The following is a 72089-nucleotide window of genomic DNA, read 5'->3' as shown; positions in this document are numbered from 1 at the left end:
AAAGTAGAAAATGTTACTTAATGGGTATCTTTGCCTGATCAGCAAGATATCGAGTTTATGCCAATTTTTCTTCTTTCCAAATTCATTGGGTATTATAACTCTGTTTATACTTTTCATAACAGAGGGTTTTAAGAAATGTATGAGAGATATATATATAGGTGTATATATATATCGGGAATTAATGAAGTATCTAGTAACTTCATTTCTTTAAATGATATTTCAAAGATTTAATCTATTCAAGTCTTATATTGTAGTCTCATCTATGTGATGAACTTTTGAAACTGATTATTCCTTGAACGGTCCTAGTTCAAGTAGTATTCGGAAAAAATATAAGTATATTGGAGTATCTTGTAACTTCATCTTTTCAACTTATATGTAGTAAATGATTATCTTATGCATGACAAAGATTTTCAGAAAAACGTTGAGACAAGGTTAGATATATGAGATCACCTTGCAACGATATTTTTATACAGTTATAAACTGGAACTCTGTGTATATTATGCATGGAAGAGGACTTCCAAGATTTTGAAAAGTATATATACATATATACTGAATATTTTGTGACTTAGTCGCGTTAAGATATCAAACTTGGTTCATTTCTGCTTGACCAAGACTTTTATGAGTACTATGAAGATGTTCATATATTGTTAATTATTATACATGTTATTTCGGTGGGCTTGTTGCTCACCCTTGATTTATTCTTTCATAACACAACAACAGCTAGACAAGATGAACCTGACCAAGTTCCCAATTCACGAGTGGATAGGAAATGTTTCGTAGTAACCTGTAGGCGTTGATGCCATTGTAGCTGAGGTAGGAACTACCAATAAGCTAGATTTTCAACTGTTGATGTACCAGACTTATGTATATTTATGAACTGTAATAATGGCAAAGAAAATGTAAATTTATTCAAAAACCCTTTTAAGGTGTAATGGTTTATAGTGTGGAATAAAATGACTTGTGTTATTTTTGGTATTCATCTCTGAGACTATAACTTGTGGTGTGTGTGTATATTGTGGGGTCACAGTACACAGTAGTTGGTTGTTTATTAAGATTAAGTGTTATTAAGGGAAATGGAACTCATGATAACCCGGATCCCCGACCCCGGATTGGGGGTGTTACAGAAATGGTATAAGAGCTAAGTGTTATAAACCTCAGAGATGATGCGTCATTAAAATGATAAGTTCACTAAGATAATAAGAACTCTTGCCAAGTTCATAGTCGGACTACCTAACGTAGTACTGACAATTAAAACCCTTATGGGAACCCTTATAAATATCGTGATAGTAACATAGTTCATTAACGTATAGGGCAGCGGGGCACCGAACCCTGAGTTCAGGAGCATCAGCATGAGGATGTTTTACTACATGTTAAAATATCAGATTATGAATCCGATAGAGTACCCTAACGAGGGACCTGATGAGATTCATATTGAGAATGTTACGGTTGAGGATGTTATCTCAGAAGAGATTATTGTTGAGGAGGATCTCGTGGAGGATCATGATAAGACTGAAGAGATGATCATTGAGGAATTGAGGATCGTAGTCAGGGCAACTACCAGAGCCAGGATGGTCGCAAGGGCGGCACGAGAGGATGGAGAGTTACCAAGGGCACAATGAATAGTGAGGGCAGATGGAGCGGGGCCTTCTATGGCACCAGTTATGCCAGTATACGAACCTCTCCAGGAAGTTCCTGTAGACATCCATGAGGTTCCACCAATTCTTGTTCCCTCCCCTATACAGAGCCCAACACCTACTGAGGAAATTCCACCTTTATCTCCTGCACCATTGTCACCTGATACCGTGCTTGTTTATCCATTTGGATCTCCTGGGTCTGCACCTCCTGTACCCCATGGAATGCTATATGCTACCGTTCAGGCTTCTCTTATCGCTGATTATCATATGACTTTGGGTGGCCCGTCTGAGGCCCGTAATATTAGGAGTGATCTGTTGGATCGACTTACTACACCAAGGATTGAGGGCGGGGTACTTCCGTCAGGATTAGCTTATAGCATGGACAGGATTGAGGCTACCACCCGAATTACAGCTAGAGGCCATCTTGAGGGTCAGATTGATTCAACTCTACTTGCGACTATCTTAGACCTCATCACCTCTTTGATGGAGCAGGTTAGGGATGTCATGCGTGCCCACATTTCTTGATCCATAGTAGTGTGCAGAGCCAGAGCGATCAGACAAGAATTTTCATGCAACACCACTTTTGGAGGATTAGCCTAAGTTATGAATGATTAGTTTTTAATGACTAGATGATTATCTGTGGTACTACTTTTGGGATATAAGCGATCAGATCAAATGATGTAATTCTCTTTCATGTGTTTAGTTGTTGTACCCTCGAACAAATGGTTATGTATATATTTGCTCCTTTCAGTTCAAATCAGTTTGCTTGTGATATGTTCATATTGTTAATTGCACTCATAACACTTAAAGAATGTCATGAAGTTTATAGAACATGAGAATTCATAATTTATGATCATGTAAGAACTATACGAGGGAAAGACTTAAGCAAAGTAAGTAAGACAAATATAAAGAGATTCTCAATTTTTTCCCAAGCATTATGCCCCCACGAGGAATAAGATTTGGGGCAAACCCTGAATGTGATAATAAGGGAGGTCGTAATCAAGATGTAAGGAACCCAGGACATAATGAAGTGGAAAATGAGGATTTTAACATATAAGATAACCTCAATTATGGGAAAAGAATGAAACATTTCTTACTGAGAAAATAAAAATTGAGCAAGTTAGGGAGAACCAGGACGGTACTCCTATGGGGAAATTCATAGACCTGCCTAAACAAAACTTATACTTTTACCCCCAACCACCACCCTAAGGAAACAATGTGGTGGGAAATTCTTTCAGGACCTTTAAGTCGCTATGTTCTCAGAGTTCCAAGGAACAAGTTGACCCAGTCGAGGCAAGAGCCTTGCTAAAAGAAATAGAGAAATCATTTGAGATTCTAAATGATTGACGAAGCACAAAAGACTATTTTGCCACTTACCTTCCTAAGAGAGAGGCCACCCGCTGGTGGAAGGCTAAGGAAGATAGAGAGATAGTGTAGAAGTTTTAAAACCAGGCCATAGGCGGACAAGTATGATGAATCATGAATCTAGGTTGTGAAAGTCGTCGAGGTTCATCTGAAGGACACGAATCCAGAATGATGGGATGTTTGAAATCAATGCTTATGTTGTGTTGGTTCATGAAATGGTTGTAATAGAAACGAAAATAAAAGACTGAAAGGGGGAGGGAGTATAAAGGGATATAAATGAAATAAAGTTGAGAAGTGATAAGGGAGTTAGGTATGGGAAACCCTAAGACACCCTTGCAATAAATATAGAGAAGTGTGTCATCATCAGCGCGATGATGACTGATCATGAGATAAATTCAAGGTTGAAGGCGTAAGCGATACATATAATTAATCCCTTTTAAGTTGGGAGTATTTGATGAAACTCTGAAATAGATCGATGGATTAATAAGGGAACACGGATGGACTGAGGAGACAAGAAATTAAGAAATTGGGTGAAGGAAGTAACTTTTAAAAATGTGAAGTTTATAGAACACCTATGACTTGATTCCCAAAAGGGAGACACCAAGTATTAAAGATATCTCAACATTGAGATGACTGTTGAGATAAACAACAAAAGTAAATGAGGATTTAGTAAAAAGAAGTTCACGTTGAACACGACCAATATCTTCCAGAACATCCATGTTATCATTACCAAATCAGGCAAGAAAAGCGGATAACCGTTGTTATCTTTTGGAGGCCAGATGGATTGACCTCAGTTTGAATAAGGATGCTATTTTGAAATTAGGTATAGACTATCGAGGTGGGAATGATTGAATAAGATACCCTTATCAGGATGTAAGTACCTTTTTTAAAGGTGGAATTAAGGATAGAACCTCGATAACTTGAGATGAACCATGGGGGGAATGCATAAAGGTTGGAATTTCACCCTTAATGGGGACATTATGAGTTTGGGTGGTACGGAATGAAGGACTAAGGCAACAACAACCTTTAAAGATCAGTGGAGAAAGTTTTCAGAACTATATAGACAATGGTTCTAGTATTAGTAAATGGTATCTTGATATGCCCTGTACCTAGGGAGTACAGGAGGAATGATTTAAGGATAACCTTGGAGAAGTTACAAAAAGAGAGGTGATATTTAAGTTTTTCCAAATAGAAATTTGGTAAAGGAAATATGACGTAATAATAATAATGCCAAGTGGGGCACGTGTTAAACCATGAAAAAGTATGGATCGAACCAATAAAGGTAAAAAATGTTCAAGGAAATTAGGACCTAAGATAAAAGACGTCTTGAGTATGATCGAGAGTCAGTCGTGACAATGTTAACCTCTAAAGACCGAGGAAAGAACTTTTGGAAAAATGGTGATATTTTTTTTTCTTACCAAAGCGTAAGGAAGAGCATTTTCGCACAAGCAGTGATTGGAAATGAGATAGAAAATTTAGTTGGAGATCGTTCAAAAGACATTGATTATAATGAACTATAACTATCAGGAAAGGCTAATGAGGTGGCCGACACTCTAAGTGCAAGAGAGCAATTATAGGCGCTCGTGCCAGAGGAATACAATGATGATGGTTAAAGTTGTGAAGGTTGTATTATGGTGTGAAAGATTGGCATTCCTTCTGATGATTGTGCGATACACAATCGTAATAGTAGTTTGGTAAAGATTTAATTCATGTAATCGCCGTGAGCGGGCTATCTATCTTAGAAGGTCCTATCTTGAGAATAAGCCAGGACCATATTTCAAAAAGGACTAAACAAACCTTTGAGTTAAGTCTTCTATTGAAGGCATATGATTAAGAATGGTATTAACCGGCTATCGTTACTTTGATTGAAACTCTTCTGCAATTTTATCTACTTCATGTCATGAATGTACGTCAGGATCTGGAGTGTTCTTCATGAATCGTGATTATGTTACCTCCTTAAAAGATTTTGATACGGCAGGTATGGACTCCGTATGATTAGATATTAAGATTCCGAGGAAAACGAATGACTACAGTAGGTCAGTGATGGACCATAGTAATGCAACAATGATTTTGCGAGTAGTGAGCCGATTACTACCGTAAGAGTTGTATTAGAATGGATGTTGAGATTGAGTACCACTAATCGGGTCGTGGTGATGTATAAGTAATTATTGATAGACCAACTAAGTCGAACATTTACCTATGATATATTTATTCATTCTTATTGATAAAGAGTAGTATTACTATACGAAGAAGGTTACTGTTGGATTTTTAAACGCAGCGGGGCGTGGCAAAACACTTTTACACACACAAAATCCAAATAAAAGCATATAAATCATGAATAAAAATTCGAGGGATCGAATCTAACCTTTTAAATTAATTCGGAGACAACGATCAGAGATCCTTAGCAGTTGCTCCTCAAGTGTGAAGCACTCCACCGGTATCCACCAAGAAAACGACTTTTAGGAGGAGGAGGAGGTGGAGAGAATTTGGTTTTCTAAAACTTTTGGGTTTCTGGGGTTCCAATAAAATAGGGTCTATAATAGTGTATTTATAGGCAAAATTTTCAGCTGAAATTTTCCCATAAATATTATTATTATTATCCCATTTATTATTCTCATTAATAATTAAAACACCTTTTAATTATTAATCCTTTTTCTAAACACTTTAGAAATTAATTCTCTCTCTTGATTTAATTTCCAAAAATTAAATCCTTAATTAATAATATTAAGAACTTTTCTTAATTAATTTATAATCAATTAAATCTTATTTAATCAATTATTAAATTTGCCAATTAATTATTTATTTCACAAATAAATAATTATTAGCCATTATTAATTAATTCCTCCACAAAAAAAAATCATTCTCTTTTTATGGTGTGACCCTATAGGTTCAATATTAAGCCGGTAGTAGAAATAAATAATAATAAAACTATTTTATCATTATTTATATAAATTCTCTAATTTATTAAATATGATTAATTAATTAATCACATTTATTCTACATCGTGAGTGATGCTTTTCAACATATCGCGACTATCCGGATAATATGAATTCACTACTTAGAATACCAAGAACCTGTCAGTGAATAGTTACCGTACAATAAACTCCTTCTACCCTACAATGTCCCGATTAAATACAAGACATGGAACTCGTGTCAAGCCTATCTAATTCAATCACTTGCTTACCATTTACTATGCGTAGTTCTATGCAAATTAGAAACTCCTTTCTAATTTCATTTACTCTGGCCAGAGATTCCTGAACTAGCATCAGTGGATCAGCCTTGAACATTCACTTCCTTCACTGGAAGGGGTAGATCCTTTATTGATCATACACTATCTTCGTGTACAAATTCCTATACCCAGAAGAGCCCTAATAATTGTCCCTGGAGACTAAGAACTAAACCAAAGCATAGTTCATTGTACACAAGATGACTATGATGACCTCAAGTCTAAGGATACTTGTACAACTATCACTAAGCGAACAACTGCTGACACGTGAGTGAACTCCATCAGTTATTCAGCTGGGCGAGTCATGTTCAGTGAACTTATTCTATAATAAGCACCTACATACTAGCTATAGTGTCACCACACAAATATCTATGAGAACAGACATCCTTCATAATGAAGCAAACATAGTATGTACCGATCTTTGCGGATTATTAATTACCAGTTAGTAATCCTATGACCAGGAACTATTTAAGTTTAGAGTTATCATCTTTTTAGGTCTCACTATTATGATCTCATCATAATCCATAAAAAGCTTTACTCTAAACTATGGTATATCTTATTTAAACACTTAAATAGATAAAGCCCGTAATAAAAACAAAACAAGTCTTTATTAATATCAATGAAATCAAAACAGATTACATAAAAGTTATTCCTAAATCCTAATACATGATTGGACTTAGGACATATTCCTTTCAATCTCCCACTTGAACTAAAGCCAATCACTCTGGTATCTAATACCCATCTCATCTTTATGACGATCAAAGTGACTTTCAAAAAGTAGCTTTGTGAGTGGGTCTGCTATGTTGTTATGTGTGTCAACTCTAATTCAATACAATACAAGAAATGTTACCGCGCTCCCACTAACCCTTTTGTAGACACATGGTTCATCCACGTTTTTGATAAAATCAAACTCTTTGATTGTCTCATCAAAACGGATGTTCCATCTACGAGAAGCTTGCTTTAAACCACATTAATCGCAAGCAAAATCCGAACTGATTTTAACAGGGCTACATGTAAAAAGTTTCATCAAAGTCAATCCATTGCCTTTGTTTGAATCCTTTTCCCAAAAGCCTGGCCTTATAGGTCTCCACCTGGCCATCTGCTATAATCTATCTTTTGTATACCGTATACATAGATTCCATTCTGGATTTCATGGCACTATGCCATTTCTCTGAGTCAACACTACTCATAGCCTCATTATAGGTCACAGGGTCGTCATCATCAAATGATTGACAACTCGTTGTCATTCTCAATGACAAGGCCATATTACCTCTCAGGTTGGCGAGACACTCTCCCTGACCTTTGAATGGGCTATTCCACAAAAGGTTGTTTAGTCAGAACAGGTGTTTCCACTCGATCTGTAGTAGTTTGTGCTTCTTGAACTTCATCAAGTTCAATTTTGCTCCCACTGTTTCTTTCAAGGATAAACTCCTTTTCAAAGAAGGTAGCATGTCTGGATACAAACACCCGATGATCGGTGCAAAAGTAATACCCTAAAGTCTCTTTAGGATATCCCACAAAACTACATCTTACGGATCGATATTCCAGCTTATCTGGGTCAACTTTCTTGACATAAGCTGGACATCCCCAAATCTTAACGTGTTTAAGACTCAGTTTCCTTTCTTTCCATATCTCATACGGAGTTTAAGGAACAGATTTGGAAGGCACCTTATTCAGTAAATATGTTGAGGTTTCCAATGCATAACCCCATAGGAATACTGGAAGATTTGCATAGCTCATCATGGATCGAACAATGTCTAACAAAGTTCAATTTTTCCTTTCAGATACCAATCTGGAGGAGTCCACTGGGAGACTATACCATTTATTTTGAGATAATCTAGAAACTCTCCATTCAAGTATTCACCACCTCGATCTAATCGAAGAGTTATAATACTATGTTTGGTTGTTTCTCCACTTCATACTTGTATTCTTTGAAGTTTTCAAAGGCCTCAGACTTGTGTTTCATCAAACACATATCCGAATCCAGATCTATCATCTATAAAAGTAATGAAGTATGAAAATCCACCCATGGCTTGCGTAGACATTGGTCCACATACATCTGTGTGTACCATTCCTAGCAAATTTGCAGCCCTCTCTCCATGTCTACTAAATGGAGACTGCAATGCCACTATAAAGTGAGATTTTCATCATTCCTTTTCTTTTATTAGTTTGTTCAATCTGAAATAAATTATGTCACATACATACATACCATTATTTAAAGCACCACGTCCATAAAGAATATTATCTCCAAGAATAGAACATTCATTATTCTCAATAATAAATGAAAATCCAGCCAAGTCTAACATGGGAATAATATTCCTCACAATCGAGGGAACAAAATAACAATTATTTCAAAAAATAGTCTTGCCCGTAGGCCTATGTAAATGAAATGATTCTACATCTTCAGCAGCAACTCTTGCTCCATTTCCATCAGTAGAATCACCTCCTCTTCCTCAAGAGTCCTACTTCTCCTTGGTCCCTGCAACAAATTGCAGATATGAGAACCACAGGCGGTATCTAATACCCAAGTAGAAATAACATATTCACTTCTATCATGAACATACCTGAATCAGAAGCGGTAGTCTCACTACCCTTCTTCTTCAATTCTGCAAGGTAAACCTTGTAGTTCCTCTTCCAGTGCCCCACCTTGTTACAATGAAAGCAAACAAATTTGCTCTTGGGGTCTTCAGCTTTTGGTGGAACCGGCGTTTTCTCACCTACTTTCTTCTTCTTGGAAGAGTTCCTCTTCCTTTTCTTAGGATTGGAACCTTCACCAATTAGAAGAACAGAACTCTTCTTAGGGGAAAAATTCGATTCCGCAGTCTTCAACATGTTGTGGAGTTCAGGCAGGCTGACATCCAACTTATTCATGTGAAAGTTCACAACAAACTGCGAGAACGAACTCGGAAGCGATTGCAAGACCAAGTCTTGGCTCAGCTCCCCATCCATGGCAAAACCAAGTTGTCCAAGACGTTCAATCAAATCGATCATCTTAAGTACATGGTCATTCACAGATGATCCCTCAGACATCCTATAACCGAACAACTCCTTCGATATCTCATATCGAGTTGTCCTCCCCGCCACATCATACAACTCTTGTAGATGTATGAGGATAGTGTGAGCATCCATATGCTCATGTTGCTTCTGTAGCTCAATGTTCATGGAAGCTAGCATGATGCATTGAGCAACATTTGCATCATCTATCCACCTACGATGCACAACATGTTCATCATTATGTGCATCACTAGCAGGTTCAGTAGGCTTAGGTGAGTCAATCACGTATTCCAGCTTCTCAATCCTGAGAACAATTCTCAAGTTTCGAAGCCAGTCTGCATAATTAGGACCAGTCAATTTGTGAGCATCTAGTATGCTCCTGAGTGATAGTGCAGAAGACATAACGTACAAAGTAAATCTGTAAATGATAAACACATAACAACACTTAGCAAATATTCGATTTCATTTCAAAACACTATATGAATCGGGTCTTTATTCATAAGTGGCTCCCACTAGTTTTCCTAATTTATTCAACCCCCTACGTGAAAAATTAAGCATTCATAATGCTAGTGGGAATAGGGATCCTACATTCCATTACACAACCCCGGCTGTAGCACGAACCGCCATGCAATGTTCAATAGGCAGACAACTCTTGTCAATTACATCTCATGTTATTCCCTAATCAAACTTTAGCCTCTTGAATAATTGAGTCTCGGCTATAGCACGACAAACTCAATATTCTAAGTCAAGTCAAACCCAACATTCCGTACAGTTGAATCAGTCCCCAAAGGCCCACGGCTGTAGCACGTACCGACCTTTAGATTCTTATTCAATGTACACATCTCTATGTAATAGACAAGTATTTCTTATTTCGAAATCAAAGCCCTCGGCTGTAGCACGAACCGACAATGATTCAAAAATAAGAACTACTTTTCTATCATGTTGGAAGGCTATGACCGACACAAGCCCGTTGTATCATTGGCCAATTACTACTTGATATTATTTAATTTTAGAGGGATTATATTATGTTACAATCATAATCATATTATAAAGAAATTCTTCCTTTTAAATTAAATATTTCAAATCAATAATCAATAATCAGATGATTCCCAGATCGGGTGGAGCATTGTCAAGAGGCGTCACTTAATAACCCTTTCTTACAGATAGAAATCTGTTGTTGACAGAATCATCATTTCTCTCATATCGAAAATTCATATTCAATTACATGTTTCATAAACACAAGAATCTCATGATTGTATTCATAATATTATTATTAAGGTTATGAAACAATTTCACTATACTAGGTTGTCTAACAAACGCCTTATGTTCATTCAAGTTCACCTAAATCTATCATCGCATGATAAACTAAGCATATATCACATATATCAACATGAATAAACATCAAGGTAGGCATGTTATATCATCTAGCACATTAGTCTAAGCATTATACATCTCTATGTATCACATGAAGCATTTAAAAGCAACTAAAACAGTTAAAAACAGCTTAAAAACACCTCTGTTAGCTATAAACAGTTCGAAACAATTACCTAAAATATCATATAATATACCATTAGAAGCGTCTCAAAAAGACGAATCCAACGGCACCAAAATCGCCCAATTCTGAGCTGCCACGCGCCCGCACGCGCCAAAACAATTTCCCCCACGCGCGCCCGCACGCGCCAAAACAATTTCCCCCACACGCGCTCCATGCGCCCCATCCCCTATGCTGATGTCAGCACGACGTCACCAGCGCGTGTCTTCCACGCGCCCGCGTGGCACGCCGGCGCGTGAGCCCCACGCGCGCGTGGTCGACGCGCGGTCCTCTATCCTTTTCAGTCAGCCGCTGTTTTTCTCTTCTCGATCCCCGTGCCGCCGTCTGACATTCTCTGCCTTCTTTCTTTCCGTGCACAACAGCACAGACAACAACAAGCATATTTGCAGATGTACAGATAATACAAATATATATATATATATATATACTATATATACATATAATTATACTTATTAAATTACGAATTTAATTTTAACAACTTCAAAAATTCATAATAAAAAATCTATACATCCTAAAATTATGAAAAAATACCCAGACGATCTACAACACTTGTAGAACCCAGATCAACATTCAAAATTATTCTGAGAAACGATTTCTCATCAGACAAAATTAATCCATGATATAACTTGTAAAAATCATAATTAATTCATACAAGCACATAAAATTATGAAATTTTTACCACAGATCTATATGCATACAACCTATGCTCTGATACCATTTTTGGATTTTTAACGCAGCGGGGCATGGCAAAACACTTTTACACACACAAAATCAAAATTAAAGCATATAAATCGTGAATAAAAATTTGAGGGATCGAATCTAACCTTTTAAATTAATTCGGAGACAACGATCAGAGATCCTTAGCAGTTGCTCCTCAAGTGTGAAGCACTCCACCAGTATCCACCAAGAAAACGACTTTTAGGAGGAGGAGGAGGTGGAGAGAATTTGGTTTTCTAAAACTTTTGGGTTTCTGGGGTTCCAATAAAATAGGGTCTATAATAGTGTATTTATAGGCAAAATTTTCAGCTGAAATTTTCCCATAAATATTATTATTATTATCCCATTTATTATTCTCATTAATAATTAAAACACCTTTTAATTATTAATCCTTTTTCTAAACACTTTAGAAATTAATTCTCTCTCTTGATTTAATTTCCAAAAATTAAATCCTTAATTAATAATATTAAGAACTTTTTTTAATTAATTTATAATCAATTACATCTCATTTAATCAATTATTAAATTTGCCAATTAATTATTTATTTCACAAATAAATAATTATTAGCCATTATTAATTAATTCCTCCACAAAAAAAATCATTCTCTTTTTATGGTGTGACCCTGTAGGTTCAATATTAAGCCGGTAGTAGAAATAAATAATAATAAAACTATTTTATCATTATTTATATAAATTCTTTAATTTATTAAATATGATTAATTAATTAATCACATTTATTCTACATCGTGAGTGATGCTTTTCAACATATCGCGACTATCCGGATAATATGAATTCACTGCTTAGAATACCAAGAACCTGTCAGTGAATAGTTACCGTACAATAAACTCCTTCTACCCTACAATGTCCCGATTAAATACAAGGCATGGAACTCGTGTCAAGCCTATCTAATTCAATCACTTTCTTACCATTTACTATGCGTAGTTCTATGCAAATTAGAAACTCCTTTCTAATTTCATTTACTCTGGCCAGAGATTCCTGAACTAGCATAAGTGGATCAGCCTTGAACATTCGCTTCCTTCACTGGAAGGGGTAGATCCTTTATTGATCATACACTATCTTCGTGTACAAATTCCTATACCCAGAAGAGCCCTAATAATTATCCCTGGAGACTAAGAACTAAACCAAAGCATAGTTCATTGTACACAAGATGACTATGATGATCTCAAGTCTAAGGATACTTGTACAACTATCACTAAGCGAACAACTGCTGACACGTGAGTGAACTCCATCAGTTATTCAGCTGGGCGAGTCATGTTCAGTGAACTTATTCTATAATAAGCACCTACATACTAGCTATAGTGTCACCACACAAATGTCTATGAGAACAGACATCCTTCATAATGAAGCAAGCATAGTATGTACCGATCTTTGCGGATTATTAATTACCAGTTAGTAATCCTATGACCAGGAACTATTTAAGTTTAGAGTTATCATCTTTTTAGGTCTCACTATTATGATCTCATCATAATCCATAAAAAGCTTTACTCTAAACTATGGTATATCTTATTTAAACACTTAAATAGATAAAGCCCGTAATAAAAACAAAATAAGTTTTTATTAATATCAATGAAATCAAAACAGATTACATAAAAGTTATTCCTAAATCCTAATACATGATTGGACTTAGGACATATTCCTTTCAGTTACGGTATAACAATGGATTCTAGTAACAATGATGTCTAGAATGATATCCGAGATTCGATTTTCGCTGTCGAGGGATTTTCAACGGTGATTGTTTATAAACTTGAGCAAGAGCATGGGTCCATAGAATGATGGACGGAATAGCAAAAATATTTAGGCATGTGAAATACGATGCGATAATATTTGATGTTCAGATATATACATATATATGTTTTTTTTCTCCTGTGATAAACCTTTATAGTTCAGGGGTAGACTCCAAGCTAGATGTTTTGTGGCAATATTTTTTTATATAATTCTATTAAATTCTTTCTTTTCTCTTCTTTTCATTTTCGTGTAAACTGAGAAGAATAACCCTTCCAGAAGGGGGGGGGTATTGCCGAATGACTATATATCTGTGTGATAGAAGCCTAGTAGGATACCACATGTTGTTTAATTGCTTGTCAAGTACTAAAGGCTGGCCACCTTCTGTACTAACTATGCAATAGAACAAGTGTTCATGATCATAGTGATCTCTCAATTAATTCTTTTACTTCTATATGATTGATCAAACTTTGGAAGATGAAAGCGGCTAGAGATGAAGTGGTATTAGTACGGTGTTATTCCGAATCTAACGCGTTTATGATACTAAGGTTGACGCGGTTATTAAAAGGTTATCGAACGCTAATGAGTAAAAGTGTAACCAGTATAATATTAGGTATGAAAGATAGTAACGATTACGAACTAAAAAAGAGTGTGTATTGAGAAGCAAAAGCTATAATGCTAGAAGCTATGATGAGAGTCTGTGCAATAGACTTGAAAGAATTTGGAAAGATCACTTAACGCGGATTGAGTTTTCTTACGATAATAGATCGTATGTCATTATCGAGATGTCGCCTTATGAGATCCTTGAGGGAAGACAATGTCGATCTCCCTTATGTTAGGATGAAGTTGTAGAGCGTAAGATGCTCGGACCAGCAGTGGTCCAAAGGACCAAGGATATAATAGATCTAATCAGAGGACGGCCGGTAGTAGCCCAAGATAGACATAAGAAGTATGCTGATTTGACAACAAAAGGATAAAGAGTATGAAGTAGGGGACCTAGTGCTGTTAAAGGTATCCCCTTGGAAAGCCTTGGAAAGGATTGATGAGGTTCGGATAGAAAGGAAAGCTAAGTCCACGATTTGTTGGACCCTTGGATATATTAAGATGTATTGGGAAGTTATCAAATGAACTAGCCCTACCCCCGAACCTGCAACAAGTGCGCAATAAGTTCCAAGTATCGATGTTAAGGAAGTATGATCCAGAGGTGAGACACATAGGGGAATATGAACACGTAAACCTGCCACCAGACTTAACCTATGTGGAGCAACCAGTGAGGGTTATGAATCAAAAAGGAACAAGTGCGTAGGAACATGGTTATCAAACTAGTTAGAGTTTGGTGGTAGAACCACCATGTGGGAAAATTGACTTGGGAGTTAGAAAGTGCAATGCTAGAAAAGTATCCCCAACTGTTTTCTATCTGATTCCGGGACGGAATCCTTTTAAGGAGGGGAGACTGTAATAACCCCAATTTTTGGAAATTTTTGAAACCCTGATGAATAGTAACTTTTGCTGACTATGCTGATTAAGGAAAATTATCAGACCACGCTATATAGGAGTACTGTTATGAAAATTCTAAGATCGTATTTGTATTCCATAAAGTAAATGAGTGTATGTAAAGGTCGTTATAATTCGAATCCGGACACTTTGATTTTTCTCGAAAATCCACCAGATACCGAAAGAATTGAGTATAAGGTAACATGATTAAAAGGATTTAAGTTCAAGGATTATAAGAGAGGATCATAGAAGGAATATAAAATATTGAGAAAGGTTTAAGGGAACCCAAGTAATAAGATCCCGGATATGATCCCTCAAACGACGATCGAAAATGAAAGTTAAGCGAACTGTATAACAGATAAGCGGTCATTAGCCAAGTAATTAAGCACTAATCAAGGAATTAGACCAATATCAGATCATCAAGCCTTAGGGAATTGACATGTGGCAAGTTAATGACATAAGGAAGGTGATATAAGCATGGTTAATAGATATTTGTGCAAGTTGACAAGTAACCAAGCTAAACACACCACACAAATCACCAAGACAAATCAAAGAAGCATTCTCCTTCATTCTTCTTCTCTTGATCACGGTTTTTCTTCAAAAAAGCAAGGAGAAATTTCCAAAGTTAATCATCCAAGAAAGCATAAGTTCCTAGGTTGGTTTGGTTGGATTCTATAATTATAAACTTAGTTATACCATGAATCTAAGCTCTTGATTTCAAGGATTTTATGGCTAATCAATTCTCTAAAGTTTTGAGTGAATAGTGATTTCAAAACTTTTACTTTGTGTTCTTGAATTCTTTTACAAGATCAAGCTTGTAGGAGGTTAGATCAAGGCTCCCTAAGGCTTCCTAGCAACTTATCACCCACCAAGGAAGGTATAAACTTCAAACCCTAACCTTTACTTTATTTGATTAGTAAGTTTAATGGTTGGTTTTTTTTGAATGAGAATCATGGATTATGATTATTTGTAGTTTGGTGTGATTTGGAAGTGATTTGGTAATTGAATCTTGGTTTTTGGATAATGAGTCTTGATTAAGTTTATAGGTCTTGTTTGTGGTTGAATGAGTTGGAAAACTTGGGATTAGGGACTGACTTTTCCTTGATCTAAGTTGTGTTTGATTTATTATTTATGGTTGGGTGGTTGTAGTGAATTGGTAAGGAATTGGAGTAGTATAATTATTGGTAATCGCGTAAACATAGCCGTCGCAATGCTCGTTTTCATTCAACTTCTTATAGTTAGTGTTCGGGACAGAAAGCTCACTGACCAATCTGTAACTTTTCCATGTTTATCTAGATCGTGTAATAAGCTTTGTTTCGGTATGTGGTTCGCTTAGATCCGATGTACGGTTTAGGAGAAATGACCGTTTTAAGTAACGGCGTTTCGCGAGCGAACCATTACACCTCTCTTAACTTTGAAACCTTGTTTAAGTCCCTTAAAAGACTAATTGGATTACGAAACAATTATGTAGGATTAATTGGTCAGTTGGTAGAGTATTCGCGAGGGAATCGCCTTAAGATTCGTAACGGTTAATTTATTAAAATTAGTGGAGCCAAGTGTACGCGAGCGAATAACGCAAATCGTCAAGCGTATAAGTGACCGTTAGGGTATGTGTGAGTTTTGACTAGTTTCTTAAGCGACCATGGTCTAATTCTGGCTTATGTTGTTGTTCATAGGTTATCGGACCCACTCTAAGCTTAAGTCTACCCCGAAACGCTCATGCAAGTTTTCTACCCGTTATACTGTTGTTGTGATGTAAATATATTAATGTATTATCTTGAGATAAGTGCATGACTGTTATTAGCATGTTGTGAAATCTTGATATTCTATTATCAATTCAAATACTTATAAACTGCATAATACCTATGCTAGAGATAAGCAGTAGTTGTGTATACCCTTAGTATAGGGGACCCAAAGGTGAACATTTTTCTAAACCGGGAGTCGATGTTCCCGAGTATAATATATATATATATATATATAGTTTTCTATAACTATTAATCGAATAAGGTATATTCGATGGTTTTGAATAATAATTAAACTTATTTTCGATTATTCAAATATGGATCCTACTTTCGTATAAGTATATCTTTTGTTATTTATTATTCGTTTCAAGTATGAATTTTAAAACTTCTACTTCAATTATTTTTATAAATATTATCCTTTATGGGAATATTATTTAAATAATAATATTTAGATATTTTCTAATATATCGGGACTAATTTATTTTATTAAAACATCATTACTCTAAATATTCTTTAAAATGTTTTCGAGCCTTCAAAATGATTTTAAAAGTTAGAGCGGATCCCAAAACTCGTTTTCAAATTTAAGATCTCCCTTTCGAAGGAGACTTGAATACTCGCTCAAAAATCTAAGGGATCTGGCTCTGTGGTGTATTTTATATTCACAACGAGGTTACTGTTTTGAGAAAACAATTTGATTACTTTCCCAATGTTCGAGAAGTAAGTCCATCTAATTGAGTCGGCATAAGCGACAGGCCGGGGTACGGTATATGAAGGTGTAAGAGGCTGGGTGACAGTCCATCCACACATGAGTGGTTGGGTAACGGTCTAGTGCGAGGTCCTAATATGGCCAGGGTGATGACCGGTGAGGATACATCCATCTATAGTAGAAAATGTTAATTAATGGGTATCTTTGCCTGATCAGCAAGATATCGGGTTTATGCCAAAGTTTTCTTCTTTCCAAATTCATTGGGTATTCTAACTCTGTTTATACTTTTCATAACAGAGGGTTTTAAGAAATGTATGAGATATATATATAGGTATATATATATCGGGAATTAATGAAGTATCTAGTAACTTCATTTCTTTAAATGATATTTCAAAGATTGAATCTATTCAAGTCTTATCTTGTAGTTTCATCTATGTGATGAACTTTTGAAACTGATTATACCTTGAACGGTGGTAGTTCAAGTAGTATTCGGAAAAGATATAAGTATATTGGAGTATCTTGTAACTTCATCTTTTCAACTTATATGTAGTAAATGATTATCTTATGCATGACAAAGATTTTCAGAAAAACGTTGAGACAAGGTTAGATATATGAGATCACCTTACAACGATATTTTTATACAGTTATAAACTGGAATTCTGTGTATATTATGCATGGAAGAGGACTTCCAAGATTTTGAAAAGTATATATACATATATACTGAATATTTTGCGACTTAGTCGCGTTAGGATATCAAATTTGGTTCATTTCTGCTTGACCAAGACTTTCATGAGTACTATGAAGATGCTCATATATTGTTAATTATTATACATGTTATTTCGGCGGGCTTGTTGCTCACCCTTACTTTATTCTTTCATCACACAACAATAGCTAGACAAGATGAATAGGACCAAGCTCCCAATTCGCGAGCGGATAGGAAATGTTTCGCAGTTTCCTGTAGGCGTTGATGCCGCTGTAGTTGAGGTAGGAACTACCAATAGGCTAGGTTTTCAACTGTTGATGTACCAGACTTATGTATATTTATGAACTGTAATAATGGTAAAGAAAATGTAAATTTATTCAGAAACCCTTTTAAGGTGTAATGGTTTATAATTGTGTAATAAAATGACTTGTGTTATTTTTGGTATTCATCTCTGAGACTATAACTTGTGGTGTGTGTGTATATTGTGGGGTCACAGTACGCATTAGTTGGTTGTTTATTAAGATTGAGTGTTATAAAGGGAAATGGAACTCGTGACAACCCGGATCCTCGACCCCGGATTTAGGGGTGTTACAAACTTCACGGGTTTATAAACCTTCCACTTAAATGTACTAACACGGTTTTTAAAGCTATCCTGTCTATTTCATTTTCTGGTGTTAGCAAATCTGTTCAGAATCTTGTAGGTCTGTGACCATCCTTTGTCCATTGAATCTTGGCCCTTAATCTTGTATTCTTCAAGCTGCTTTTGTAGTCTTTCCAATTTAGTGAATGAATTGTTTTTTAACCGATAATCTTGAACTTGTATGCATTCTGAATTATGAGATAGGTTGTCGAGTTCTCCTTTTATTCTTTCGATAAGTGACATATCGATAAGTGAAATGGCTTATCGATATCTCCAGTTCTCGACAAATATAAATGACTTGTCGAGGTCTTTAGTTCTTGACATGTAGAATAACTTGTCGACATCTCTAGTTCTCGATATAAGCTTTTGACTTGACGAAATCTTGAGTTCTCTATATGAGGATTTGGCTTGTCGATATCTCTAGATCACTACATGCAGAAATGACTTGTCGATATATCTAGTTCTCTATATAGGAAATTTGACTTGTCGATATCTGAGATCTCTACATGTAAATTGACTTATCGATATATCTAGGGACTTCTCGATAAGTCATTTTGGACTTCTCGACAAACTTCTCGATATCCCTTGATCTGTGACTTGTCGATATCTGACTTAGAACATTTTTTCTAGAACAGTTTTATTCAAATCCAAGCTACTACACTTTTCTCTGAGGAATGATCAAGATTTGATCTTCTTCCAGAGTTTATTCCTTAACTTGAAGGTAGTTCACAGAAAATCCCCCAGTCTAATCTACTAAACACTTTTATAGACTCAAGGAATAGAATTACAGAATACAAATATAGATTATAATACAACTTATCCTTAGGGCTGTCAGTATAACTTAGTCTTGTTATATATAGGCATGTCTTGCACAAAATTTCGTAATGATGTTTCTTGAGTTTGTAACAATGTTAAGTAGACTAGACTAGAGTATTTTCAGTAAACTGCCAACAAGCTAGGAATAAGTTTTTGGAAAAAGATCAAGCCTGATCATGCCTCAGAATCAAGATAAAATGCTTGGTGAAGAATAAAGATGTGGGTTGAAAAATATTCTAAGTCAATTGTCAAGAAGTCACATATCAAGTTATATCGAGAAGTCTATTGAGAAGTCAGATATACTTGTAGAGAAGTCAGATACACTTGTAGAGATGTCACTCTGCTTGTGGAGAAGTCTTTATACTTGTAGAGAAGTCAAAAATATATGTAGAGAAGTGGAGATATCGATAATTCAAAAGTATATGTAGAGAACTGGAGATATTAACAAGTCAAAAATACATGTAGAGAATTGGAGATATCGACAAGTCAAAACTGCATATAGAGAACTGGAGATACCGACAAGTCAAATTACATATAGAGAACTAGAGATATCGATAAGTCATAACTCTTGTAGAGAAGTGAATATTTCGACAAGTCATTCTACATGTCGATATGAGACGTCTCTATATAGTAATAAAGATCTCGATAACAACTCAAATTATAGAATGCAAGCAACTTGAAGATTCAAGATTATCAGTTAACAAACCTTTTTATCATTGAAATGGAAAGTCTAAAAACGCAGCTCGAGGAGTGCAAGATCAAGGGTCAAGATAAAATGGACAAAGGAGTGTCACAGACCTAGAAGATTATATGCAAATTTTCTGCAGTTAAAAATGGATATAAACAAAAGGACTTTAAAAATTATGTTAGTCTATTTTAGTGCAAGTTTTGTAAACTGTGCATATTGATATATAAATCATGCCACGAGTCCTTAGTTCAGAAGTAACAAAACATATCTAGAAATCTTGTATTCTCTAAAGAGAAGTAGATGAGTTCTTACTATTGAAGAACACATATTTGTAGCACAACTAATTTGATATAAATATAATCAAGTGAGTTTTGATAATTGTGATTCTGTCTTTATAGTTATTTTATTATAACTACACTTACTTTGTCTATTAAGTTCAAGTAGCCAAACACTCTTATCTTGATTATCTTAAAAATACTCAACATAGTTTTTAAGTAAGAAAAATCAATAAAACACATTCACCCCCTTCTATGTGCATTTCATACCTAACAAGTGGTATCGGAGCAAAGTCTGAAAGTAAACAGGTTAGATCTTGGAAGTATAAATGAACATAAACTTAGAATTATCAAGATTCATGTCTTTGAAAAAGTGAACTACATTCTATGGAATAAAACAAATGATGTTGTTCATCAGGATGGCTCATCCACTATATCTTGAAATTCTCAAGAATGGACCCTGCATTCCTATGGTAAGAGTACTTGAAACAACTAAAAATGATATAGGTATTTCTGGTAACTATGCTCCTAAAGATCCATCTACATACACTGAACCAGAAAAGGATAATATTTTACTTGACAATAGCTTGCAACTCATTCTAATTGAATCTCTTGATAATGTCATGTATAACAACATTAACAATTGTTAGTCAGCCAAGCGGATCTGGGAAAAGATAGAGATTCTGTGTGAAGGTAATGAGGAAATAAGGTCAAACTAGAAAAGAATTCTGATCTCACAATATGATGGTTTCATGGCTAAAACTAAAGAAGGCATTACTGAGGATTTTAAAAGGTTCAACAAATTGACAAATGACTTGAAGTTACATGATAAGTTCTATGAAGCTGAGGAGGTTAACCTAAAATTCTTGCTCACTTTTCCTAACCATTTTGAACAAAAGATCTCTGAAATAAGAGAAGGGAGAGATGTAGGGAGAATAACTTTGGAGGTTTCATATGATTACATGCTATGTGAATCACATGCTACCTTTTTACAATTTTCAATGCCATGACTAGATATAAACAATCGGGTAAACATTGAGACATATAGTTACGTCGATTGAGTTTGGTTTTGTTAATTGAACTAGTACTATTGTTATAGAATTGAGTAGCAATGAGCACAGTCAGGTGTTAGACTGAGTTGGTAGCCAACAGTTATAAGCCGAGGTTATAGTGAAAAGTTATGTAGCATACGAGGAAAGTTTTCTCCCCTATTCTAAATTCAGAATAATGAATTGTTTTATTTATTCTTATACCAGATGCAAGTTTTCTATACTATTCTAATTTCAGAATAGTTTATCATTTTACATATCAGATTGCTCAATTATGATCATGCAAGTATTCCTTATCTATTCTACTTCCAGAATAGTTCATTGTTTTACATATTCAAAATTGTATAATTGTTTATAAATATTCTTGTGATGCGGTACATACAGAAAGTCAGTGAATTATTGAAATCCTTTTATTCTAGTAATCATTCTGCTAGAACAAATCTTTTGGTTTGATAGATAGTGAATAGCTATACTATCCAGATATATTCTATACAGTGGAACTTTGTTATGTAATTAGAGAATAACTATTTATTATAGTTATCTCTCCATCAGTTGTTGCGGGTACTCCGGACCGTGTGAAATGAGGAGTTATATTGTTAAGGATGCCATTTGATTCGACTCGTTTAATTAAAAATGTTTTTATGGATTGGATGGATGCTTAAGAGGCCGTGGCGGCGGTCCAGTATGGGCTATGGATTATACTTGGTTATAATACCTTGCTAGGCCAATATGTGTCTTGGGTTCCCCTTTGTTTAGTTTTCTATGCTTCGGAATACCGGTGTTGCTCCGCGGCTGATCATCGGCGGCAACACACCATCGTTCGAGGATTCCAATCTAAAATATAAAAGTGTTTTTTATCATAAAAGCTTATATTAGCTTTTGATTTTGTTCAGATATTGTTGTTCGATTTTATTCTTTAGATATATTGTTGTTATTGTTCAAGCATAAGTTATATAGTGCTTGTTGAACATTTCTTTCGCTCATACTTGTTTATTATTCTAATATTTCAGCTAGACCAGAGCAGGCCCGTGTTCCAGGTTTGATCAGGAGTCGTATGCTTGTAAATAGTTTTGGTGTGTCTTTCAGGTAGACTGTTTTGGGATGCTTGACTAGGCTAGTGGTTTGTAATAAAATCTGAATAATTTATAAAACTAAATAGACTTATGGGTTGTAATAACATTTGGTTTGTAGTAGTGCCTGTTTCATACTATAACATGTGATTGATCCAGTTGCATGCAAGGGGTCATATTTATTATTTTATTATGCTGTGCATTTTATAATATTGTTTATCGGTTAGTGACTCTCAAACCTAGACCCCAGATTTGAGGGCATTACAGGTTGGCATCAGAGCTTGAGGTTATGGTCACTGAAACAGGCCTATGTGTTGTCTTAAGTAAGTCATATGGAGATCATATAAGATAAGCGCGTGTTGTTTAACTCTTATTGAGTTTAGTTCAGGTTGTTGGTTTGACCTATAGTCAAGTTATTCTGGTTTCTTGTTTTACGTTTAGCATTAGGCCTTTGTGCCGTTGTTTTGTTATCGAATTCTCGAGGTTAGTAAGAAATGATGAAAGAGGTTGCAAGGTTGTTTGGCAGCCCTATCCACTATTTGTTGGTTTATTTGAGATTATTGAGCAAGAGTTGGAAGATTTTGACAATTCCTTGTTTTTTTCTTTGTATTATAATTCTTTGAGATAGTAAGCAGGATTATGTGATAATCATGTCACATGTGTTAATATGTTAGAAAGTTCATAATAATTTGGTAGGAAGTTCATGCATGAGAGTTTTGAAATGCTAAAGGATTGATACATATTTGACACCATGCTTGACAAATTATTATATAAGTTGCTTATTTTCTTACCAGAATAATGGCACCGAAGAAGAAGAGTAAGTTATGCGAGGATTATACCGAAAGTCATACAGATCTAGCAGTTGTCCAGATGTTGGGACTGATACAGCAACATGTGTTACATCTTACTCAGCAGCAATAGCAGCAGCAACAACTAGCAGCTCCACCTACGATGACTTTGAAGAATTTTCAAGCTGTAATCCACCCGAGTTTAAGGGAAGTGCTGACCCCGTGGAAGCCAATGCATGGCTTAAAGAAATTGAGAAAGCTTTTGACTTAGTCAGAGCATGAGTTGAACAGAAGACCAAATTTTCCAGTTACTTTTCCACGAACTAACCCCGAGCAAGGTATACAGATCTGCTCTATAAACTGGATCCAAGGTATACATTGGCCTAATTCGACCACAAATCTGGTCTTACCACGAATCTGGTCCACATAAAGAAAACTATCCAATTTTAAAACAGTTAAGTATGATAAACAGTATAATTCAATAAAATAAGATCATAATCAACAGTGACAAAACATTTGTATAAAAGCGTAATGCAATTTATGAGTATCACATGGGTATATCAAGGTATGTATGAGGAATGGCCTCCAGCCTATAGGAGAATCAGGTATTAGATGAAAAATGATTTCAAAAGGTTTAGTTCTTTGATTTTACAAGGTATAATTGAGTATAAAAGTTTCTGTATGTTCAAGCAATTCTATTCCAGTGTTTGGTGTATGATGGATATGTATTTGTGGAGTAGTATCGTATTTGTGTGGTTTAGTATTTGGTAAATTAACAATGGATAGTTTACAAAGAATAAGGCTTACAGCTCAAAGATCAGGTGATGTGATCCGGGTTCAAGGCTGAATAATTCAAAGCACTTACAATATAAAGCTGAACTGTAATATCCGGGATATATCGTATAATTATTTTTGCTAATAAATTTTTATTATATGTGTTCAGTATCTATTTTGTAAATTATTTGTTAAGTGTTAAATGTGCTTGGCTGTTTAAAAATAATATTAATTGAGTATTCTAATTTTTATATGTCCAAAATTAAATATAGATAATTGTCATATCTTCCTAATTATTTTAATGTTGATTTATGAATTTATAGGAATCATATAAATTTTATAAAATCTTTTTCCGGGCATTTAAAATCTATTTTATAAAAACGGGAACCAACCGACGTCATCCGTTTTTATGTTTTTATAACCCGAAACTCTTCCGAAAACTCCTTTCTAACCTAATTGCAATATTCCGAGCATTTTCCATGTTTTGACTTTTTCTATCCGGCGTACGGTTTGTCCTGTGCGGGTCCCGACGCAATATTTTCGATACATTATTCGTTTCGATAAATCAATAAAACTCGTATTTTTGATAAACGAGAGCTTTTTATTAAACTATCACAATTATCACCTCGTAATACGTGTAACCAGGCGCTGAGACCAAGACCGCAGTACAAATTGTACTGATTTGGATAATTTATAAACGGTACCGTTTAGATCAGTTTTTATTTATAAACGTACCGTTTTAAATCCGGAATGATCCAACGGGATACTAATTTCCCGTAATTATAAATAGCCTTTACCGTATTTTATTTTGTACCAGAAATCATTTGCAAACAGTATTTACAGAGTTTTTACAGAGAAAATACTATAATTCTATTTTGTTCTTCGTAATCAAACACAAATTCAGAGGTGTTATCGATATCCGATTTTGGCGTACATATACTCAAAACGAAGCTACTGAAATCTAGAATCCAAATCTTCCATCAATTTCAACCCAGAAATATCAGGTGATTTTCTATTTAATTATTTATATTCGAATTTCTTGGTATTTAAATTATGAATTTTTGTTCGAGAGGTTGTTTGTATGATTTGATGATTGCATGTTGTAAAGATCGTCTTCCTGATGATTTTGATATATTATATGTGTGATTTGGAGTTCAGTTTCGTGTTCAATTTGGTGTTTGATTTTCGAAATTGTAAATTAGGGTTTATGAATGTTATGAATGTTTCCAATTGATTTTAGGCGTTTGTAACACCCCCAAATCCGGGGCCGGGGATCCGAGTTGTCACGAGTTCCATTTCCCTTAATAACACTCAATCTTAATAAACAATCAACTACTCTGTACTGTGACCCCACAATAAACACACACACACCACAAGTTATAGTCTCAGAGATGAATATCCAAAAATAACACGAGTCATTTTATTCCAAAATTATATGCCATTACACCTTAAAAGGGTTTCTGAATAAATTTACATTTCTTTGCCATTATTACAATTGATAAAGATACATAAGTCTGGTACATCAAAAGTTGAAAGCCTAGCCTATTGGTAGTTCCTACCTCAGCTACAGCGACATCAACGCCTATAGGAAACTGCAGAACGTTTCCTATCCGCTCGCGAATTGGGAGCTTGGTCCTGTTCATCTTGTCTATCTGATGTTGTGTGATGAAAGAAGAAAGCAAGGGTGAGCAACAAGCCCACCGAAATAATATGTATAATAATTAACAATATATGAGCATTCTCATAGTACTCATGAAAGTCTTGGTCAAGAAGAAATGAACCAAGCTGATATCTTAACGCGACCAAGTCGCAAAATATTCAGTATATATATACATATACTTTTCACAATCTTTGAAATCCTCTGACATGTATAATATACACGGAGTTCCAGTTTATAACTGTATAAAAAATATCGTTGCAAGGTGATCTGATGTATCTAACCTTGTCTTAATATTTTTCTGAAAATCTTTGACATGCACAAGATAATCATTTACTAGATATAAGTTTAAAAGATGAAGTTACAAGATACTTCAATATACTTATATCTTTTCCGAATACTACTTGAACTACCACCGTTAAATGTATAAATAGTTCATCCCATAGATTAAGCTACGAGACAAAACTTGTATAGAATCAATCTTTAAAATATCATCAAAATAAAATGAAGTTACGAGATACTTCATTTGATGCAAACATCATTTTGAAAACTTGACCCTGCCAACACTCAACAATCGCCCAACCGTAGCCTTTCTATCGAAGTGCTCTGGGTAGTGTTGCAGAAATATCCAATTGGATGATGAACTCATTATGGGAGTTTACCGCGCCAGGAAGACCACTTACGATGATCAGTCGTAGTAGTGCAACCCCACCATTTTCTACATGTAGAGGAGAACCTGTCGGATTTACTTGTCAACCGAACACTCGACTCCTAAGGAATGTACCGTTTTGCGGAACTTCCAGGCCATTTGGGCCAATATAATAAGGCGGGGCCGGCGCCACTCGACCACTTACGCCACTCCTAGTTCAGATGAAATCCATGACTCTGAAACGTAAAGCTCGTCCCCCCTTTCCCCAAGTAGAAACTTGTTGATACGGCTCCACCAAGAAGTCGTATCTAGTTGGAAAGGAAAACTCACCGATATTTCCCAGGCGATGCCTGTTAATGGATTAACTTGTTCCAAGAATTTTACTTCCCGAGTATTGGGTAAGTAATCAAAAACTCTTTTATCAAAATAGCAACCTCGTTGTGAATATAAAACACACCACAGAGCCGGATCCCTCAGGTTTTGAGCGAATATTTAAATCCCCTTTGAAAGGAAGATCTTAAATATAAAATGAGTTTTGGGATCCGCTCTAACTTTTAAAATCATTTTGAAGACTCGCAAAATATTTTTAGGAATGTTTGGAGTGATGCTGATTTACTAAAATAAATCAGTCCCGATATATTAGGAAATATCTGAATATTATTATTTAAATAATATCCTCATAAAGAATAATCTTTATAAAAATAATTGAAGTAGAAGTTTTAAAACTTATACTTGCAATGAATATTAAATAACCAAAGATATACTTATACGAAAGTATTATCTTTATTTGAATAATCAAAAGTGAGTTTGATTATCGATACATTATTCCTTAATAAAATAAAGAATAATAATTAGTAAATAATTGGAGTCATAAGTCCTTGAATGAATATTCAAATAATAATATCCATTAATAAAATAAGCGGAGTCATAAGCCCTCGAATGAATATTCAAAATAATATTCAATAATAAAATCAACGGAGTCATAAGGCCTCGAATGAATATTCAAAATAATATTCAATAATAAAATAAACGGGGTCATAAGCCCTCGAATGAATATTCAAAATAATATTCAATAATAAAATAAACGGGGTCATAAGCCTTCGAATGAATATTCAAAATAATATTCAATAATAAAATAAACGGTGTCATAAGCCCTCGAATGAATATTCAAAATAATATTCATTAATAAAATAAGGTTATCGAATAAACCTTATTTGATTCATAGTTTTAAAAACTATTCATATATATATAAATATATGTATATTATACTCGGGAGCATCGACTCCCGGTTTTAGAAAAAAGTTCACCTTTGGGTCCCCTATACTAAGGGTATATGCAAATTACCGCTTATCTCTAGCATAGGTATTATCAACTGAATCAACAGATATATGTATCAAGAATACGAAACAGGCATGCATATATACCATATCACATGCTACAATATATCGCAAGAATTTTCTAATTAACCATCATGCATCTATCACAAGATAATGCATATACATATGTATACATCACAACAACAGTATAACGGATAGAAAACTTGCCTGAGTGCTCCCGGATAGACTTAAGCTTAGAGTGGGTCCGATAACCTATAAACAACAACATAAGTCGGAATTAAACCCCGGTCGCTTAAGAAACTAGACTTTAACCATTTAGAGTCCTAACGTTCGCTTTCGTGCTTAAAGATTCACTTAAGTCGCTCGAGTACCCTCGGCTCCACCATTTTTAATAAATTAATCATTAAGGGTTTTAAGACGATTCTTTCGCGAGTACCTTACCAACTGCCTAATCCACTTTAAATAAATGTTTCATACCCCAATTAGTCAATTAAGGTCCTTAACAAAGGTTGCAAAGTAAGGCGAGGGGTAATGGTTCGGTCGCGAAACGCCGTTACTTAAAACGGTCGTTTCTCCTAAACCGTACATCGGATTCAAGCGTACCACATATCAAAACGAAGCTCGTAACATGAACTATCTAAAAATGTCAATGGTCAAAACCTAACAGTGAGTTCAACGGTTCTGATGTTAAGAACAAAAACAGTCTATGGTAAATCGGGCATTACGACGGCTATGTTTACGCGATTTCCCAAAATTTTACCAAACCAATTCAACACCAAACCATCACCAATCAATCCCAATACAACCATATGACAATATCACTCATCAACCACTTTAAACCATTTAAACCAAGCCCAAATCATACCATGAATCATCAAGAACAACTAGTGCTACTCTTAACTCCCAAAATCAACAAAAACACTTAACAACTAAGATCTTAACATGACAAAACAACTACTACACTTAATCTATCATTCCATCATCATAATCATTTTATACCAAACAACATAATGCTAAGATAATTTAGAGTTATACCTTCCTTGAAGCTTTTAATCAATGAAAGATCCTTGGAATGCCCATGGAAGCCTTGATCTATGCTTAAGCTACCTTGAACTTTCATAAAAATCAAGAAAACCAAAGTGATTTCTTGAAGGTTAATATTCACCATCTTCTTCCTTGATTTATTGGAAGAGATTGTGAAGGAATTAGAAGCTTAAACTTATAGGATATCCATATCCATGTACAAGGAACCTTAGATAATTACCTCACTAATTAACAAGGCTTGGATCTTAAATTTTGGAATTTTATTCTTTGAAAAAGAAGAAAAGCCGAGAGCTCTTCTTGAATATGGAAGTGTTTTGTGTTTTTTGATTTGTTTGCTTGGTTGCTAGCTTTTGTTTTTGATTAATTACCTTTTTACCCATGAAAAATTGTGTGGTTATTAATCAACCACACCTCCTTCCCTTATGTCATGCTTAGGTCATCATGTGATGTCACCTTGTTACACTTGTCTTCCTCTTGTTGGTGTGATGACATCATCATCCACTAACCCCTTGATTAACTCCTAATTACTTGGCTAATGACCGCTGATCTGTTATGCGGTTCGCTTAACTTTCGTTTTCATTTATCGTTTGAGGGATCATACCCGGGATCTTATTACTTAGGTTTCCTTCACCTTTCTTAATACATTATATTCCTTTTATGATCCTCTCTTATAATCCTTGAATTTAAATCCTTTTTATTCTGTTACCTTATACTCAATTCTTTCTGTATCTGGTAGATTTTCGGGAAAAATCAAAGTGTTCGGATTTGGATTCTGACGATCTTTACATACACTTATATACCACATAGAGTACAAATAATATCCCAGAAGATCAATAAAAGAACCCCTACATAGTGTGGCATGAAAAGTTTTCTTATTCAGCATAATGAGCAAAACACTATTCATAAGGGTTTCCAAAAATTTCAAAAAAAATTGGGGTTATTACAGCGTTTATTCGTTAGGGGTTATTAGCTTAAACGGTTTACGTCAACAAATAGATCGTGGAATAAGGATTTGTTTGGTATATACATGACTAACAGAGGATAGCTATATGTGGCTCGTCGAAAAATTGTGCAGACCGGCGGCGGAATTTTCAGATTAAGATTCCGGCCGTTTCGTTAGGTGGTTGTCACTCCCGATCCCATATTCGTGTTCCTGGAGGTTTTAACTTCATTTTCTGTGACTCTGGTTGATTTCTGGGTTGTCGAGATGTCACCGGAGAAGCTCGGGGTCGCCATTAATGGCGACCGCCGGCGACAGGGCGGGGATGATGGCAAAACTGCCATTTGACCCCCAAGTTTGTGATACTTGCAACTTAGTCCCTGACGTTTTAAAAATTTATAAAAATTCGATTTCTGTTTTATTTATTTTCAAAAACCGGATTTCTTTTTAATAAAATGAATTTAAAAATAGTTTTAATTATTTTAAATTCCAAAAATTATTTATTTTATTTCTAAAATTCTTCTGTAATTTAAAAATAAATCTAGATTACTTAATTAATTAATTTTAATTAATAATTAATTAATTAATTGATCAATTAATTATATTAATTGGTTAATTAGTTTAATTATTTATTAATTGATGTTAATTGATTATTTAATTAGATTTAATTATTTTTAAATGATTTAAAAATTCCGAAAAATAGTTTCGAGCTTTAAAATATTATTTTAAATTGTTTTCAAGGCTCGATAATTATTATAAAATTTTTGAAGCCAGATTTGGTCAACCGAACTCTGTTTATTACTCGGGAATTGATCCAATGACCCGTTTTAATTCCGAAAAATATTTTTAAAATCATTTTAAATACCTGAAAGCCTGTTTATGACCCAAGACTTCTTTATAAATAATATATCATTGATTATTCGACGTGTTATGTGCTATATGTGACTTGTTGGTTAACTGTCAGTCTACATGTTCGGTGTTTATTTGTTTATAGCGTAACTTTCAATCCGTTAATCGGATTCGGGTGAAACGAAGGGTAGTTGAAACCTTATGACGTCCATGTGACGATCAAAATATTGTGAGATGAATATTGATAGATGCTTATGATGCCTAGCAGAGTAAGCAAGGCGTAGGAAAGAGAATCAGGTGATCAGAAAGTAGAATTGATATGTAGAAAATACAACAAGTGATCAGAGGATAGAAGCGAGGCATAGGAGAAGCAGACGAGTGGTTGTTGAATAGAGTCATTAGACGAGTACAAGTGAAGTTAAAATCGATTATGATAAGGCAAGTACTTCTAAATCTTTCTCGAGATATATTGCAAATATTTCTAAATTCTCTTGTGACATATTGTTAATATTCAATATAGCTCTATTTTATATTGGAAATACTTTGAATCCTTCAGCCTTGAACCTGAGCCACATTATTTGATCTTTGAGCCGTAAGCCTTATTCTTTGTGAACCATTTCTTGTTGATTTACCAGATACTAAACCACACAAATACGATACTACTCCATAAATATATACCCATCCTATACCAAACACTGGAACAAAATTGTTTAAATATATAGAAACTTTTATACTCAACCATACCTTGTGACATCAAAGAACAAAAACCTTGTACATACATTGTTCATCTAATACCTGATTCTCCTACAGGCTGGAGGCCATTTCTTTTATATACTTTGACATACCCTTTTTGGTACCCATGAATTTTCACCATGCTCTTATACAAATGTTTTATTGTTATTGATCATGATCTGGTTTTATTGAATTATATTATCTATCATATTGAACTGCTTTAGAATTAGATGGTTTTCTTTACGTGGACCAGATTCATGGTCAGACCATATCGATGGTCAAGTTAGGCCAATGTGTGCCTTGGATCCAGTAGTTAGAGCAGTGATGTGTGCTTTGCTCGGGGTTAATGCGTGACTGATCAGCAGCCTAACCTTGGTTTTAAAAACTTAAAATGAATATCCAATTCTATTGGTTGTTTAACAAGAAACTTAATTCCTTTGAATCATCTCGTTTAATTATTGTTTAACCTCAGTTATCGATAATATGACTTGCTGAGCTAGTTAGCTCACTCTTGCAAATCTTTTTACATATTTTACAGTTAAGAAGAATACAGTTGATAGCGAGGTTTCCCAGTTCGATGCGCGAGCTAGGATTCCAGATTGAGTCGGATCGAGCTAGCAGGAGCTTACTGCGGTAGTGAGATAACAAGATTGTAAGAATAATTTCATTATCAGTTGTAAGTGAAATTAGTTGGGATTTGGTACGTTATAATAAAAGTTAAGGTTGTGTCTTGTTTTCATAATTTAACCTGTTGCGATCCATTTTTTATGAAGCAGGGTCATTATAAATAATATTTCTTATACAAGTTAATATATTGTGTTTGTGTTGTGGACCCCAAACTTCTGACCCGGGTTTGGAGGGCGCCACAGGTTGGTATCAGAGCTACATGTTATAAGTCACTGAGACAAGCCTAGATTGTCGGGATTGGGTAGAGGGTTAAGATTAGGAATAGGAAATAGAAAGATAAGTCATCGTTAGGTTGAGTGCGACTGTATAATAGGTCTGCGACACGGTTCATGTTGCGATTCAGGATTCTTAACTAGCGACGTGACATCCAGGCAACGACAATGGCGGATCCTGATTTCCCGATATCATCCGATCGTTTGGAGCTTTCCGTTCAAGGATCGTCATCTTCTCTCAGATTTGATTTGCACCTTGTTCCTCCATCAGTATTAACGATACTACCTTCTGTTATGACAGTGGCACCTCTTCAAGCTATTCTACGCTATTCTATCACCTCTTGATACGAGACTATCTATTTAAGAACCTCCATCTGTTTATTCTTATTATACTGGACATTCAATTGCGAGTGTATCTCTTCAGTTTACCCTACACCCTGTTCTATACCCCAGTTTAAAACTTGTCCTATGAAGCAATTGTACCTACGAGGATGGATTCGGGAATTACAATAAATGGTGAGTATTTGAGATATAAGTAAAGGTGAGAAAAAGTTTAGAAGAAGATTTAAGTGTTTCAGAGGATAGCTGCTACCAGATTAAATGGGGCCACTAGTGAATAGACCACCCGTGATTAGCTTGTGGAATAGACTAGAGGAATTTTGAAAGCACTAGAGAGAAAAGTATAGATCTGGAATTTTTATAGAATTATATGATGGTGCTATGATAAATGTGATGTAAGCAGACTTTGTTTTATGAAATAGACTTGTTGGCTGTTGGATAGACTTGCTCCACTTAATGACTGCAAAGATGATGATAGGTGTACTACCAGTATGGGAGTTTTAGCCACGAATAAGACAATATGCAACTACAGCTGAAGTTTTTTTTTATCGATTAAGGAAAGTAATAGACCCATTAAAGGAGAGGAGATAAATGGAAGTGAATGTACCTATGTGTGATCATTTCTTTAATTTGGTATCTGGTTATAGGAAGGACAACAACCAACTCATATAGTAAGGACAACCGGAGGTGTGATTTTCAAAATTTTCAAAATTTTTAACAAGTTTTCGAAAAAGATTTTTCCTTACAAAATTTCTAAACACCTTTTTGGAATAAAATAAGTTTTAAACATTGATTATCAAGTTACTACGTGAGTTTCTTGCTTGTCAAAAGACTCGGATTAGTTGGAAGGATATTATTTTAGATTTAGTATTGTTAATTCAGAGGACGAAGTAATCCGCGATTATAAAGAAGTTGATTATTCCTAATAGTAAGGTGTAAGTATTGTTTGATAAGATTAACAACAGGACCAACGTACGGAGTAACTATTCATCCAATTACTGGGATTATCAGAGTTCAAGGAATTCATTGATTAAACGGAAGCTGAGCATGACCGAAGAAGATTGGGAAGATTTTCAGGCTTTTCTAAAAGAAGAATATTATTAATAAAAGGATCGTTATATTGAATGATTCATGGTTATTTTAAATTAAAAAGAGGGAACTCAAGGTTATCTGATAAGAACACCATTATGATCGAATTACTAAAGTATTATACGTGTAGGTGCGATATTAAAGATGCAAGATTTAACAAGTAAGAATCTACCATAATACTTAGTTGCGAAGACATTTTAGCATACTTCTAAAGTTATTATATGACACAATTGGGATATCATCGATCAAAATTGAAAGATGAATACCAGCGAAATATGGATGGTGACCAATGGTATCATTTTTGTCCTCAATATTATAGCATATGTTCCTTTTTAATTTCTAAAAATGTATGAACTCCTTTTCTTACTAAATTCTTTCTGACGATATCAAAACGGAGGATTTTGCATTCCTTTCAAATTTAATTGATCCCCTCAAGTTTTGTTTTCTGATTGGGACAAACCGTGTTATGATGAGACACTTTGTCGGAAAGACGAAGAGTCGGGTGGGACGCCACCTAATCATGTGCTGTATGCCATACGGTATGAAAGACTGGCCATCGTAAGTACCAATGTGGTTGTCTCATTCATATTCAAATCATTACTTCCTCTTTATTTTCAACTCTAAGTTTATTAAAATTGCGAATTCTTCTAGTTGTTTTGTGTTATAGTTATTCTTTGCAAGGGCTTTTCAAATAAAAGTCAACGTATTATACACCAAGCGGGCAAAGTCCCATCTACTCTCATGCATGGAAAGGAAACAAGGGCATATGGCGAGAATTGCAAATCACTAACCCGAGCCAGGGATGCACTAAGAGTCAAGGGGATCTACTTCAATAAGGAATACGTCTCCGAGAATGAGAATTTGCGATTTTCCTGAGAAATGTGTTATTTAGAATATAAATATGATGACGTGGATGATTATTGTGGATACCTTATGCGTTAAAGTATTGAAGGATGTGGGAGCAATTTGATCGTATATCTCTCAAGGTTTTATTAATAAGATGAGTTACCTGTCGAATTGATAAGATTATGATTGAGGATTAGCAAGTTAAGAACGTGCAATTATTGAATAAGTAAGTACCAATGGCGGAATCGATATTTCTGGTAATAGGTTGTGAAAAGTTGATACCATTTGAGATAAGAGGATTTGACATTATTTTAAGGAGTGGATTAACTATTCAAGTGTAATGTCAGGCAGACCGTCACGATAAAAGATAGTTCTGAAGATGCCAAGTGAGAACATGAAGAAGTTTAGAGGACAGAGGAGTGTAAAGAACTTGTTATGAATGATTTAAGATTACAATGACCAAAATATAAGTGCTATGGCAATTATAAATAAGAGTCAGGAGCAAACCGAACTTGAAGATTTTACAGCCTCAAGAAATTTTCCAGACAAGTTACCAATATTTCCTTTAGATAAAGAAAATGCGGTTGTGATTGATTTAGCACCTGAAATGAAGCTAGTGTTCAAAGCCCCGCACAGAATAGCACTAGATAAAATAAAGGAGTTACCAGAGCAAACACAGGAGATAATTAGAAAAGAAAGCAACGGGACCTAGCGTACCCCCTAAAGTGCACCGGCACGATTTGTTAATAAGAAAGATGGAAGTGTGAGATTATGTGTTGACTAGCGAAAGCTCAACAAGTTTACTCTCAAGAGCAGATATCTGTTACCTCGAACCAATGATTTATTTGATCAGATGAAGGAATCAAGGTATTTTTATAAAATTGATTCAAGACTGGGTATATTACCAAGTGAAGATTGAACTTATGGACATATCAAAGATAATTTTCAGAACTCAGTACTGTTGTTATAAAATTCTAGAAATATTATTGGGATGAACTGATATACCAGTGATATTGGATGAGTAGAATCTGGAAGGAGGAATCTGGATAAGATGTACTTGTGTTACTTAAGAAGAACCATGCAACCTATACAATGATAACCGAGGAGTCAAAGAAGAAAGAAGCGGTATGAAAAGTTTACCAGGTGAAAACTTTAATGGCAGGAAGTATAATTCCTAGCATAGATAGTCAGTGAGGAGGAGACCAAAAGGGGATTCAGCAGAAAAATTTAAAGATAGTATAAATGAAGAAAGACCAAAAACACCAACCAAAGTAAGAAGTTTTATTATTAGCCGGTTATTATCGGAAATTTGTTCAAGATTTCTTAAAAGTTGCAGTACCTTTGACAAAGCTAATCAGGAAAAGCAAGAAGTTTTTATTAAGTGGAGAAGGGTGAAGAAAGTTTTGCGAAGTTAAATGAAAGAATGGTTACGACACTTGTTTTATTAATTGGAAAGTATTAAGAAGATTTGATAAGTTTATAGTGATGCTTCTCATAAGGGAATCGGATGTGTGTCGATGCGGCACAATAAAGTATTGTATATGCATCCAGACAACCAAAACCTTATGAGCAGAAGTATCCTACTCACAAATTGGGACTAGTAGTAATAATATTCGCTTTGGGAGATTTGGGAAATATGATATATAGGGGGAAAGGTGTAAGATTTATACGGATCATAAAAAGTTTGAAGTATGAACTCCTGAGGAAAAGCAAATGTAGTGGCAAGAGATAAGAAAAAAGGGGAGAATGAACAGAGAGACTATACCAGAAGAATTATCTATGGAATTCTAGAAGTTGGAATTGGAAGTCAGGGTTTCTGATCCAAAAGGAGTAAGAATGTATAGTATGACTTTTCAATTGGAGTTGTTAGAAAGGATAAGGAAGTGTCGGGAAGAGATAATGGATCAGGATATAAATCGTGTGGTAGGTAAAGAATTGTGCACGCAAAAAAGGACGATCAAGGTATTCCTAGGTTTTCTTCTAGAATTTGGATTCCACCAGTGACGGAATTGAAGAATGAAATTTTACAGAAAGCTCATAATTCAAGGTATTCAATCCATCCAGGGAGTACCAAAATGTACAAAGATTTAAAGGAAAATTATTGGTGGCCAGATAGGAAGAGGGAAATTGCGGAATGGATTAGCAGATGTTATACATTTCAAAGAGTTAAAGTAAAGCATCAGAGATCAAGTGGGTTATTACAGCCATTGGAGGTTCCAGAGGGGAAGTGGGAGCATATTGATATAGATTTCATAGTTGGATTACCAAGGGTAAAAGCCAATCATGATGCCATCTGAGTTATAGTGGATAGACTTACCAAGTCAGCTCATTTTTTGTCTATAAATGAAAGATTTTCACTGGACAAGTCAGTTCATGTGTACTTAAAAAGAAATCATAATTTGTCATGGAGTTCCTGTGTCCAGCGTATCCGATCGAGATCCAAGATTTAATTCAAGATTTTGGAAGAATTTTCAAGAATGTTTGGGAACAGAACTGAATATGAGTACGGTTTACCATCCACAGACGGACGGCTAGAGTGAAAGAATGATCCAGACAATTGAAGATATGTTACGTGTTTGTGCTATTAATTTTAAAGGAAGTTGGGATGAGCATTTACCTCTAGTAGAATTTGCTTATAACAACAGTGTCACCCCAGTATGGGGATGCCACCCTACGAAGCTCTTTATAGACGTAAATTCAGATCTCCCATTTATTGGGACCAAGTAGGAGAACGCAAAATACTTGGACCTAAATTAGTACAGCAGACAAAGAAAGTTGTTGAAGTTATCCAGAAGAAATTGATAGCCGCACAGGACCATCGAAGGAAATATGTAGATCAATCAAGGAAAGACATAGAATTCGAAGAAGGAAGCCTAATATTACTGAAAGTATCACCGTGGAAGGGATTAACGAGATTTGAAAAGAAAGGAAAATTGAGCCTAAGATATGTCGGACCTTTTGAGATTCTAAAGGACGTTGGCAAGGTAGCTTACGAGTTGGCGTTACCTCCGTACATGGAGCACATTCACAATGTTTTTCATGTATCGATGCTTAAAAAGTATAATCCAGACTCCAGGCATGTAATAGAATATGAACCAATAGAGCTTCAGGCAGATTTGTCATATATAGAGAGAGTCCGATAGAGATTATAGAGGAAAGAGAGAAAGTATTGAGAAATAAAGTGGTAAAGTTAGTAAGAGTATGATTGAGAAACCCAAAGGTTGAAGAGTCAACCTAGGAGTTAGAAAGTGATATCAGAGAAAAGTACCCTCATTTATTTTCTTAGGAGATTCTGAGGACAGAATCCTTTTAAGGGGGGAAGGATATAATATCCGGGATATATCGTATAATTATTTTTGCTAATAAATAATGTTAGGTCACACACTGTAGAGGGGGTGAATACAGTGTAAAGTACAATCAAATCGAACTTTAATATCTCAAGTAACAGAAAACAAACTTTATTGAAACAAAAAACTCTGTTACAGTATGGAACTGTTACCTCTCAGTGATGAACAAATATCATGAGAGCTGCTAGGGTTATAATAAATAATCTTCTCGAATATGATAACACTTATAGTGTAAACCCTATGTCTTTGTTTATATACTACACAGTTACAAGATAATCTCTAATTGATATGGAATATAATTTTGCTTCCTAAAACATATCAATCAGATATCTTTTCTTCCAAGTATTCTATTCTTCATAGAATTCCTTCTTCATGCATATCTCTTCTTATGTTTATCTTGATCTTCTTTCCTTTAATCAGCTACTGTCCTTATCTGAACGTCCTTCATCACTTAAGTTCTGATATCCATCTTCTGATGATTATCTCCTGATAATATAAGTACTGATATCCTTAAGTCCTGACTTCCAGTAAGTACTGATTTATCCTGTTTAAGTATGATCTGAAAACTAAACATAAATCATATTAACCATGACATTATCAAATATATCTAACAATCTCCCCCAACTTGTAAATTCGCATAATATACAAGTTTAACAAATATTTGATGATGTCAAAAACATTAAGTACAAATGCATGAGAATTAGACTAGATAACTACAACTTACAGTCCTTAAAGCTTTACCAATATTTAAATTCTGATAACAGCTTCAGTCTGTACAAATATCAGAATTTAAGCAGTTGTAGATCTTGACTTGGCTTCATCTTCTGATCTCTCTGATGTCAGGAGTTGTTCTGAGATAGTTCTTCAACAAACATCTCTCAGCATATCTAAGTTCATCAATCATCCTCCTTTTAGCATCTTTAAGCTCTGCAGTATCTTCACCAATTTGAAAGATTGCAGCCCTGAGATCATTAATCTTAGCTTTTCTTATATCCTGATCCAGTCTGTTTTGCTTTAGTGAATCCTGGTAGGAGTTTCTTTGATCTATCTTCTGATTTCAAGTTAACTTGAGCTATGTCAAAGGTTACTTGCTTCTTCAAAATATCAGAACTTACTGTCTCTTGACTCTGAACAACTTGAGCCATGTCAGAGGTTGTCTTAAAAACTTTTCTTGAAGTCAGAGCAAGATCATCCTTTTCATCAGTGATTTCTTCATTCACAGGAGGCTCATAAACCTTGATAGGTTCACCAACCTTTTCTTTACCCTTGGATCTTGGATCTATCTGCGGTTGTGATTTAGCCAATGTTGCTTCAGTATTTGTCCTTTCTTTTATCACAATGCCTTTGAGTTTTGGAAGTATCTTTTTACCAGAAGCTTCAGATTTAGATGTGACTTTCTCTGATTTAAGTCCGGCTTCTTCTTCTATTAAACTCTCCAAGTCCATTCCTGGATTTTCCTGAAGAAATAACTGTCTTGACATTTCTTCATCAAGATCTAAAAGTTCATCAGAACTTATCCTTTTACCAGTAGCAGAACTAATTCTTTTCCCAGTATCAGAACTTGTCCTGTGACTTGTGATTTCAGCTTTTCTTGATGAGAAATCTCTACTTGACTATGACCTCTACCCATTCCTGAGTTTCCTTGATCATCCTTCTCATCATCCTTCCCTTTCAGTGTCTTTCCAGTCTTGCATTTGGACTTAATTACTTTCTCCCCCTTTTTGGCATCAGCAGGTAGTAGAAGAGAGACAAGCAATTCCACTGAGGCTTGCATTTCAGTAAGTTGAGATTGCTGAGAAGCTTGATTTTTCAGAATATCATCAATCTGAGCTTGTTGTTTCTCTTGAGTCTTTTCAATATAAGCAATCCTGTCAAAGGTAGGTTTGAAGAACTGTTTCTTATCAATCTTGTGAACTTGATCTTGTTTGATAAATTCTTCCCGAATCTTGTGTAGCTCTGTATGAGTAGTTGAATGAAGACCTTGTAGATGTTTAGTACTCAATGCAGTGACTCTAAGCTGTGTTTTGAAATCATCAGTAATTAACATCTCATCAGCTTTAGTCAAGTGCTCAGCAAGATGCTTTGCAGTTGGAACACAGGAAACTGAGTTTCATTCCTTAGTCCACTCCTGTCCTGCAGGAGTTTCACTCTAAGGCACTGGTGCTTCTCTGGTAACAAACTTCTTATCAAGTTTAGATTTAAGAACAGTTTGTGGAGGGGCATGTCCTGAAGGACCGACTTCATCAACATCTGCATTTGGAGCAGCATCACCAGTTTTTCCAGCATTTGCAGCATCAGAATGTTATGAATATGTTGAGTACTTGATGATTACCTAAACAAAACATCTAAGTAGATTTTACTTAGTGAAATAATGTAGCACTCGACGGATAAGAATTATAGTCCCGACGGATAACTCATTATAGTCCCGACGGATGATTAACTTATTATCCATCAAGTGAGTAGCTTATGTAATAATAAATTTGTAGCACAGTGTTGTATGCACCTTTGTATAGAATCTGTAGTAGCATATAAGTCATGTTGACTTTAACTAGATATGCAGAATAGGTTGATTAACTGTACATAAGCAATGTCTTGTAATTCTGTATAAGTGAAATGAAGTCAAGTGCCAAAATGGCTACCAACGGATGATTAACAAAGCTTCGACAGATGACCAAAATAGCTATCAACGGATGCTTAACAAAGCTTTGACGGATGATCAAATGACTATCAACGGATGTTTAATATAGCAGTCGACGGATGATCAATTAAGTCATCGACGGATGATCTGAAAGTCGACAGATGATCATATCAAGATTCAAACATCAGTTGAACAGTGAAAGCTGACACACAGCCGTTGAGTTGGATACAAGCACACTGTGGAAGCCCATTAACTGGGTAATAGAGGACAAAAAGCAGCAAAGATCAAGACTGTTAGATTTTATATTTGTTCAGTTCTTTTGAATTTGTAATCTTGGTAATATATATAAACCAAGAGAGTAGCAAATAAAAATAATAACTGAGATAGCTAAGAAACAACAACAGAGAAATCTTTGTAAGCACTATCTTTAGCATTTCCTGTGTTCTTAGCAGTTCTATTTTTTTGTAAGCAGCTGTGAGCATTTCTGCACACAGAGTCCTCTCGATATATTAAATATATCTCTGGTGGAATTGTTTAAATCCACCAGAAAGTTTTTTAAAGACTCTTGTTTTTAATTACTTATGTTTTGATTCATTCAAGTTTACATTCCGCATTGTTCTAATCAAAACAAATATATCCATAATCGAGTTGAACATTTTTATTTCAAGAAAAAGGTTCAAGAATTCCATTCAACCCCCCTTCTGTAATTCTTGCTATATTGTTAAAGGACTAACAATTGGTATCAGAGCAAGCTCTTAATTTACAAAGAGTTTAAAGATCAAAACAATTCAGCAAGATGAACAAGAAAAATGTTGGAGTCAAGATTCCTTTTCTTGATAAAGATAATTACCATCATTGGAAGGTAAAGATGCATCTTCATATGCTTTCTCAAGATGAGGCCTATGTGGACTGCATAGAAAGAGGCCCTCATGTTCCAATGAGAGCTGCAACAGGAAATGAACCATCTGTTCCAAAGCCAAGGCATGAATGGTCTGATCCTGATATTGAACAAGTCAGGAAAGATAAAAAGGCCAAGAACATTCTGTTCAATGGTGTTGATGCAGACATGTTTGATAATATCATCAACTGCAAGACTGCCAAGGAAGTTTGGGACACAATACAGATAATCTGTGATGGTACTGAGCAAGTAAGAGAAAATAAAATGCAGCTCCTGATTCAACAATGTGAGCATTTTCACAATGAAGAAAGTGAGTCACTCACTGACATTTTTAGTAGATTCCAAAAGCTACTAAATGCTCTTAAATTGCATGGAAGAGTCTATCAGACTAAAGACTCCAATATGAAATTTCTCAGATCTCTTCCAAAGGAATGGAAACCAATGACAGTCTCATTGAGAAACTCACAAGATTATAAGGAGTTTACTTTGGAGAGACTGTATGGCATTCTGAAGACCTATGAGCTTGAGATAGAGCAGGATGAAAGAATGGAGAGAGGAAAGAAGAAATGAGGATCCATTGCACTAGTGGCTGAACTGGAAAAGGAGAAGGAAGTGAAGATGGAAGCTGTGGAATCAACTTCAAAGGCCTGTGAAAGCAAGAGTAAAGGGCTAGCTGCAGAAAGTGAAGATTCATTGAGTCAAGATGACATGGAGGACATTGATGAGCTCCTAGCATTCCTTTCAAGAAGATTTGCCAAGCTCAAGTTCAAGAAGAACTTTGGAGCTGCCAAGCCAAATAGAAACATGGTGGATAAATCAAAATTCAAGTGTTTCAAATATGGCTTGGCAGGGCATTTTGCAAATGAGTGTAGAAAGTCAGATTCCAGTAAGAAAAGATTTGAGTCTGTAGATTATAAGCAAAAATACTTTGATCTACTCAAACAGAAGGAAAGGGCTTTTATTACACAAGAGAATGACTGGGCAGCTAATGGTTTGGATGAAGATGAGGATGTCAGCTATGTCAATCTAGCCCTTATGGCCAAGTCTGATGAAATAGAGACAAGTTCCTCAAGCAATCAGGGAAACAGAAGGAATCTTTGGTACTTGGATAGTGGTTGTTCAAGATACATGACTGGTGATTCTACCCTGCTCACAGAGTTTGAAGAGAGAGCTGGCCCAAGTATCACTTTTGGAGATGACAGCAAAGGTTATACTGTGGGATATGGCTTGATTTCAAAGGACAATGTCATCATTGAAGAGGTTGCCTTAGTGGATGGTCTCAAACACAATCTGTTGAGTATCAGCCAACTTTGTGATAAAGGCAACTCAGTAACCTTCAACAAAGAAACCTGTGTTGTGATTAGTGATTATTAATCAAAACAACAAAGTGGTTCTCACTGGTGTGAGAAGAGGAAATGTGTATCTAGCTGACTTCAACTCAACTAAAGCAGAATATGTAACTTGTCTTCTCAGTAAAGCAAGTCAAGATGAAAGTTGGCTATGGCACAAGAAGCTATCCCATTTGAACTTCAAGACCATGAATGAGCTGGTAAAGAAAGAGCTAGTTAGAGGCATTCCTATGGTGGAGTTTACAAAGGATGGACTGTGTGATGCCTGCCAAAAAGGGAAGCAGATTAAAGCATCATTCAGGAAGAAACTTGATTCATTAATTGAATAGCCTCTACAACTGCTTCACATGGATTTGTTTGGACCAGTCAATATATTGTCAATCTCAAAGAAAAGATTTTGCCTAGTAATTGTAGATGATAGCTCTGTCAGATTTTTAACGCAGCGGGGGCATGGCAAAACACTTTTACACATACAAAATCCAAATAAAAGCATATAAATCGTGAATAAAAATTTGAGGGATCGAATCTAACCTTTTAAAATAATTCGGAGACAACGATCAGAGATCCTTAGCAGTTGCTCCTCAAGTGTGAAGCACTCCACCGGTATCCACCAAGAAAACGATGTTAAGGAGGAGGAAGAAGGTGGAGAGAATTGGGTTTTCCAAACTTTTTGGGTTTTCGGGTTCGATGTGGGTTGGAATAAAATTAGGGTCTATAATAGTGTATTTATAGGCAAAATTTTCAGCTGAAATTTTCCCATAAATATTATTATTATTATCCCATTTATTATTCGTATTAATAATTAAAACACCTTTTAATCATTAATCCTTTTTCTAAACACTTTAGAAATAATTCTCTCTCTTGATTTAATTTCCAAAAAATTAAATCCTTAATTAATAATATTAAGAACTTTTCTTAATTAATTTATAATCAATTAAATCTCATTTAATCAATTATTAAATTTTCCAAATAATTATTTATTTCACAAATAAATAATTATTAGCCATTATTAATTAATTCCTCCACCAATAAATCATTCTCTTTTTATGGTGTGACCCTGTAGGTTCAATATTAAGCCGGTAGTAGAAATAAATAATAATAAAACTATTTTATCATTATTTATATAAATTCTCTAATTTATTAAATATGATTAATTAATTAATCACATTTATTCTACATCGTGAGTGATGCTTCTCAACATATCGCGACTATCCGGACAATATGAATTCACTGCTTAGAATACCAAGAACCTGTCAGTGAATAGTTACCGTACAATAAACTCCTTCTACCCTACAATGTTCCGATTAAATACAAGGCATGGATCTCGTGTCAAGCCTATCTAATTCAATCACTTTGCTTACCATTTACTATGCGTAGTTCTATGCAAATTAGAAACTCCTTTCTAATTTCATTTACTCTGGCCAGAGATTCCTGAACTAGCATAAGTGGATCAGCCTTGAACATTCGCTTCCTTCACTGAAGGGGTAGATCCTTTATTGATCATACACTATCTTCGTGTAAAAATTCCTATACCCAGAAGAGCCCTAATAATTGTCCCTAGAGACTAAGAACTAAACCAAAGCATAGTTCAGTGTACACAAGATGACTATGATGACCTCAAGTCTAAGGATACTTGTACAACTATCACTATATGAACAACTGCTGACACGTGAGTGAACTCCATCAGTTGTTCAGCTGTGCGAGTCATGTTCAGTGAACTTATTCTATAATAAGCACCTACATACTAGCTATAGTGTCACCACACAAATGTCTATGAGAACAGACATCCTTCATAATGAAGCAAGCATAGTATGTACCGATCTTTGCGGATTATTAATTACCAGTTAGTAATCCTATGACCAGGAACTATTTAAGTTTAGAGTTATCATCTTTTTAGGTCTCACTATTATGATCTCATCATAATCCATAAAAAACTTTACTCTAAACTATGGTATATCTTATTTAAACACTTAAATAGATAGAGCCCGTAATAAAAACAAAACAAGTCTTTTATTAATATCAATGAAATCAAAACAGATTATATAAAAGTTATTCCTAAATCCTAATACATGATTGGACTTAGGACATATTCCTTTCAATCTCCCACTTGTACTAAAGCCAATCACTCTGGTATCTAATACCCATCTTGTCTTCATGACGATCAAAGTGACTTTCATAAAGTAGCTTTGTGAGAGGGTCTGCTATGTTGTTATGTGTGTCAACTCTAATTCAATACAATATAAGAAATGTTACCGCGCTCCCACTAACCCTTTTGTAGACGTATGGTTCATCTACATTTTTGATAAAATCAAACTCTTTGATTGTCTCATCAAAACGGATATTCCATCTACGAGAAGCTTGCTTTAAACCACATATGGTTCGCAGCAGCTTACACACTAGGTTTTCATTTCTCTTGGAAAGAAAACCATCTGGCTATTTGCCAGATCTCATAGTCGTAGTAAGCAGCAATCGCAAGCAAAATCCGAACTGATTATAACAGGGCTACAGGTAAAAGGTTTCATCAAAGTCAATCCATTGCCTTTGTTTGAATCCTTTTGCCACAAGCCTGGCCTTAAAGGTCTCCACCTGGCCATCTGCTATAATCTATCTTTTGTATACCGTATACATAGATTCCATTCTGGATTTCATGGCACTATGCCATTTCTCCGAGTCAACACTGCTCATAGCCTCATTATAGGTCACAGGGTCATCATCATCAATGATCGACAACTCATTGTCATTCTCAATGACAAGGCCATATTACCTCTCAGGTTGGCGAGACACTCTCCCTGACCTATGAATGGGCTGTTCCACAAAAGGTTGTTCAGTCAGAACAGGTGTTTCCACTCGATCTGTAGTAGTTTGTGCTTCTTGAACTTCATCAAGTTCAATTTTGCTCCCACTGTTTCCTTTAAGGATAAACTCCTTTTCCAAGAAGGTAGCATGTCTGGAGACAAACACCCGATGATCAGTGTAAAAGTAATACCCTAAAGTCTCTTTAGGATATCCCACAAAACTACATTTTACGGATCGATATTCCAGCTTATTTGGGTCAACTTACTTGACATAAGCTGGACATCCCCAAATCTTAACGTGTTTAAGACTCGGTTTCCTTTCTTTCCATATCTCATACGAAGTTTGAGGAACAGATTTTGGAAAGCACCGTATTCAGTTAATATGCTGAGGTTTCCAATGCATAACCCCATAGGAATACTGGAAGATTTGCATAGCTCATCATAGACCGAACTATGTCTAACAAAGTTCGATTTCTCCTTTCAGATACCAATCTGGAGGAGTCCACTGGGAGACTATACCATTTACTTTGAGATAATCCAGAAACTCTCCATTCAAGTATTCACCATCTCGATCTAATCGAAGAATTATAATACTATGTTTGGTTGTTTCTCCACTTCATACTTATACTCTTTGAACTTTTCAAAGGCTTCAGACTTGTGTTTCATCAAACACATATCCGAATCTAGATCTATCATCTATGAAAGTAATGAAGTATGAAAGTCCACCCATGGCTTGCGTAGACATTGGTCCACATACATCTGTGTGTACCATTCCTAGCAAATTTGCAGTCCTCTCTCCATGTCTACTAAATGGAGATTGCATTGCCACTACAAAGTGAGATTTTCATCATCCCTTTTCTTTTATTAGTTTGTTCAATCTGAAATAAATTATGTCACATACATACAGACCATTATTTAAAGTACCACGTCCATAAAGAATATTATCTCTAAGAATAGAACATTCATTATTCTCAATAATAAATGAAAATCCAGCCAAGTCTAACATGGGAATAATATTCCTCACAATCGAGGGAACAAAATAACAATTATTTCAAACAATAGTCTTGCCCGTAGGCCTATGTAAATGAAATGATTCTACATCTACAACAGCAACTCTTGCTCCATTTCCATCAGTAGAATCACCTCCTCTTCCTCAAGAGTCCTATTTCTCCTTGGTCCCTGCAACAAATTACAGATTTGAGAACCACAGGCGGTATCTAATACCCAAGTAGAAATTTGATTTAATGACATATTCACTTCTATCATGAACATACCTGAATCAGAAGCGGTAGTCTCACTACCCTTCTTCTTCTTCTTCAATTCTGTAAGGTAAACCTTGCAGTTACTCTTCCAGTGCCCCACCTTGTTACAGTGAAAGCAAACAACTTTGCTCTTGGGGTCTTCAGCTTTTGGTGGAACCGGCATTTTCTCACCTACTTTCTTCTTCTTGGAAGAGTTCCTCTTCCTTTTCTTAGGATTGGAACCTTCACCAATTAGAAGAACAGAACTCTTCTTAGGGGAAAATTCGATTCCGCAGTCTTCAACATGTTGTGGAGTTCAGGCAGGCTGACATCCAACTAATTCATGTGAAAGTTCACAACAAACTGCGAGAACGAACTCGAAAGCGATTGCAAGACCAAGTCTTGGCTCAGCTCCCCATCCATGGCAAAACCAAGTTGTCCAAGACGTTCAATCAAATTGATCATCTTAAGTACATGGTCATTCACAGATGATCCCTCAGACATCCTACACCCGAACAGCTCCTTCGATATCTCATATCGAGCTGTCCTCCCCGCCACATCATACAACTCTTGTAGATGCATGAGGATAGTATGAGCATCCCTATGCTCATGTTGCTTCTGTAGCTCAATGTTCATGGAAGCTAGCATGATGCATTGAGCAACATTTGCATCATCTATCCACTTACGATACACAACATGTTCATCATTATGTGCATCATTAGCAGGTTCAGTAGGCTTAGGTGAGTCAATCACGTATTCCAACTTCTCAATCCTGAGAACAATTCTCAAGTTTCGAAGCCAGTCAGCATAATTAGGACCAGTCAATTTGTGAGCATCTAGTATGCTTCTGAGTGATAGTGCAGAAGACATAACGTACAAAGTAAATCTGTTAATGATAAACACATAACAACACTTAGCAAATATTCGATTTCATTTCAAAACACTATATGAATCGGGTCTTTATTCATAAGTTTTCCTAATTTATTCAACCCCCTACGTGAAAAATTAAGCATTCATAATGCTAGTGGGAATAGGGATCCTACATTCCATTACACAACCCCGGCTGTGGCACGAAACGCCATGTAATGTTCAATAGGCAGACAACTCTTGTCAATTACATCTAATGTTATTCCCTAATCAAACTTTAGCCTCTTGAATAATTGAGTCACGGCTGTGGCACGACAAACTCAATATTCTAAGTCAAGTCTAACCCAACATTCCATATAATTAAATCAGTCCCCAAAGGCCCACGGCTGTGGCACGTAACGACCTTTAGATTCTTATTCAATGTACACATCTCTATGTAATAGACAAGTATTTCTTATTTCGAAATCAAAGCCCTCGGCTGTGGCACGAAACGACAATGATTCAAAAATAAGAACTACTTTCTACCATGTTGGAAGGTTAAGACCGACACAAGCCCGTTGTGTCATTGGCCAATTACTACTTGATATTATTTAATTTTAGAGGGATTATATTACGTTACAATCATAATCATATTATAAATAGATTCTTCCTTTTAAATTAAATATTTCAAATCAATAATCAACAATCAGTTGATTCCCAGATCGGGTGGAGCTTTGTCAAGAGGCGTCAATTAATAACCCTTTCTTACAGATAGAAATCTGTTGTTGACAGAATCATCCTTTCTCTCATATCGAAAATTCATATTCAATTACGTGTTTTATAAACACAAGAATCTCATGATTGTATTCATAATATTATTATTAAGGTTATGAAACAATTTCACTATACTAGGTTGTCTAACAAACGCCTTATGTTTATTTAAGTTTACCTAAATCTATCATCGCATGATAAACTAAGCATATATCACATATATCAACATGAATAAACATCAAGGTAGGCATGTTACATCATCTAGCATATTAGTCTAAGCATTATACATCTCTATGTATCACATGAAGCATTTAAAAGTAGTTAAAACAGTTAAAAACAGCTTTAAAACACTTCATGGAAATATAAACAGTTCAAAACTTTTATATAAACTAAAATTGATCACTCTATTAGATCCGTCGCGAAAAAACGAATCCAACGGTATATTGCACGCCCAAAATGGAGTTACGAAACTCCCAGAAAATCAATTTTAAAATCAACAGAAGGGCTGTAACGCATTACAGGAACGCGTTACAGTACCTGTAACGCATTCCCGTGATGCGTTACACCCCTTTTAAGCCAATAAAGGGTGTAACGCATTCTACAAATGCGCAACAGCCCTTACCTCGCGCGTGCGCCATACGCGCCTGCACGCAGCCGCCGCTGATCTGTCTCCTGCCGTACATATTCTTCGTCCTTTGCTTTTTCGGTGCTGCAGACACTTGTCTGCTCTCTTAATAGCAGCAACAACAACACAGATATGCAGATGTACAGATATATATATATATACATACTAACAAATAATATATATATATATATGTATGTTTATTTAATTACGAATTTAATTGCAACAACTTCAAAAATCATAATAAAAAATCTATACATCCTAAAATTATGAAAAAAATACCCAGACGATCTACAACACTTGTAGAACCCAGATCAACCTTCAAAATTATTCTGAGAAACGATTTCTCATCAGACAAAATTAATCCATGATATAACTTGTAAAAATCATAATTAATTCATACAAGCACATAAAATTCTGAAATTTTTACCACAGATCTATATGCATACAACCTATGCTCTGATACCAATGTTGGATTTTTAACGCAGCGGGGGCATGACAAAACACTTTTACACATACAAAATCTAAATAAAAGCATATAAATCGTGAATAAAAATTCGAGGGATCGAATCTAACCTTTTAAAATAATTCGGAGACAACGATCAGACATCCTTAGCAGTTGCTCCTCAAGTGTGAAGCACTCCACCGGTATCCACCAAGAAAACGATGTTAAGGAGGAGGAAGAAGGTGGAGAGAATTGGGTTTTCCAAACTTTTTGGGTTTTCGGGTTCGATGTGGGTTGGAATAAAATTAGGGTCTATAATAGTGTATTTATAGGCAAAATTTTCAGCTGAAATTTTCCCATAAATATTATTATTATTATTATCCCATTTATTATTCTCATTAATAATTAAAACACCTTTTAATCATTAATCCTTTTTCTAAACACTTTAGAAATAATTCTCTCTCTTGATTTAATTTCTAAAAAATTAAATCCTTAATTAATAATATTAAGTACTTTTTTTAATTAATTTATAATCAATTAAATCTCATTTAATCAATTATTAAATTTGCCAAATAATTATTTATTTCACAAATAAATAATTATTAGCCATTATTAATTAATTACTCCACCAATAAATCATTCTCTTTTTATGGTGTGACCCTGTAGGTTCAATATTAAGCCGGTAGTAGAAATAAATAATAATAAAACTATTTTATCATTATTTATATAAATTCTCTAATTTATTAAATATGATTAATTAATTAATCACATTTATTCTACATCGTGAGTGATGCTTCTCAACATATCGCGACTATCCGGATAATATGAATTCACTGCTTAGAATACCAAGAACCTGTCAGTGAATAGTTACCGTACAATAAACTCCTTCTACCCTACAATGTCCCGATTAAATACAAGGCATGGATCTCGTGTCAAGCCTATCTAATTCAATCACTTTGCTTACCATTTACTATGCGTAGTTCTATGCAAATTAGAAACTCCTTTCTAATTTCATTTACTCTGGCCAGAGATTCCTGAACTAGCATAAGTGGATCAGTCTTTAACATTCGCTTCCTTCACTGGAAGGGGTAGATCCTTTATTGATCATACACTATCTTCGTGTATAAATTCCTATACCCAGAAGAGCCCTAATAATTGTCCCTGGAGACTAAGAACTAAACCAAAGCATAGTTCAGTGTACACAAGATGACTATGATGACCTCAAGTCTAAGGATACTTGTACAACTATCATTATGTGAACAACTGCTGACACGTGAGTGAACTCCATCAGTTGTTCAGCTGTGCGAGTCATGTTCAGTGAACTTATTCTATAATAAGCACCTACATACTAGCTATAGTGTCACCACACAAATGTCTATGAGAACAGACATCCTTCATAATGAAGCAAGCATAATATGTACCGATCTTTGTGGATTATTAATTACCAGTTAGTAATCCTATGACCAGGAACTATTTAATTTTAGAGTTATCATCTTTTTAGGTCTCACTATTATGATCTCATCATAATCCATAAAAGGCTTTACTCTAAACTATGGTATATCTTATTTAAACACTTAAATAGATAGAGCCCGTAATAAAAACAAAACAAGTCTTTTATTAATATCAATGAAATCAAAACAAATTACATAAAAGTTATTCCTAAATCCTAATACATGATTGGACTTAGGACATATTCCTTTCATTCTCAAAGTTCTCTTGGACCTATTTCCTAAAGTCCAAGGATGAAGCTAGTGAAATCATCATCAATCACATAAGGCAAGTTAACAATCATCCTGATTTCAAATTTAGAAGAATCAGGAGTGATAATGGAACTGAGTTCAAGAACTATGTCATGAGAGCATTTTGTGAGGAAAATGGAATCTTGCATGAGTTCTCAGCAGCAAGGACTCCACAACAGAATGAAGTAGTGGAAAGAAAGAATAGATCTCTTATTGAAGCTGCAAGGACAATGCTTGAAGAATCAAAACTACCAACATACTTCTGGGCTGAAGCTGTAAACACTGCATGCTACACTCAGAACATCTCTCTGATTAATCAAGCAAGATGCATGACACCTTAGCAATTGTTCAAGAACAAGAAGCCAACTCTGAACTTTCTTCATGTCTTTGGCTGTAAATGCTATATTCTGAGAAATTAAACTGATCAAAATGGGAAGTTTGATGCTAAAGCAGATGAAGGAATTTTTATTGGATATGCTATTGGTAAAGCATATAGAGTCTACAATCTAAGAACCAACATTATTGTTGAATCTATACATATTGTGTTTGATGATAAAAAGATTGAAGGACTAAAAGATGGAGATTACCATGAGAGCCTCAAATTCGACAATGTTGAGATGGTCAGTGATGGAAGTGATGATGAGAGTGATCAAGAAATAGTGTCTAAGGATAATGCAGATAAATCTACTACAAATGAAGCACAAAACTCAACATCGGTCGAGTTACATAATGCTTCATCCGTCGGAAGGCAATCTGTATTATTCATCAGAAGACAATCTGCCTCATCCGTCGGTACTCAAAATTCACCATCCGTTGGGTTATCAAAAGGAGCAGGAAGTCAAGGCAGATCACCCATAGAAAGCACCCCAATCTCAAATCAAAGATCCACAAACTCAGGGGGAGTTTCTAGCAATCAAAACTCAATCACACATCAAGACAACATTGAGGTCTCTTCATCTAGGGCTAATCTACCTCAACCAAGAAAATGGACAAAAGATCACCCCTTTGAACTGATTATTGGTGATGTGTCTTCCAGAGTTCAAACCAGGAGAGCAACTCAAGAAAAATGTCTATATAGCAGCTTCCTGTCTAAGGAAGAACCAAAGAAGGTAGAAGAAGCCTTGTTAGATCCTGATTGGATTGTAGCTATGCAGGAGGAGCTAAACCAATTTGAAAGGAATAAAGTATGGAAGCTGGTACCCAAGCCTACTGGAAAGAATCCAATAGACACCAAATGGGTATTCAGAAACAAGATGGATGAAAATGGCATAGTAGTAAGGAACAAAGCAAGATTGGTTGCTAAAGGCTATTGTCAGCAAGAAGGAATAGATTTTGATGAAACATTTGCTCCTGTTCCAAGACTTGAAGCCATCAGAATCTTCTTAGCCTATGCAGCCCAGGCCAATTTCAAGGTCTATCAAATGGATGTCAAAAGTGCCTTTTTGAATGGAGATTTGGAGGAAGAAGTGTATGTAAGTCAACCTCCTGGCTTTGAAGATCCAAATTTCCCAGAGTATGTCTATTATCTACTGAAAGCACTTTATGGACTGAAGCAAGCACCTAGAGCCTGGTATGACACTTTATCAAAGTTCCTTTTGGAAAATCACTTCACAAAAGGTACTGTAGATAAAACTTTATTTTTCAGAAATGTGAATGGCTCTAGCATACTTGTTCAAATTTATGTAGATGATATTATTTTTGGCTCTACAGATGAGAAACTTTGTAAAAAGTTTGCCAAACTGATGCAAAGCAAGTATGAAATGAGTATGATGGGAGAACTAACTTACTTTCTTGGTTTACAAGTTAAGCAAGTTAGTGATGGAATATTCATTAGTCAAACTAAATATATTTTTGATCTTTTAAAGAAGTTTGATCTAATGGATTGCACATCTGCAAAAACTCCCATGGCCACTGCAACTAAGCTTGAACTAAACACTACTGAAAATTCTGTAGATATTTCAAGTTATAGAGGCATGGTTGGCTCACTTTTGTACTTAACAGCTAGTAGGCCAGATATAATGTTTGCTACATGTTTGTGTGCTAGATTTCAGGCTGATCCTAGAGAGTCTCATTTGATAGCTATTAAGAGAATTTTCAGATATCTCAAAGGAACACCAAACCTTGGCATTTGGTATCCTAGAGATTCTAGTTTTGATCTAACTGGTTATTCAGATGCAGATTATGCAGGTTGCAGAATTGATAGAAAAAGCACAACAGGAACCTGTCAATTTTTGGGAGACAAGCTTGTGTCCTGGTTCAGTAAAAAGCAAAATTCAGTTTCTACTTTTACAGCTGAAGCTGAATATATTGCTACTGGCAGTTGCTGTGCACAGATTTTATGGATGAAAAATCAATTGCTAGACTATGGTTTACAAGTTGAAAGGATTCCTATTTTCTGTGACAACACAAGTGCAATTGCCATCACTGAAAATCCAGTGCAACATTCAAGGACAAAGCATATAGACATCAAGTACCATTTCATAAGGGAACATGTAATGAATGGTACTGTAGAGTTACATTTTGTTCCAAGTGAGAAGCAACTTGCAGATATTTTTACCAAGCCACTGGATGAATCCACCTTTTCTAGGTTGGTAAGTGAGTTAGGTATGCTTAATTACTCTTGAATTTATCTGAATTATTTTGCAAGTTGAAAAGTAGCCAGACACTACAAGAAAAATGTTAATAGACATCACACATTATACATCGGTTATGTTTGCCGCTGATGTTAAAAGAATTTATAACATCATCCCGTGTTTTTCTGATGTCATTGTAATTCGAAGACAACAGTTATTTTAAAACCGATGTCTAAAGTTACCTAAAAAAGTTTCAATTCGCGCCCATCTTTATATTTCCCCCTTAGTCAAAATTTTCCCCCATTATCCTAAAATTTCACCCCGCTCATTAGCCAATATTTTGGTTCCCCCATTATTTTCCCTCTTTGGACATAAAAATTCCTCACCATCTCTCTCTTAGCACTCCTCTCTCTCTCTCTCTCGACTAAGCACTCCTCTACCCCATTCACTTTCACCTCGACAGCTCACTTCACCATCAGAATTCCACTCATCTCACCTCTTCTTACCATCTCACCTTCGCCCACCATCTCTCTGTGTTCATCATCTCAATTCAGCTAAAGCTCGGTTGTTAAGCTTTGTAAGCTTATTTCATCTTTATTCTCAAATCGAACTAGTATTCTCCACATGAAGAAAAAAATTATAAATTGGGATTTTTTATTCAAAACCCTAATTTGTTAAATTGGGTTTTTTCAAATCGGAACCCTAATTTGATTATATGTCCTGTGTATGGTGCTTTTATTTAATTCAATGTATTTTGGAGTTATTAATTCTTTTTGATTTTTTGTATATATACATGACCGTTTTTTGCATATGGTAGTGGATTTAATCTTTAGGTATTCACTTGATTAAGTTGGATTAGAAGTTGCGTTGTGTTACTCATTGGTTTATGCTTTTGTATTTGTATGTTATATGATTTATTTTTTAAGTTAAATTGTGTTTGTCAATTTGGGGATACTACGAATGGGTGTATGTCCAAAGGTTGGATTTTTTATGTTTTTGTAGCTTTGGTAGGCATTTTTGTGTTTTTCTGTTGGCTAATTATATGATTTTGTTGTAATTTTGGTTGAATGTGATGTGGAACTGCAGGACCACATTTCAATCCGGAAGGATTCACACACGGTGCTCCTGAAGATGAAGTCCGTCATGCGGGTGACCTGGGAAACTTTATTGTTAATGCCGATGGTAATGGACTATTCTATTACTCTGGTTAGATTGGTTATTACGGGCTAGTATTTATAATATAAATTTGACAGATTAGTGTATTTAACCTTGAAATAGCTTTAAGGAAGTCAATTACGTGCCTTAATTAGTATTCCAACATTGCTCTTTATTCCTCGAAACAAATGATAAGAATCTTTCCAGGGCTCTCTATTGTGTCAAACTAAGATGATGAGAATTATGCTCATGATTAACTTTGAGCACTAATTAGGGTCCATATTATGGGTTCCAATCAAATTATTGTTTATAAACTTATCCTTACTGATACATTTTCCTTCTATGTAATAAATGCAGGTGTGGCAGAAGCAACAATTGTCAATACATAGGTATTTCTCTAGACCTTGGTAATTTTATACTTTGCTATGTTCTAATTCATTCTTAGTTATACTTGAATGGGAACTTAGTGGGCCAAATGCAGTAATTGGAAGAGCCTTGGTTGTTCATGAACTTGAGGATGACCTCAGAAAGGGTAATATTTTATTTTTCTCGTTTTGAACTTTTGCCTTGCATGCCTGATATAATGATATGTGAATGTTATGTATAGGAAATTAAGAATGGATTCAATATATCTTCTGTGTGCAAAGATTTGTTTATTCCATGTTCTCACTTGCATTTGTTTATCTATTTAGGTGGTCATGAGCTTAGCCTTTCCACTGGCAATGCAGGAGGCAGACTGGCATGTGGTATGTAATAAGCAAACTCCATTATTTCTCATTAAAAATATATTATTACTTTTGCCTTGCATTCTCCTTGTGTATATAGTACATGGTATAGATTGTGTTGTGCTATATTCTGATATAATGAATAGTTATTTGACAGAATTCGAGTCGACTACTATAAAAGTCATATCAGTTTTAGAATATGTTTGTGTTATAATGCATGCATTTTGGGCTAAATTGAAGGGACGTTTATTAACGCGATGTGCATATTCAAGGAGAGATCGACTAAGTCTGTTATAATTATAGTTCGTTTTTCACAAAAATTCAGGATTTTTTTGTACTTTCTTCTGACCTTATAATTTAAAACAAATATTTTTCAATGAGCCATTGAACTGTGAAGAATACCAAATCTATTGATATGTGGATGTGACAAAGTTCAATGAGGATGATACACGCATCAAATGCACATAGTCATTTTCCTTTGATCATATCTAAGCTTTGAATCATCCCTGATTTATTAATGACTTAATATATATATATATATGTATACTGCTAGAGCTCATCCATTTAAAAGTTTTGGCACGACATGGTTATATCTTATATGTGCTTCATTAGATATTCTTGGTGTTGAGATGATTTGTAGACATTAATCATCCCAAGTCCCTAAACTAACAGTTCTTGTGCCTTTATATCAGTAATGGGCTTGTTGGACAGAGCTCCCCTGGATTTAGGCATGTTAAGCAAATAGTAAGTATGTCTTGTTTCTCTCTGTGTAAGTCTCTTGTAAGTCTCTGTATAATAGTATGTCTTGTTTGTCTTTTTTTTTACTTGGTCTCTTGTAAGTCTCTGTATAATAGTATGTCTTGTTTGTCTTTTTTTTACTTACACAGTCACTGTCTCTATCCTTATTCATTAATGTTGAGTTCTTATAATTAATCGTGATTATCTAATATGATTTATGCTAATGTATTTGTGATGATGATGTTACAAATGGGTTTTTCTTTGATTATGTTTTATTGGGGTTTTGTTGTTTAGGATCTGTTTGTTGTTTATAATTAATCTTGATCATCTAAAATTCATACTTCTTTGAAATATTTGCTAAAAGTGCTGATTTAAATGGAGTTTTAAAGCTAACTCTAATGTTGTGGGCAGAGTTAGAATTACCTTTACTTTTCATTCTTTTTCTGGGTTCTGTTTTTGTTCTTATGGTTCTATCTCCTTATTTGTAATTGCTATTTGATTTCGAGTCGGGAGTTAGGATTGTACATAAATAGGCAACACTGGTAATTACGCATGCATATCATCTTATGCTCTGCGCTGTTCCAAACCCATGTTTAATACAATCAGTCTAATCAGTTGAAAGAAGCATACACCTGGGAATCCGCATTGTTTTAATTTACTAATTTATTTTGATGCATGCAGCCCCAAAACATAGTACCGGCCGCTCCTGCTAAAGAGCTTGCAAACCCTGCAACATAGAGGAAGAAAAAGAATCTCCAGAAGGTTAAACATACTGCTCATCAGTTTCGAAATGTACTAATCTAGTCTGTCTTCCTACTGAGGTTTCTTAACAATAGACTTTATATATGGATTGCACATGTACTAAGGTTTGTAATGTGTTGCAAAAACAGCTTACTAGTGCAAACAACTTTGTATCATAATAGGGGGAACTAGTGTGACTCATGATTTGGTTGATCCGATCTTGCTAAAAATCCTGTAAATATTTCATCAAAGAATCCTTGTAATTTGCACTGGCAGTGTAGAATTTCAAATATATATTATTCTCAGATCTTCCCATTGCAGCATCCTATTCAAAAACGGAAATATTGCTGAAATACTCAGATGCAAACACGCATTTTAATAAATTAATATTCATATCAAAAAAATAATTGTACATCACTTTTAATGAATAAATACTGATATCTCAAAAGCAATTGTACATCACTTTTAAAGAAGAAAAAGTGATGTTAAAAAAGTTAATGTACATCGCTTTTTTAAAAAATACTGATGTCAAAGACTGACATTTTCAAGTCTAAATGGTACATAGACATCACTTTAATTAGGATAAAACTGATGTCTATGTTCCACTATAGACATCACCCTTTACTTAAGAAATTGATGTTTAATATCTTATTTTACATCACAGAAATGAAATTATTCGATGTCTATGTGGAAAAAAACATAACTCATTATATGTTTAATATGTTGTAATAGGTGTATTTTATTTATAAAATTATTTATTTGTAACATTTTTTGTAAAAAAATAATGCATGGACATCAGCTTTTTTTCCAGAAACGATGTCTAATCGAGTAAAGACATCGGGTTTTAACCGATGTCTAGAATAGACATCACCGACATCAACATCGGTTGCTAAACAACATAGACATCGGCCAAAAACCGATGTCTATTGACATTTTTCTAGTAGTGAGAAATTTAACTGATTTTTAGTCTTGGATGAAAATTTTGGCTGTCAAAATTTGCATCTCGACGGATGACCATTATCCATCGAGTTGAGTCATCCATCGATATACAAATTGTAAATAAAAATCAATTACGTTTCTGGAGTATTTTAAAGCTCGACGAATATCAACTTATCCTCATCCGTCGAAGTGTCTAAATCTTAACCGTTAATTCCCTGAACATTATCCATCGAGTATACTTACAGTTTGTAAGCATTACACGACGGATAATGGTTAAAATTTTTACAGTTTATTTTAAAACGGTTGTTTTAGGCAATTTCTTTTGGGTAATTTACTTCTCTTTATTATTTTTATCCTTTGATTTTGAGTAAAGTATAAAAGCTTATTTCATTCTAATCATTTTCTTTTATCACTCTCAAATTTAACTGTGTTATTTCATTCTCTCTCAAGCAAAAATCCTCTTTCTCTTCAAGCTTTTCTTCTCTAACAATGGCACCCGTAGTAAAGATCATGTCACAGACTGGGTTCATCTATGAGAAGAACAACTTCACTGCTTTGGTCAATAAGGGGATTCAGCAATCTGAAGACTATCATAAGATGATGGACTTCGTGAAAAACTGCAAGTTAAGTTTTGCAATGCTGGAATCACCCACAATTTATTGTGAAGTTGTTGAGGAGATGTGGACAACAGCAATCTACAACTCTACTGACAAAACAATCACTCTGACCATCAAAGGTAATGATTTCTGTATCAATAGTGATGTAATAAAAGCATGTTTCAAGATTCCTGATGATAATGTAACTGCACCACACACTGACACTGATATTGTCAATATGCTCAATTCCATTCATTATGCACTTCCTACTGCAAAACTAAGTGAAATTAGAAGACTAGGTCTTAGGAAGGAATGGAGTTACTTGTGTGATGTAGTAACTAAAGTCTTTTCTGGAAAAATCAGTAATTTTGATTCTGTGAACATTTCCATGCTTAACATGCTATACATGCTAGTTACAGACAAATATTACAATTTCAGTGACCTTGTTGTGTATGAGTTAGGTTTTAAACTAGGTGACTTAGCCAAAAGAGGAAAGAATATTTACTATGCTAGATTTTTTAAGCTTTTGGCTAACCATCTTTGTCAAGAGATTGAACTTGAGAACCTAAACAATAAATTAGCTTGTTGGTTTCAAGAGAGAAGAATCATTGCAAACTTGAACAGAGCCAACCATCACAAGGATGTGCCAATGTTCTATTTTCCTGTAATGCTGACACCTCAAGTAAGTGAGGTAAGTTCATCCAGACCCTCAACTATTCCAATCTCTTTTATTTCTTTGACTTCAGTCATAGCTATGGCAACTGTGACAATGACCAAACAGTTGCCTACCAAAGCTGCCAAAACAACTGCAATTTCTAAATCCAAATCAAAGAAAACCCCCTCTGGTATCTCTCAAAAGGTACAAGTTCAAAAATCTACCAAAACCAAAGAGGGGAGTGTGAAGGAGGGTAAGATAGGTGAGGGAAGGGGTGAACATCAAAGAAACCCCAAGGATAAGGTTAGAGAGTTGAGTGAATCCCAGCCTAGCCACACTGCAGTTTCCCAACAAACTGTAGTGCTTAAAAAGGACAAAAGCTCACTTCTAGCTGCATCCTCCCAAAAGGATGTGGCTATTGAACAAAGCTCTCATCCAAGAGCACAGGCCAAGAGGGTTAGGGACACAAGCTCACACCAAACTTACACTAGAAAGAAGAAATCCAAAACAATTGGGGATGCACAAGGCACACACTTAGTGCAAACTGGTGCTAAAGACACAGTCCCTGCACCTTCTCAAATTCAGATTGATGTGGCTCCAATAAATGTGGAGTCACAGCCAAAATCTCTCATAATAGAAGCCACAGAAACATAATACTCACCAACTAACTCACTGAAAGTGGACATGATAAACACTTCAATTCCTGATTCCCCTTCTTTAACTCTGTTGGGGAAGCCAAAATCTAGTGCAAGTGAGCATCATCTTTTAGATGATTTGTTGGCTCACTTGCCAATTCTTTCTGATTCTATTGTGACATCTGTGCCTCAAATAACTTCAATCAACACAGAGTCAAAAATAGTTTCTCTTCCAACCTCATTCATTTCTACTCTCTCGATGGATATTGCTCATCCGTCGAGTAGTGATTGTATCCCGACGGATAACCTTAACAGCAGTTATCCGTCGGATAGCTTTACCACTCACCCGAGGATATCACTTATCCGTAGAGTGTCTCTGCACAACTTCAAACTTCAATAATTTCAAGTGCAGAAGATTTGGTGGTAATACAATCACTCTTAGGACTGAGAGAGGAGAGTGCATTGAGTGAGAGGCTGGGTTGCTCCCAGGCAAAAGGAGAGGAAAAGAGTGAATCTCAGCAATCCATTCATTCAGGATTGGCAAAAGTGAGTTAGAGGAGTCCCACCTTAGTAGGTGAAGGTGAGGGTGTGAGGGTGGGGAGCCAGGGTGAGACCCTGATGCAACAAAAGAGAGAATATGAGAGAAAGGCATGTACTGGAGAAATAAGGATGGAACCAGCCATTGCTAGTGAGTCAATGATTGTGGATGATGCTGAAAAGGAAAGATAATTTCAGCAACATTACAAAGCTGTAATTGATAACATTTCCTTGGATGCTGACACTTTTACTCACCCTGTTTCAGCCTATCAACTGTTGGCTGCTCAGGGCAATGTGGAGGTAGAGCAGACTTTGAATTTAGTGCACACCACAAAATCTCTTCAAAGAGATAAAGCTGCTGTGAACAAAATGCCTTCTCAAGCTGGAGAGCCATCTGAAGAATTTGGAGTAAATTCTGATGATGATGACTCTGGTTCTTTGGATGGAAGCATGAACTTAGGGGGAGCTGAAGGGCCAAGTTCTGCTTTCAGTTTACCTAAATGGGAATGGGAAAAGGAATTTTCACCAGGGCAATTTGAGGTGTCTTTGGTGAAACAAGTAATAGCTATTCAGCAGGTCCTTCAGGAAGCTTCAGATGCTGGTACCAAGGCTGTTCTTCAAGCTCACCTAGACTCTTTACATTTAATGAAGATCCAACACTCAAGACAGAATCTCAGTGTGGATGAATTAAAAAAGGAGATAGCTGACTTAAAGACATATAACTCTGAGAAGCTGGATTCAATAATGCCATATGGTACCATGCATGATCTATTACTAAGATTAAGGAGAGAATCAGATTCTGACAAGAAGATAGCCAAGCTGGAGAACAGAGTTCAGGTTATTGAGAATTCAGTGGCTCCACTTCTTCAAAATCAACAGACTCAGACAAATCTTCTTATGCAACTGGCTAAAGCATAAGGCCTAACTCCTCCACTTGATGATAACAAAAAGGGGGAGAGAGAATCAAGTAAGGGGGAGAAAGGTCCAACTGAGGGGGAGAAACTTCTAGTTCAAATCAGCAAAGTAATTGTACCTTCAATTACTATCTCCAAGCCACCAGTTGCAGATGGTATAGATCTTATAAATGCAGCAGCAGCAAATTTGAAAGATGCTGATAAAGGAGAGTTGACTCTGATCAACTGGAAAAAGATTGATGAGGAAATACAGAAAAAGTTTCAATTAGTCAAGGAACCAGATCAGTCAGCCATCCATCACTCTCATGTCAAGCCAATCAATGTGAATGAGATGAGCATGAACTATCTGGAGAAAGGACAATCTTCCTGCATCAAGACTACAAAGGCTGAGATAATTCTTAAACCAAGGGCAAATTATCTAAAGTTATCTTTGAAGAACCCTATGGATTCTGTGTATGAGACACCCAAGCCTGATGAAAAGAAGCTTCTGTCAAGATCTATTCTTCTCTACAAAGATCCAGCTGATTCAGCCTCAAGAAAGAGAATTGCAAAGATATTCAGAAATGGGAAGGAAATTTGTGTGGTAGCTGGACATCCACAATTTGCTCATGCAAAGGAAGAAGAAAAAGCCAGATTGAAGCAGGAAAAGAGGCAAGCTGCTCTAGATGCAAAGAAGTCTAAACAAAAGAAAGAACAGTTTGCTATCTTGGCCAAGCTACAGGCTGTGAATTCTTCTCAACAAATTCCCTCTCAACAATCTCAAGGTACTGAATCAGAGAAGAAGATTGAAAAACAGAAGAAATCCCCAAGAAAGAAAGAACTTGCTAAAAGAACAAAAAGAAAGTTGGATGTTGTTGACAAGGAATTGGAAGATCAATTTCCAAAGGAATCCACTCAAGCTGAAACTCAAGCATCAAAGCCCTCTGTGGTGTTTGAAGACATAAGGGTGGTGGACCCCTACAGGAACATACATGGAGAGCCTATTGTGCCAAAGGATGAGCCAATAGAGTGGGATAAATTACCAATTCCTGACTTCAACTTGCCAATTCTTACTAAGCCAAGAAGGACAAAATCAAGGGCAGTCAAGAAAGTGAAGCTGTCACCTCTCAAATCCAAGTCAGTAGTCAAAGCTCAACCCAAGGTCAACAGGGGAGACTACCTGTACTTGTGTGACATCAAAGAATTCTTAGATCTAAACCTTTATCTGGAGGAGCTGGATGAGGTAAGGGCAATTGATGCATACAGAAACCTACCTGAAAGGTTGGTGTTCAAGTACAAAGGGGGAAGGGAGATTCAGTGGCCTCTTCACAAGATACTTCAAGAAAGCCAAGCTGTGTTGATCAAAGTCTATTCATCCTTCAAGAAAAACTTTGGGTTCAATGTAACTGCAAGAAGATTAATATTGAAGAAGATTGAAGAGCTAAGGAGTGTTAGAGCCAAAGATGCACTACCCAAAACTCTTATCATCCCATACACAGGGAGAAGAGTGCATCTAAGGCCCTACTGGCTGATGGAATTCATGGATGACAAGGGTGTGAGAAGATTCTTCAGATTAGAAGACCAATTGAGTATCTCTAGCAATGAGACTCTCTTGGAAATGCAAGAAATGTTAGATCTCTCAGAATCTGATGAATTAGAATTCCACAGACATCTCCAGAATCAAATTGAAGAAAACAACAGAAAGCTTGGAAGAAGATCCAGACCTTCAAGAATCTAGAAAAATCTGCTCAGACTAGAGGAGCATCTTGAACTGACTGTGAGCCAAACCTTGTACATTTTTGTTTAAATTGAAGCACTTTCAGTTTTATCTGCTTATCTTTAAAGATATATGTTTAGGATGTTTTGTTATCATCAAATATCTCTTAATTTATGGCTACAATTCCAGTAGACATAAATTGGGGAAGATTGTTGTGAATATGTTGATTACTTGATGATTACCTAAACAAAACATCTAAGTAGATTTTACTTAGTGAAATAATGTAGCACTCGACGGATAAGAATTATAGTCCCGACGGATAACTCATTACAGTCCCGACGGATGATTAACTTATTATCCATCGAGTGAGTAGCTTATGTAATAATAAGTTTGTAGCACAGTGTTGTATGCACCTTTGTATAGAATCTGTAGTAGCATATAAGTCATGTTGACTTTAACTAGATATGCAGAATAGGTTGATTAACTGTACATAAGCAATGTCTTGTAATTCTGTATAAGTGAAATGAAGTCAAGTGCCAAAATGGCTACCAACGGATGATTAACAAAGCTTCGATGGATGACCAAAATAGCTACCAACGGATGCTTAACAAAGCTTCAATGGATGATCAAATGACTATCAACGGATGTTTAATATAGCAGTCGATGGATGATCAATTAAGTCATCGACGGATGATCTGAAAGTCGACAGATGATCATATCAAGATTCAAACATCAGTTGAACAGTGAAAGCTGACACACAGCCGTTGAGTTGGATACAAGTACACTGTGGAAGCCCATTAACTGGGTAATAGAGGACAAAAAGCAGCAAAGATCAAGACTGTTAGATTTTATATTTGTTCAGTTCTTTTGACTTTGTAATCTTGGTAATATATATAAACCAAGAGAGTAGCAAATAAAAATAATAACTGAGATAGCTAAGAAACAACAACAGAGAAATCTTTGTAAGCACTATCTTTAGCATTTTCTGTGTTCTTAGCAGTTCTATTTTTTTGTAAGCAGCTGTGAGCATTTCTGCACACAGAGTCCTCTCGATATATTAAATATATCTCTGGTGGAATTGTTTAAATCCACCAGAAAGTTTTTTAAAGACTCTTGTTTTTAATTACTTATGTTTTGATTCATTCAAGTTTACATTCCGCATTGTGCTAATCAAAACAAATATATCCATAATCGAGTTGAACATTTTTATTTCAAGAAAAAGGTTCAAGAATTCCATTCAACCCCCCTTCTGTAATTCTTGCTATATTGTTAAGGGACTAACACAGAACTTACAGAATCAGTATCTTCTGATAAAACAACAGTGTGAGTAGCAATGGAGGCTTCAGCATCCTCTAATTGCTGATCTGGTTCTAAGTTCTGATCAACAGCCATATCCTGATGCTCACCTATATTCTGATCATCAGCATCTAGATGCAGAGAAGGTGTAGTAGATAATTCTGGAATTTGAGCAGCATCAGAAACATGTGTTGTTGATGGATTAGTTGCTGTTGGAGCTTCTAAGAGCATTACTTCAGGCACAACCAAGGTCTGGAAATCAATATCAGCACTTGTGCCTGTAGTAACAGGAGATACATATTTTTGAACATGAGACACATATTGTATATTGGCCTTTTCAGTAACAGCTTCCTGAGTTGGAGTGGATGGAGAAGTAATGACTGGAACAGATTCCTTTTCTTGTGAGATCAGAGATTCCTGATCCCCTTCCTTAGCTGCTGCTTCTTCATCATCTGAAATTGGCCTTTTTACCCTCTGTTTCTTGTATCTCTTTGTAGATATGGATTCCTTGGGAGTTTCAGGAACAGTCATTCTTCTAAGCCTCTTGAGAAGCCTAGATCCCCCAATTGCAGAATCCTTCTGAGAAGTCACTTTCTCAGTTTCTTGGACAACAGGTTCTGATGCAGAAACCTGTTCCTCACTGTCTGATTCATCTCTCAAAGCAATCCTCCTTCTCTTTTGAGGTGTTTGAGGAACAGTCTTTGTCCTCTTAGGCTTGGAAGATGAAGGTTTCACAGGAGGTTCTAAGGATGAGGGTTGAACTATCTGTGAAGTGGAGAGATATGATTTGAGATATTGCCTGAGTGTTGGTTGAGTAGTATGGGTGGTAGGTGCTGATCGTTGTTGTGATGTTTGGGAGGTGGTTGTAGGTTGGACATCAGGATAAACAGATCTATAGGAATCAGGATCAGCATTTACTAAGATCTATTTTACAGACTGAGGAATCTGTAAAGGTCTAACCACTGGTTTCTTAGTGTCAGCATTTACCAGGTCATTAAAGTATCATTTTGCAACTTTAAAAGGTGGAGTTAAGGTACTGGTTAGTCGAGGTTCATCAGTACAAAAAGTATATATAAGTTGATAGAATCTACCAAAGTAAACAACATTTCTATCCTCTGTCATCCTATCCCCAATAAAACCTATTATAGCAGTTGTAAAATCAAACTGAGTTTGGTTTATAATGGCATACCCGATGTGCTGACTCATTATAGGGATGACATCAAAGTTGGAACACTTGTTCCCAAAAGCTTTAGTGATGCAGTCGAAGAAGAAGCTCCATTCCTTCCTGATATGAGCCCGTTTCAACTGCCCAAGCTTTGCCAAACTCTGTTCATACCCCAAACTGGCCATTAACTCCTGAAGAGCTGATTCCTCTGGAATTGAAAAAGTACATCCTTCTGGGAGATGTAGAGCCTTGTGTATTGTACCAGGAGTGACTGCATATGGAGAATCACCCACTTCGAAAACAATACTAGGAATACCATTTTTACCACCATTATCAAAGTTTCCAGTCCTCCAAAGTGTTAGAACTTGTTGGCTTGAGAAGACTGAAGGTTGGGTCAATGCATACCCGATTTCACTGTGTGCAAGAAGATCTTGCACAAAATGCAATTCAGACGGAGCTTCAGCATTATCAAGAATTGCAGTATAGTTGTTTGGAACAAATTTAGCTCCATCAATGATTAAATCCTTAGGTGCCATGAAATTAATCGAGATTGATAAGTGCCTGTTAGGTGTTTGATAAAATGTCTATATGAAAAACCAACGTAAGAAGAAGAAAGAGAGTAAAAGAAAATAGAGAGAAAAAGTATAAAAATGAATAAAAGATTAGAAAATCCTCTCTCTGTCTTACTTATACATTTTTAAAAAAAATGTAACCGTTGGACACCTGTCAGACATGCAGTAAAAATGAATAGTTAATAGGCACGAGAAAACAGTAATCATTACTTACCCACTTGCAGTTTTTCAAGGAAAAACCGTTCCACTTACCCAGTTATTCCATTAATCAAGGTGAATCAGTTTTAATTCAAAATTGAAACTGTTCCCACTTATTTAATTATTTTTCACTGCAACATCAATATTCTGAAAAAAAATTCGAGTGAAAATGACCATAATAAATCAGATGAGCAAGTACTGATAAAGTAAAATCAAAACTTAAGTTAAAACAGAATTTATATGGTCATCAGATTATGAATATGTATCAGGATTTATCAATGCATTACAATATATCTCAGAGACAAGATCTTGAACCAAAAACAAATTTCATTAATATATCAAGAGAATACATTCATGAAATTTAAATTACATCAAAACTTTTTACAAGATTGCCCTAAGCTGCTAAACCTAACGTCAACAGCCTTTGTCCTAGCTCAAGAAGCAGGGCAAGGCTGATGATGAAGAAAAACAGGAAGACGAAAATAAATCATTTCTTCTCCCTTACTCTCGACAAACAGAATAGCGAGTTGAATGATTCGCTCTTGCTGGCGGAGAGCTTCTAGCCTTTCCTCCTCCAATCGCTCCATATGGCGATGGTAGTCCATGTAGAAGAACAGGAGGTGGGTAAGTACCTCCTGGGGAACGGAGTCCCATATCTCATCAAGAATGGCAGTAACGTGCCATTCCTGTTGCCAATCGGCACAACTCAGCTCCATGTTGAATATTTCGTAGTTCAAAAACATATTGTAATTGACCATGGTGTTTTTGATATAATGATTATGAAAGTGAGTTTGTGATAAAAGATTTGATGGGAAGTCTGATGTGAAGCGGTTGCTTATATAGGTAAGAGAATGTCAGGAGACGCAAAAAAATTTAATGCTGACATGTAGAATTAATTCTACCTCGTCTCCCCAGACTTGGAAAAAGAAAAACATTCATTGGAAAGGGAAAACATGGTTTAATGCGCACAAGAAGCAAGTAAAAGTTGACTGTTCATGTACGAGTACCACTATCCCTAAATATAGTGACTGTTAATCTTCCACTTCAACATATTCAGGTTTAAACTGAGACTGTTTTTAAATTTTATCCACAAATAAGTCAAGTAAAGAATCATACTTTAATATCAGAACTTAGACTTATATCAGAACTTAACGGTCATCAGAACATAATTTCTTAACTCGAAAAATAAATGCCTATCTTAGTAAGTCCTCACACAAATTCTGATTTATATTCTTCAGAACATAATCATCAGAACATGCAATCAGAACTTGTCCTCAGAATTTGTGCAATGTGACACAATAACTGTTCATCTAAAACAACATAGATCACCACAGTGATTTTCATCATTCATATGAAGTGTTTAGTGTGTGCATTAAGCTAAATATCAGGCAAGGAGTAAAGTCTGATTCACTTCAGTACATCTTAGAAATAAGGCATAATTAAAACTTTGCTAAAGAGCTGTCATTATTCTGAAACCTACTGTTGAATGAGTTCATGCTTGAGTCCACCTCAACTATTTTGTGCTAATTTTATGCATCTTTTTAAATTTCAGTTTACAGTGGCTTCTCAGTGTAAGTGAGTCAGGACTGCTTATCAGAATTTATGCTATTATCAGAGTATTTCTCCAGTAATCATAGAGTGTGAAAAGTCACCAAGAAAATATTTTGCTTTTCTGATGCATATTTACTTAATACTAGCAATGCACTTGGGTCATTCCTTCCACATTTGTACTCTAGATCTCAAAGGAGTACCTGAAGTGTAATCCTTGATTCTTTTTCCTTTTCTTTTGATAAGTGAGGTTTATCAACACTTAGTACATCCAAACAAATTTACTAGCATCAGAACTCAACAGATGAGAAGCAATATTCTAGTTTGTGACTTAGTAATAAGATAGACAAAGTAAACTCAACTAAGCTCAATATCAGAATTTGCTTGTGTCAATGAATTTCCACAGAAATAATTACTTCTAACATGGGATCCCTTATTTATTGAAGACTACTAAGTCAACATCTAGCACAGTTATCCTCATAGGATTGAATAGTTACACAAACAGACATATCATTTTTAGAGTTTAGAACATATATCAGACAACAGTCAGTACTTAAGCACATTTTTCAATTAAGCACAGAATACACAAAGAGAGTAAATTCTGTAAATACTGATCATAAAGTCTGATGCATCAGAACAAAACTAAGCAGATTTAGAGAAAGAACCTGAAACCATTCCAAGTTCATTTACCAATCTTGTAAAAATAGCTTCACACAATGGTTTTGTGAAGATATCTGCTAGTTGTTGATCTGTTGGAACAAAGTGCAATTCCACTGTACCTTCATCCACTTTTTCTCTGATGAAGTGATACCTGATGCTGATGTGCTTTGTCATAGAGTGTTGAACTGGATTACCTGTCATAGCAATAGCACTTTGATTATCACAGTAAATAGGGATTTTGAAATATGTCAACCCATAATCCAGTAACTGATTCTTCATCCAAAGAACCTGTGCATAACAGCTTCCTGCAGCAATATATTCTGCTTCTGCAGTTGATGTGGAAATTGACTTTTGTTTCTTGCTAAACCAAGAAACCAAACTCCCTCCAAGAAATTGGCAGCTTCCACTTGTGCTTTTCCTGTCAATTTTGCAACCTGCAAAATCTGCATCTGAGTAACCTATTAGTTTAAAATCTGATTCTCTGGGATACCACAATCCCAGATCAGCTGTTCCTTTAAGATACTTGAAGATTCTTTTTACAGCTGTTAAGTGAGGTTCTCTTGGATCTGCTTGAAATCTTGCACAAAGACAGGTAGCATACATCATATAAGTTCTACTAGCAGTTAGATAGAGTAGAGAGCCAATCATACCTCTGTAATCAGTAATATCTACTGATTTACCAGTATCCTTGTCCAGTTTTGTTGCAGTGGTCATGGGAGTGGATGCACTTGAACAATCTTGCATTCCAAATTTCTTCAGCAAGTTTCTGGTGTACTTAGTTTGACAAATAAAAGTGCCTTCTTCATTCTGCTTGACTTGAAGGCCAAGAAAATAGCTAAGTTCCCCCATCATACTCATCTGATACCTTGACTGCATCAGTTTGGCAAACTTCTTGCAGAGTCTGTCATTTGTAGACCCAAAAATGATATCGTCAACATAAATCTGGACCAGAGGTAAGTCCTTTCCATGGTTGAGGTAGAACAGGGTTTTGTCTATAGTGCCTCTGTTAAATCCACTTTCCAGAAGAAACTGAGCTAAAGTCTCATACCATGCTCTAGGAGCTTGCTTAAGTCCATAAAGTGCTTTATCAAGCCTGTAGACATAATCTGGATGTTTGGAATCTACAAAGCCTGGAGGTTGTTCAACATATACTTCCTCCTCCAATTCTCCATTGAGAAAAGTACTTTTCACATCCATTTGAAAGACAGTAAACTTTTTGTGAGCAGCATAAGCCAAAAATATCCTTATGGCTTCTAACCTAGCAACTAGTGCAAATGTTTCATCATAATCAATTCCCTTCTGTTGAGAATATCCTTTTGCAACCAGCCTTGCCTTATTCCTTGTAATAATGCCATCACTGTCAGTTTTATTTCTGAACACCCACTTTGTACCAACAACAGATCTATTCTTTGGTCTTGGCACTAGGGTCCAGACTTTGTTTCTTTCAAATTCATTTAACTCTTCCTGCATTGCTTGCACCCAATCAGCATCTTGAAGAGTGTCTTCCACTTTCTTTGGCTCAGTCTGAGAAAGAAAAGAATTGTAAAGACATTCGTTTGAAGTACCTGTTCTAGTTCCGACACCTGCATCAGGATTTCCAATTATCAAATCAGGTGTATGTGATTTAGTCCACTTTCTTGCAGATGGAAGGTTTTCTCTAGAACTGGATGCTCCCCCATGATTCATGTTGTCTTCAACTTCATTTTCTGATGCTCCCCCTGAAACTATGCTCAATGAGTTGGATTCTTCAGAATTTAGATTTTCAGAACTATCAGAACTGGGCTTATCAGAACTTGAAGAGCCAGATGTATGTTATGATGCTTCTTGAGATGTGGTAAGATCTTGAGTATGCTCCCCCTGCATAGGTGCATCTTCCTTTGGCGTAGTCACCACAGTTTCAATAACATCAGAGTTTAATCCATCAGAGTTTACAGTATCAGGACTTAGATTGTCAGGATTTTCAGTATCAGAATTTGAGTCTTCATTTGCAAATCTCAGCTGTCCATGATCAATAAAATCTTCAAGTCCAGTAATCTTCTTGTAAACAAAAGAGACATTGATAGATTCCATGACCACTCTTGTTCTCAGATTATAGACTCTGAAGGCTTTTGTGGAAAGTGGATATCCAACAAAGATTCCTTCATCAGCTTTTAGATCAAATTTGGATAGCTGTTCAGGATGAGTCTTGAGAACAAAACACTTGCATCCAAATACATGAAAATACTTCAGATTTGGCTTCTTTTTCTTCACCATCTCATATGGTGTCTTACCTTGCTTGTTGATGAATGTTGCATTTTGAGTAAAACAAGCAGTCTGCACAGCTTCAGCCCAGAAATAGGTTGGAAGCTTTGCTTCTTCAAGCATTGTACGTGCAGCTTCAATGAGAGTTCTATTCTTCCTTTCAACAACTCCATTTTGCTGTGGAGTTCCAGGAGCAGAAAATTCCTGCTTAATTCCATGGTTTTTGCAGAACTCTTTCGTTATCAAATTCTTGAACTCAGTGCCATTTTCACTCCATATGGTTTTCACAGAATCTTTGACCAATTTATCCAAATGTTTGACATGATCAATCAAGATAGATGCAGTTTCACTTTTTGTGTGTAAGAAATACACCCATGTGTATCTGGTGAACTCATCCACTGTGACCAACGCATATTTCTTCTTTGCAATAGACACGACATTCACTGGACCAAATAGATCAACATGTAGTAGATGATAAGGCTCAAGAATTGATGATTCAGTCTTGTTCTTGAATGAAGATTTTCTTTGTTTGGCCTTCTGACAAGAATCACAAAGGCCATCAGGAGCAAATACTGACTTTGGCAGTCCTCTCATAAGATCTTTCTTGACCAGCTCATTTATATTGTTGAAATTTAAATGAGAGAGTTTCTTGTGCCAATTCCAGCCTTCTTCAATTGATGCTCTACTCATCAGACAGATTGCAGAACCATCAGTACTTGTTGAAAGCTTATCTTCATAAATGTTACCACGCCTGTATCCTTTCAGAACAACTTTTCCTTTAGATTTACTCACAACTTCACAGTGTTCTTCAAAGAAATCAACATGATAACCTCTGTCACAGATTTGACTTATACTCAGCAGATTATGTTTAAGTCCTGAGACCAGAGCTACTTCTTTAATGATGACATTCCCAAGATTGATATTGCCATATCCCAAAGTTTTTCCAATGTTGCCATCTCCATAATAAACACTTGGGCCAGCTTTCTCCACAAAGTCTGATAGCAGGGCCTTATTTCAAGTCATATGTCCTGAACATCCACTATCCAGAACTAGGATATATTTCCTGTTGCCCTGCAATCACAAAGACCACTAATGATTAGTTTTAAGGACCCAGACTTGCTTGGATCCTTTGGCCTTATCAAGTTTGTTAACATTTGCAGCGGATTTAGTATAAGAGTTTATGTTAACATTTTTCTTATCAGAATTTACACTATCAGACTTTTTATCAGAATTTACACTAGAAGGAACAATGGAAACTTTATTTAAAGAAGGTTTTATTTGATAATAATCATAGTACAAACTATGATATTCCTTACAAGTATAAATGGAATGCCATAAACTACCACAATGAAAACAAGGATTTTGTGGCCTATATCTAACATATACTGACTCTTAACTCCTGACTTTGAAAGTAAGGAGTTTATGTTCTTATTCTTCCTGCAAAAAGAAGCCAGATGG

At 35.6% G+C, this 72089-nt stretch overlaps 1 protein-coding gene across 1 annotated transcript; it reads left to right on the top strand.

Annotated features, from left to right (window-relative positions):
- Positions 1 to 23237: 23237 nt before the first annotated feature.
- LOC141673940 (superoxide dismutase [Cu-Zn], chloroplastic-like) lies at positions 23238 to 56413 on the top strand. The gene is made up of 7 exons (XM_074480668.1): positions 23238 to 23471; positions 54547 to 54598; positions 54707 to 54802; positions 55133 to 55160; positions 55228 to 55307; positions 55468 to 55521; positions 56388 to 56413. Exons 1-7 carry the CDS (start codon positions 23238 to 23240, stop codon positions 56411 to 56413), a joined length of 570 nt encoding a protein of 189 aa, XP_074336769.1.
- The last annotated feature ends 15676 nt before the right edge of the window (positions 56414 to 72089 follow it).

The sequence above is a fragment of the Apium graveolens genome, chromosome 7, assembly GCF_009905375.1.
Source record: "Apium graveolens cultivar Ventura chromosome 7, ASM990537v1, whole genome shotgun sequence".
Classification (NCBI taxonomy): Eukaryota; Viridiplantae; Streptophyta; class Magnoliopsida; order Apiales; family Apiaceae; genus Apium; species Apium graveolens.
The sequence above is the reverse complement of the archived record's forward strand: the minus strand, read 5'-3'. Positions and strand labels throughout refer to the sequence as shown.

Coding starts and splice junctions, on each gene's coding strand:
- LOC141673940 (XM_074480668.1), top strand. CDS start 23,238: ATGCGAGGATTATACCGAAAGTCATACAGATCTAGCAGTTGTCCAGAT. Junction 54,599..54,706: donor GAATGGGTGTATGTCCAAAG/GTTGGATTTTTT, acceptor GTGGAACTGCAG/GACCACATTTCAATCCGGAA. Junction 55,522..56,387: donor AGGAGGCAGACTGGCATGTG/GTATGTAATAAG, acceptor TTACTTACACAG/TCACTGTCTCTATCCTTATT.